Source organism: Saccostrea echinata, unplaced genomic scaffold (assembly GCF_033153115.1).
Source record: "Saccostrea echinata isolate AGI-Se365-2 ecotype Australia unplaced genomic scaffold, CSIRO_AGI_Sech_v1 ptg000052l, whole genome shotgun sequence".
NCBI lineage: Eukaryota > Metazoa > Mollusca > Bivalvia > Ostreida > Ostreidae > Saccostrea > Saccostrea echinata.
Genome location: NW_026889801.1, coordinates 14,374,681 through 14,446,769, shown reverse-complemented (window position 1 = coordinate 14,446,769; position 72,089 = coordinate 14,374,681). Strand labels below are relative to the sequence as shown.

At 33.4% G+C, this 72,089-nt stretch overlaps 2 protein-coding genes and 1 long non-coding RNA gene across 4 annotated transcripts; all 3 read right to left on the bottom strand.

Moving 5' to 3' along the window:
* Positions 1-15,263: 15,263 nt before the first annotated feature.
* Positions 15,264-28,637, bottom strand: LOC133203840 (uncharacterized). 2 transcript variants are annotated; one of them, XM_061339633.1, is made up of 4 exons: positions 28,538-28,637; positions 27,930-27,997; positions 16,509-16,649; positions 15,264-16,291 (listed from the first exon to the last, which is right to left on the bottom strand). In XM_061339633.1, the coding sequence occupies exons 1-4, from the start codon at positions 28,627-28,629 to the stop codon at positions 15,780-15,782; spliced, it is 813 nt and encodes a 270-aa protein (XP_061195617.1). In that variant the 5' UTR covers positions 28,630-28,637; the 3' UTR covers positions 15,264-15,779. The 2 variants fall into 2 exon arrangements, with proteins under 2 accessions (XP_061195617.1, XP_061195616.1); XM_061339632.1 differs by lacking the exons at positions 15,264-16,291; positions 16,509-16,649 and adding exons at positions 23,142-24,084; positions 24,306-24,446.
* A 16,126-nt stretch (positions 28,638-44,763) lies between these two features.
* Positions 44,764-49,395, bottom strand: LOC133203984 (uncharacterized). Its single transcript, XM_061339773.1, has 8 exons — positions 49,286-49,395; positions 48,664-48,778; positions 47,978-48,184; positions 46,817-47,003; positions 46,411-46,667; positions 45,960-46,131; positions 45,628-45,776; positions 44,764-45,459 (listed from the first exon to the last, which is right to left on the bottom strand). Exons 1-6 carry the CDS (start codon positions 49,393-49,395, stop codon positions 46,093-46,095), a joined length of 915 nt encoding a protein of 304 aa, XP_061195757.1. The 3' UTR covers positions 44,764-45,459; positions 45,628-45,776; positions 45,960-46,092.
* A 6-nt stretch (positions 49,396-49,401) lies between these two features.
* LOC133203859 (uncharacterized) lies at positions 49,402-60,697 on the bottom strand. The gene is made up of 6 exons (XR_009723485.1): positions 59,878-60,697; positions 59,611-59,688; positions 58,767-58,847; positions 58,497-58,571; positions 58,204-58,303; positions 49,402-49,476 (listed from the first exon to the last, which is right to left on the bottom strand). It is a non-coding gene; the product is annotated as an uncharacterized LOC133203859 (long non-coding RNA).
* Between the last annotated feature and the right edge of the window lie 11,392 nt (positions 60,698-72,089).

Here is a 72,089-nt window from a genome sequence, read left to right as displayed (position 1 = left end):
AGACAAATCTCAATTTTCACAGTATAAATGTTTTAGGTAAACTATTATAAGTAATTAATAAAAATATTGGCAATAGAAAATATAGTTGCAGATTTTTTTTTCCGGAGAGCTACAGTTCTGCAACTATAGAAAATAGAAATCATTATTGTACGATAAAACAACTTGTTCGAGCTATACAGTGAGTTTTGCTAATCTTTTTTACTGACAAACAATTCTATAAAAAATGTAGTGTGTAATGGCATGTCTTTATTGAGACCTACAGCTAATACGTAGAATTCACATTTGGCAGTACTAGCATTCAGGTACGGAGTGTCGTTTTGGAGGGGGTGGGGATGGGGGGAGCTGTCTCAAGTTAAAAAAGGAAAATGGTAAAATGTCAAAAAATATTATTATATATTATTTTATTTATCATTATAATTAGATGTAGTAATATCGTGTATGTATTGTGCCTTAAGCTTAACGTAGCCATTTGCACTAGTACCGCATGTAGCTGTGTCTAATCCTTTATAATCGTAGAAAGATCTAGCCCGTTCGCGAAGTAAATGTCTCAGTCGGTACTTAAATCGGATCAGTTCGTCCTTCTATCGTATTTTGTGGAACAGAATCGTAGTATCCTGCTCCAGCAAAAAATACCACACCCTATGGAAAAATCGTAAGACTGACCTGGCGAATAACGGCAATCATGGGTAATCGTATCATAAATCGTGACAATGTAACAGGGTCTAAAGAAAATAATAACTTTTGCGGAAATTTGTAGTCCGAACGACACTGCAAGACCCCACGATATAATGCAAGCTATATCGATGCATACTTATACTCAAGAACGTATCGTATAAGTAAATTTGGCGTGCGATCTGCAGGAATAATGCATTTTTTACAAATGCATTTTAGGTGTTTTTTTTAAGTAAAATGCAAACATATGACGTTTCAAAATCATGAAGAGATGACCCAGAGATAGCAAATTTTTAGAAAAACGTGTTTAAAAATGTAACTTTCTGTACCAAATGACTCATCTACCCAATTCAATATCCGGAAAATATTTCCCTTTCCTACTTGACAGGAACCCGATACATAAAAAATACTAAAATTTCACTTGACAAATCAATGAAATTTTCATTTTTTAAGTGCGCTTATATTCTTACCGAATGCCAAACGAAAGCGCCCTCGTTCTTTACTTCCAATATAACTCGGTCTGGCAAAATCAAAGGTATGGAACATTTGATTGAATAAATGATAAAAAAAAATTAAACTTGAAGCCTATGCCTATGGCAAGGACATTTAACAGTTTAAGTACCGTACAGTGCAGACCGTCTCTAGCTAGGTTTCTACTTTTTAGGAAAGGGAATGGTGGGAGGGGTCTTGACAGCTATCCCTTGAGCCAGGGAATTTTAAATAAATTGGTACAATTTTTATGGGTTCTTTAAGTTATCCTTTCCATTTAGAATCCATGATTAAAATCTAGAAGTGTTGATTTAAACAAATGAATAATCAATTTAATTTAGTTTGTGAATGTTATTTTCGAAAACTACATAGACAGACAAATAAATTACACAAGATGACCATTATAACTTACTAAATTGATGCAGTGTTTTCCTTAACATGGGGGAGGGTGTGCAGATCGGTAGCTGCATGTTAAATAACTACATAAGAGAAGAAACAAAATGGAAAGAAGAATAAAAAAAAAAAACAACAGATGTATACTTTTTCCTCCCCTATCGATTAAAACGAAGGCACTGTAGGTTTCATCCAAGTCTGTTCGTCTGTCTAGTCTGTCTAGCTGTCCCTTTGTCTGTCTGTTAGTCTGTCTCACTGAGTTTTCCGCACTGTTTCCTTACACGCTGGCAGATATTAAGGTGATTGTCTATTTTACGAAGTTACACGTACATGTAAGTTGAGGTTTAGATTTTTTCCACTTGGATGACTTTTGACGGGGTTATGACCTTGTTGAGTTCTAAGATTTTATGTTACATCTTCCGGTAGAGGACTAGTATTGCTCAAGGCAATTCTCAGAAGAATATTTGTTTTATTAGAACTAAATGCATCACTATCAATTTAAAGGGCCGTTTGAAATCACTAAAAATACAGTCAATCTTCGAAAGTAAAATAGAAGTGTGGTGTTTGTGTGTGAGAGATATGGAGTATTACTTCGTTGTGGCAAAGGGGCGGTGGGGAAGTGGGAGGGGGGGGGGGCAAGGTCCTTATTAAATAATGTTTTGCGATATGAGGATTTAGGAGCTGCATATCCCTCCTAGACCTCCCATCCCACTGTTGTTCCAACGTCAATGCATGTTCACAATGTTTTTGACGCATTTATTGGACAATCTGATATGATTTATTTATTTATTTATTTATTTTTTGAAATGGCAGGCTCATATTGGTTTAACATTTACATCAATAAATACCTAAGATCTGTATTCAGTACAATCAACATTAATTAAATATTGCATATTAGAATAAATCTATTCATTTAACTAAATAGCGAAACTTGGAGTAAATATCACATCAAGATAAGTCAAAATGCATGTTCTATACAGTGAAATTCAAATGTTAATTAACATATTTTATTTGTGAAGAAGTTTATAACTCGAAATTTTTCATCGATAGGAAAAAAATGTTTAATTACTAGTATCTGTACATGTACATGTATTACCTATAAAGTGTGATACAGAAATTGTGGTATAACATACGTGTACATGTACACGTATGTATCGAAAGTTAAAAATTTACGTATTAACTCGTTCAAAATTTTCAAACAAAAAACATTTTTTGTTACATTTTCACCACATTTCTGTGAGTTTTTTATGTACCCTAACAATTTAGAGCGAGGAGATTCAGGATTTAAGAAATATGTTGTTCACTATTGTTTAAAAGCGTAAAAAAGACCCACGAAGACTTTGAAAATAATTAAACAAGAAGGAAAAATATTACACGTTTCATCAGTAGCGCTTAAATTAATATCAGAGAGAGAGAGAGAGAGAGAGAGAGATTTCCTCTACTAATTGCTTGGATTCAGTTACGATGAAAGTACACTGTAACACTCACTCATTCGTGCGTGGGAGAAACTCCACGACGCTGGTGATCTAATCATACAATCTTACAATTTACACAAACTATCGGTCATGTATCGTCGTCTGTGCGCATTGGGTGGTCAGTGAATTCAAAGTGACCATAACCGCGCGGAATGTAGTAAAGTGGGTTTTTTTTTAACGAACTAGACCATGTTGAACAAATTTACTTTTCATTGACAAAACCGAAATTCTCTGTTTCACAAGTTACCGGAACGATGCAGATTGATGCACATTGACGTGCCACGCATTAAATACGTGCACTCTCTACCTTTAGCAAAAATGAAAACTTTACTGGGTCAAAATGTCAAGCTTCACTGGCTGCTTAAAAAGTCTGCCAATTTGAACCTGCATATCGACTAATTTATGTTTTGGATGCTGCTATTTGTCGTTTTTGCAATTTATTGTCATTGTCCTATAAACTCTTTTTCCGAATATACGACTTTTAATGCACTAGATCTTTTCAACATAAATAAGCTATAAAAGTCGAGGAAAGAAGTAAATTAAAAGGCATATTATATTGTATTTAATAATTTAATTCTTTGGAACATATCTTTGTAAGTTTTTTTTTTTTTTTTTTTTTTTTTTTTTTTTTTTTTTTTTTTTTTGGAATGTTTTGAAAAAGAGGAAACGAATTAAAAATCAATATCGAAATTATATATATTTAAGGAGTTACCCATTTTATATGGTACACCTATAAAGTGGTTTGGGGCAGTTTACGCTTTAAAAACCGCGAAGCGGTTCATAAAAAAAGCGTAAACTGTTCCAACCCAGTTTATACCGTATAAGTTGGGTACCTATTGAATTAATTCCTCATAATTTAATTTTCATTCATTTGGTGTAAGAAAAAAAGATGATTGTCCTTAAAAAATGACTTCAATTTGTACAAAATTTGAATGTAACGTCAGGAGGATCGATACGTTTTTGACGCGTCATTGTGACGTAGGCAACCCATTTTATACGATGAAATATATGGAGATAACGAACAGTATTCAAGCTAAAAAGTCCATAATACAATACAAAATAGGAGCAGAGCAAACACGGACCTCCAAACATCAGAGGTGGGATCAGGTGCCATGGAGGAGTGAGCATCCCCTGCCGACCGGTCACACCCGCCGTGTGCTCCTTGTCATGATCGGGAAATAACGGAAAGATCCGTCGACAATTCAGTGTGTAAATAATGGTCTAACAATTAGTATTAAAAACGTCAGTCAGCATTTGACTCAATGATAAATTGTATTTGCTGACAAGGTCATTGTATCGACCATAGAACTTACGAAATGATGACTTTAAACGCGACAGCTGATATTCTTGTTTCATCAACTTATTTGTCAATAATTTACCTCGTTTTAGAAATTGTACATACGTAGAGCATGCTCTTGCGTATCAAATCAACTGAGAGATATATACCCCGTATGCAGGTGATGAAGGTATATTGCTGCATAAGTAAGGGAAGTTGACGATTGAAAAGTTAAAGTCATCACGTTTATCATAAAGCTTGGTTGTTAGATTACCATTAACGTCTTCTTTAAGTAAAATATCCAAATATGAAACAGATGTGTCAGACTCTGTGGTATCTTTTATCTCAAGTACACCAGGATATATCGTATCGACATAAGAATGAAAATAGCCATTGTTAATTGACAATACGTCGTCGATATATCTAAATGTCAAGTTGAACGCCACAGCAAGTGTTTTCTTCTTTTCACGTACAAGATTTTGGACAAATTCTGCTTCATATGAATACAAAAAAGGGTCTGCTAATAACGGTGCGCAATTGGTACCCATAGAAATTCCAATAGATTGATATAAAGTAAATTTTTTATCCAATCAAATACAACGTTACAACGATTACAACCACAATATATATATATATATATATATATATATATATATATATATATATATATATATATATATATATATATATATATATATATATATATATATATATATATATATATATATATATATAAAGCACTAAAAACCAACAACACTGTATATCCTAAGTGTCGGATACAAGGTCACGGATGGAAATTTATATAAAGCACTAAAAATGACCAACGACACGAACAATAATAATTGTCAAATTTTCGGGACAACCTGTCCCTTCCTCAGGACAAAGAAAAAAGTTAAGAAGTGATAAAAACAAAGGAAATAGAGAAGCAAAAACAACTAGCACTATTACTAAACTATCAAACACTAAATATTTACAATGTTACATGTTTAATTTGGAGTTTATAAACAGTTGTGAACAAAGAAATCCGGAGCGCTATGAATTGCGTCCGATCTATCGGGTGTACTTTGGTGAAGTGTGATTTACATAATTGAACGAATTAATTATCGCTAATTAATTACGACCAACAGTAAATCGTACATTGTCTTATTCTCTCAAAATAGCGTAACTCTACATGATAAAAAGAAATTAAAGAAAGATAATATGGAAGGACAATTTTGAAATATGAATTTGGATATATTATAAATTAGGAAATCGGAGAAAGAAATAAACAAAAATGTAAGCCGTAAATATTTGGGTAGGTTGTTCCAGGATTGCTAATACGAATTAACGGTAAAGTTTACACTATATAGAGAGAATGAACTAGTTTGTTACAATCCGGGATTGGGTCTAGTTCACGTTCATCCTGGTGAAGTCATTAAGTTTGTTAATACCATTAGGGCGGAATGACTTCAGCCTGTGCATCCAGAACTTCTCCTTGCCTTTTCTCTGCGCGACTGTCCATCTTGGATTATGGTCAATAACCACTACTGTCATGTCCTCCCATTTGTGACCTTCAAGGTTGAAATGTTCCCCAACGGGTTCATTGAGTTTTTTGGTCCTAATGGTAGAACGGTGATTATTGACTCTCCTGCGGAGATCTCCTGTTTCACCAACATACTGTTTGGAGCAAACTTTGCAACTGATGAGATAAATGCAGTTGTCTGTTTGACAGGACAAATTCCCTAGTATTTTGTAGCTGCGGCCTGTAACGGGGCTGTTAAAACTGTCTGTGTCAGAGCTGTACTTAGAGAGAAGACATCTTCTGTCAGAGCAAGTTTTAAAGCCCCCGTTAGGTAATGGATTGTCCAATCTGGTTCTTACTACCATGTCCTTTAGGTTCCTCGGGCGTCTGTATGCAGCCAATGGGGGCTCCTTAAAGACCTCTGCCATTCGTTTATTTGAGTGGAGAATTGGCAGATTCTTTTGAAGGATATCACTGAGGTTCTTAAGGACGGGATGGTATGTGGTTACCAGAGGGACCCTGCCGCTATTGTCTTTTTCCTTGTAGCGTAATAGGTTTTGCCTGTCATGTCCCGCCATCTCATCAATAGCAGTTTGTACGGTGCGGGCATTGTAGCCTCTCTTGCATAAGTGGGACTTATATCAAGAACAAAGCGGTCTCCTTAACATGTAACATTGTAAATATTTAGTGTTTGGTAGTTTAGTAGTAGTGCTAGTTGTTTTTGCTTCTCTATTTCCTTTGTTTTCATGACTTCTTAACTTTTTTCTTTGTCCTGAGGAAGGGACAGGTTGTCCCGAAAATTTGACAATTATTATTGTTCGTGTCGTTGGTCATTTTTAGTGCTTTATATATATATATATATAATGATCTATTTTGATTTTTTCTGTTGAATGCAGTTTCACCTCAAGCTAGGGTAACGCTTGAAATTTTAAGAAAAAAAAATAAATATTTAAGATTCACAGTTTGTTTTTAAGTTTCTAGGAGGTGTAATTAAAGAAAAGCACAATAGTGAAAAATCTCATTTATAAACACACAAGTACATTACTTTTTTTAAAATGTTATGCTCCGTCTAAGCGAGGAATGTGTTGCGCCCATCGATTAATTAACAAACTGGTCATTTAGACGAAATTAACAGCTTGTATTATATAATTATATAGTCGGAGTGGAAATAAAATGAATGTGCAGACTTTTCCAGTGCTGACGCCAGCTTCAAGCTAGGAGCATTAAAACCACCTGTAAGAATTTCTGTGAGACCATATCCTATCGCTGTCATTAGGTCTTTTTCACCAACAGGAGAGTTCACTGGTTGCCGATGTGCGGACAAATTAGAACCAAATGCATGTTAACTAACTCAAAGAAATTTCTTTACACACTCCAAAGTATCTGTACATTATTGTGTATTCACTAATAATATATTTTTTGGAGTGTTTTATGTTATATTTTACTTTTTATAAAGTTATTATGTTACCTTTTAACCATTTAACCATTTAAAACCAATGAGAAACACAAAAACATGTATCCTTTTCGTCATCAAGATAAGTCGATCTTTGATGCATGTACTAAAGTTTGGCGGATTCTATTATTTTGCTTGATGAATGGAAATTTATCACAATAAGTGTGTTTTCTTTTGCTGTACGATTATAAAAACATATAGGTAGATCACCAATATGACAAATTAAATGATTTTTTGTACGTCATTCCAAAACATCCTAAATGTGATCATTATTAGCTCTTCAAATGCAAAGACTCAAGGAGTTAATGCAATGACCTGGCGTGCTTGCGTAAGCCCCCTGTTTTGTAATAATCATTATAAAGCTTATGTTAACAAATCCTGATCAATAAAACTACGGATTGTGTGTTTATGATATCATTAGACTTAGAATTGAATATCTCATTTAAAACCATTTAAGATGTGATTTAAAAGACATTAGAAATACATTTCATTCTTATTATTCTTACAGGCAGCCTAGCTTAATTAGCTATTTATCCAAGTCAACCCAGTTTACTCTACATTAATTAGCGAGAATAAGGAAATACAAGATCCACATCAGTTTATAGCAGTTCCAACTTCTTGCTCCTCGCAATACATATGACTATTTTTTGTGATAATGAATACTTGAAACTTACAAGTTCATTTACTACACTCAAACCAAAAATCAGTGGATGGAACATGAGGTATCGTATTCTAGAAAAGAAATGCTCATGATATTACCTCTTAAAATACTTTTAAATAAATTCTGATACATTATTTTTTATTGTTCAGAAAATAGACCGATTTTTTTTAGGGATCAGTTAATATAACGTTAGAGGTGTTGAAGCAGGGGATATCTTTTTGAATGCGAAAGCGTATTATATATTTTTGAAGATGGATTGGAAAAAAGTTAGAATTCAATATTCAAACACCACACTTAACGCAATGTATAATATAGTATAAGGTGGATAAGTTTTTTCCCCCTAAATCGGAGGGAGAGGGGGATCAAGAGGTCCTGAATTCAATGACTTCGTGGCGCAGTGATATGATTGCTGGATTGTAAAAATGGTGATTGCAAGTTCGAACCCCACATTTTTTTCTATTTATGTTTTTTTTTTCTTTGTGCATCTTTTCTATGCTTTTCTTTATTATGTTTTATAAATGATTACATACATGTATGTCTTGAATTGAAAAAAGTACATTTATCTATAAATAGAAACAGGTGATTTCCTTTTAAATGCTTGAGTCGGCCGTGTCGTCGGTAAGGCAGCTATGGCTCTTTTAGCTATTTTGTTCAAGTTTATTTGCTTCTACCCCCTCCCCTTGTGAGACGCAAAAAGGTTTTATCTAAGCAGAAAAAAAGGTTTTATCTAAGCAGTAAATCCGCCGAAACATGGCTGAAATATTGCCCACTCGGCGTTAAAAAATAAACAATCAATCTAAGCGGTAAATGTATAAACCGTCTTTATTGTTCAAAGAACTACGCACGGTAACTGCCGATTCCCGCCTACATTTTACAACCATTTAATTCAATATTGATGATAATTTGGCCATAAAATCTTTGTTTAATACAAAGAACAGTTCAATGGTAATTGATTAATTATTTTATTTCCAGTGCTAAATAGTAAAATATCCCTAATCCCAGCGTTTGAAATAAGGGGGGTAGACGATATTTTCCACTCAAATCGGGCTATAAAGCATCACCATATTTTGAAATAGTCTTGGATATGAATAAATGTTTCTTAAATCTTTTCTTATGTTTTATGCATATAAAATTAAGCATATATATTAGTAAAATATAATGTTTCAGTTGTAAAGCACTTGGAAATTGCTGTAAAAATAAGCATTTTTGTCGTTTTTTCTATATAAACATTTGTTCCGCCCCCGTGAAACACAAAAAGCTTGGGTATGAATTTGTGAAATGACAGCCCATATTACCCTTAAAAAGGAATTTTTGTTTCACGGGGGGGGGGGGGGGGAGATGTTTTAAAAAATATTTTCCGTTTTCCGTTGATTTCTATAGTGAAAAACACGAGTTTTACCAAAATTTTAGAGTTATCTCTCATTGATTTCCCAAAGAAGTAAGGTTTTATGAAAATCCATATAAATATCAATATAAATATTAAAAAGCATTCGAATATCTTAACTTTTGAAAATTGACTTGGAGGTAGGCGGGAGAACAATACTATCGTTCGCAGTTCTTTCTATAATAAGACCTCAAATATTGTGTTATGCGAAAAATGCACCGTGAAATAAACAAGACTCGCATCTAACTTTTAGCAACTTTGATCAAATCTGATTTCCTGTTTATATTATAAGAGTGGTATGAAAATGTCTTACAGCTGCTATGTCGCTTGTTTTCTTCATGTTTATCTTTCACACTAAGTTACTGTAACAGTTGACCGGAAAGTTTGTTGAAGATTTTTTTTCTCCCAAAGTTATCTTAAATATCCAATTAATAGATAAGTAAAAAGATATACTAATATTTTTCAAATAAAAAATATCATTTGTAACATTTTTTATTCTTACATACACACCTTATAGAACATAATATAAATGTACAAAAGTTATAGAAAAGGAAATTTTTTTGAGAGAGAGTGAGAATGAGAGAGATATTGAGTGATTGTAAGAGTTAAGTTATTTACATGTTTCAACAAAATTTTTTATACTGGAGAAAGGGGGATGAAACTAATAGCAATCTCTGTTGACCATCAGAGCCCGCACGTGTTACAACATCATAATTTGAATCGAATGAGAGTTGGAATTACGCATGTAACAGGAAGTAAGGTTGCGCATGGCATTGTTTATAGTAGACATGGAAGATAAAGTTTATATCTAAGCTTTTTGAATGGAATATACTAAAAACACTCAATGACAACTACCTGAATGATGGCAGAGTTACTGTATACATTGGATCATAATGCATGCAGATGAAAAGGACTCATTTAACATCTTTAAAAAGATGAAGGCATTTGGAAGAATCAAAGAAGAATTTGTTGGTGTTATAATTGTAAGTCGCATTTATTTGGAAAGTTAGAAACGTAATATGAAGAATGTGTTTCTATCTTGTTGGATATTTTGTGGATAAAGAAGTGAAGAACATTTTTAAAAATATCAAGATAAATAAATGGAACAAGTGAAATTTTTGTACGAAATGGGTTTATATTTGATGAAGGTCTACATGTACTTTCCTTTTTTTATTTGTGTGCTCCCTCTACTAGTGTTGGTACACACAATTGTCATGTTAGTACGACGTGCGTCCTTTACTTTGCTCATTTGATTTTTTAAAATTATATATTTGAATACTTTTGAATCATAACAACACATTCTATATAATTTTTTTGAATTAACGCATTGATACATGCGACAAAAACACTTATAAAATGATTAAAACAATCCTCATTTCCGATAAAAATGTCTGTATATTTTTATATTATTATTGTTATTTATTATTATCTTATATTTATTATTATATCAAGCACGAATATTTCCGAGTTCTAATGTGAGAAAAACGTTTTCAAAGATTAGCCCGCTCTTTTTAAGAACAACGCTTTTGAAATAGGATATACTAGTATTTATTTGTTTAACTGGGGCTATAGGGAATAAGAATGGCAACCTTTCAATTTCATGTATTGTGAAAAAACAAAGTACGATCACTTTAGATCATGAGTACTGAGAGTCAAAGTCTACTGTTGTTTAATCTGTAATTGCTAGAATTTAGGACAAAATTCTGGCAAGTGATTCTCATCAAATTATAAAATTTGGCTTCTATTCTATTGAAATAATTTTATTGTAATTCAATTTGTTCACAGGTCCTCAGGAGTGAAAATTAAATAACCCAAATTTTAGAACATTAAAATCCAGAACTCAGGTTTTTAGAATCTGAGAACAAACCTGTTGCAGACAGGCCTATAAGATTTTTTCTTAATGTTCTCATATTAAAAAGAAACAAAATAAATCAAATAACAATATTGTGAAAACTGTGTTGTCAAGCAGAGTCATTTTGTCAAGATAATTTTTTACCCCTCTCCCCTACAACAAACACACACATGTACGATTTGAATGCGTTAATTTATGTATATACGTACAGTATTTAGTTACAAAAATCTTCCGTCATCTTGAATTAAAAGCTATCGTATATTAGTATATTAATTATATAAGATTTAAAAATATAGGATACGCATTTAATACAATCAAAATCACGACACTTCATCATGGTAATATCAAATCATGACCCCTGCCGGTAATGTGGGGTCACAACAGTTGATCAAAGTTATGCAAAGGAATTTAAGGGATAAGTTTTAAAAAAAATCAAGAATAAGAAAGCCATAAAATTTATTGAGAAGCATCCTCAGGTGATGTAGATACAAATGTGTTCAATGCATCTGTTTTTTATTTAAACTCTTCAATAATTAACCGATTTAGCGATATGGCCAATCGGCCTCTATTTTAAATTCTGTTTAACAGAAAATAAGAGTCATTTAAATTTTGTGCACCATTCATAGACTCTGTACATGTACTTCTATCACAGGGCATAAGATGGAGGTAAACAACCCAGCAGGACCGTAACCACCAAGATGTCTGAGGAGTAAAAACAGAAGACACATAGATGTGTAAAGGATACGTTTATATAGAGACCACAGAAAAGTATTAAACAAGAAATCATCGGTTTAATATTCTGATAAATTGGATATATAAAGAATAGTGGTTCTTTTATTCAAGAAACATCAGGGAGAATTACTCAACAGTTCATAGTGGAAGGATTGCTAAAACGTGTAAGTGAAATTTCATATCAGATAAATGATACAGATCAAGGCCCAACCACTAGGATTTTACCACAATGTTACCCACGAGCTGGAACTAGGAAACCCACCTTACAAACAGAATTTGGAACAGTCAGTAATTTGGACCTTGACTCTCGCAAAGCATGTCAAAGTTGTGAAAAGGGATACAAATATATTTCCATCAATCTTAGGAGTAAAAAATGCATAATATCAACTCTTGCATATTGTGATTGTGGTAGACTTGCATGTATCATTTTAATTCTATTTGGAATTCTACATAATTTATAGAAGACTAATACATGATCTATTTTTTTTTTTATTCTTAAAGTGTGTGCTGTGTTCATTATTTAAATGGTGATGATCCTCTCAGCTCATTGTTCCCTTTTACATATGCAGTATGAATTCCTAATGTTTTCTATATCTGTATATGAGAATACTAAGTTAATGTATTTTGATTGCTTCACCCAAAGATTTCATCAGGGGAGTGTATGAATTGAAATGTTTAGCTCAAGATGATTTTTGGGGCTCCTATGTCAAAGTATTAGAGCGTTTGCTCGAGAGTCACGCAGTTAAGTGTTATTCCTTACGTCGTGGTTTCCCACCCACTGCAGGACATGCAGACTAGGTGCAGGCAAGGAAAAATTCTCCGATTACAAAGGGACGTTAAAGAAACAAAGAAAAAATTTTTTTCGTTTGAAAAAATGAGTTAAAAGAAGTGTTTCATTCAGCTGTGTTTTGGGGTGCAGATAAAACAGTACATGGAGGGTTATTTTTATATATTGTTTATATACTACTGTGCCTTATTGGAGGAAGCACATTTGTTTTTGAAATTGTATACACGTTTTTGACATTGTATTTCATATTTATTTTGATCACATGTTGATAGTACCAATTATTGTTGAACCTATCAACATAAAGAGGGGGTAAGATGGAAATTTTCGACTTTTCTGGTGAATCCACCAGCTTTCTGTCCTTGTGTATGGAAACGAACTTAGTCATTGTAAAGGAAAACTACGAATGCTTTTTGATTTTAATGCTTTTGGTGGATCCACCAAACTCTCCACTTTTAATAAATACACAGGCAATGTTGACAATATATCATTTAAGTATTCTTGAGTATTCCTATTTGCATTTTGGTGGATCCACCAAGTATTTGTAAATGAAATCGAGAATGCCTTGTTATTTGATTTTTTATACAGTTTGGTGAGTCCACCAAACTCCTCTCTGTATTTAAGGACAATTTAGTTGAACTTTGGGTTACATGTAGATTTTTGACTTTTCTGGTAGATCCACCAGCTTTTTGTCCTGTGTACATAAATGTATTAAGGAAGTGTCACTAGGTAATTGTAAAGGAAAATTATGAATGCCTTTTGATTTTTAGCTTTTGGTGGATCCACCGAACTGCCCACTATAGATAATTACACGGATAATGTTGACAGTATATCATTCAAGTATTCTTGTGTATTCCTGTTTGTATTTTTGGTGGACCCACCAAGTATTTGTGAGTAAAATTGAGAATGTCTTGTTAGTTGATTTTTTGCATTTTGGTGAGTCCACCGACTCTGTATTAGGGACAATTTTAGTTATACTTTCTTTTTTAGTTTTTGGTGGTTCCTCCACTCAGTTTCTCTCAATGGGTTGTTTCAGTGTCTTAACACTGGTGGATTCACCAACGTCGTTTTTAAAGTATCGTCATTATCAAAAGTAATTGAGAATTTCACCAGATTGCTTTTATAAATTTGAGCTGAATTGTCTATTTGTATTTTTGGTAGAATCACCAAGTTTTCTTGAAGATATTTCAGTTGTTTTGTTGGTAAGTTCACCAATTCTTTTAATGAATTGTAGAATTATGTATGGTCAAATTCACTCTTGTTTTCTTGGTGGAACCACCAAGATCAATCTTTATTTGAAGATATTTGATAATTCAAATTGGTGGATTCACCAATCCTTTGACTGTGAATATGGAATACCGATACATTATTGATCTGTTTTAACATAAATATTGGTGACCACACCAATTCTTGACTTATTCAATAACGAAAATGAATAAAAAAAATTGTCGATTTCTGAAATTGCATTGTCTTCATTTTTCATTTTGAATTAAAAAAAGAGGACATGAATAGAAAATCCTCTTTCTTAATGGAAACAGTTGTTAATAAAATTTATAATGTTGATTGATGACAGTATTGTGCATTTGTTCAAAATGCTATAGGAAAACATCATAATTATTTGAATTCTCAGCAAAGACAAGTTTATACTATGTATTTTACCAATATGACAAGAATTATCAATTCATACACGTATAATATACTTGGTTTTGTATTTAGATAAATAATACAAATAATGTAGGATCGTGATATTTTTAAACCGCCTTAAAATCAAAACATAAATGTACTTTTGCGAATATAGTGCAAAAAATGTAGTTTTGATAAACATAAAAGTATTTCCCCGTTTTGAGGTCAATTCTGTAAAATAAGGACCCAAGAATTAGCCTGCAAGTTGACATTAATGTAATCTTCAAAAACATTAAACAAGCATATAATACATGTAAATATATACCGACATGAATATATGAAAACACAACAAATGGTAAAATATCAATCAGTTCTAAAGACAATGAATTCTTGTTGATGCTGAGTGACGACAAAACGTGAACCCTGATCAAACTTATATCGCAAAAATGACACACTTCTTGATGATTTGTCATGAGTTCATTTTATGAAAAACAAAAATAATAATTTCATTACCTATTGCTAAATATTTGTTCCTCAAATACCGTTATAGGTATGCCTCGTTTTCTTTTAAAACACATCATAGTCGACCGCGTGGCACAGACGTTACCCTGTCTGCTCCTGACTTGCAGATTAAGGCGTTGATCCTTACGCCGCGGGTTCGAATCCACTGCGGGACATGGAGACTGGTTCTTCGGATGAGACCGTATAAACCGAGGTCTCGTGTCGCAGTACAGTAGATGTTGGCACGAGAAACTTCCCTCATCGCTCAATGGTCCTGAGTTCCAAGTATAGGTCAAAATTTGCAGCCTTCTAAAGGCAAGTGGTGGCGTCTCCATATGAGAGAAAAATTCTCGAGAGGGACGTTAAACAACAAACAAGCAAACAATAAAACACATCATAACTCTTTTGAAAAGTAATATATAAAAATGGGTATGGAAATGCACACATGTAACTTCTGTAACTACATGTATATGATAAATGTTCAAGGATATTTTTTAAAAAAAGAACACAAAACAACACAATATGTACATGACATGGGGAACATCAAATCAATAAAAATGAATAGCTTGAAAAAAAAATCACTGACTCCCAGAAAGATATCTGCAACACACACTAACAAAGTCATTAAATAATTCTTGAAAAATCCCCAACAACAGAAAAAAAATTGGGAATAAAATTATCGTCTTCCACTAGGAAGATTATCAGGATGCTTGCTTCTAGTTTTCAATTTTTTAGTGTAATTTGATGTATATAATTCTTATTTGTTGGGGAATCTTTTCATAATTTATTCATGTACCCCTTAGATATTCACTTGATAACACATATTATATCCGGGTCAGTCTAAAATAGGCCACTAGCTGCAATAAGCTAGAATTTGAGCCGAAACTTTTATAATTTTAATTTTGTTTTCATTTTCCAACTCTGTATATAGCAGATGATAAGAGAAGCCAATTTTTCTGAAGTTTCGTGCTAAAAAAAAATTATTAAATTTCTCTGTTAATGTACGATTCATAGATTTTTCCATTTTCATTTATGGAATTCCCCATGTTCCTTTTCGGCTCTGTTGTATGGTGTCTAGTCAACCTTCCATCATTTTGGTCAGTTTTCAAAATAACTGTAAAGTTCTCCTCCTCAGTGTCCATGTTGATGGTAACATTGGCCGTTCCATTGAACACAGATTCATTATGCAAAGGTTGGTAGTTTTGGTACCCAAGTTTTGATCCGTCCACAATGTTGCTCGGCCATGTAACCTTGGAGTTTTCTTTTGATGCCATTACAACTTTTGGTTTTTCGCAGCCTCTTTTGGCAATGTACAGCAATACTACGGCAAATGTTGCAATTGAGAACGCCACAGACAACATTTGCCATGGGATACCTTGTGCCTTTTCTCTTGAAATTTTGGAATTTGATTTTGGAAGCGATTCCATTGATACATTCTCACTTCTCTGATTCAATTCTTGCATCTCTGGTACCCGTATTTTCGGCGTAGGAATTTCTACATAAATTTTATCATTTGTACATATTAGATAATCATAAGATGCATGATAAGTTCTTTTACTTAGAATAAACAAAAGTTAATTATTTAAAATTAATGTTAATTATGAGATACCGTTATTAAAAAAGAAATTTTGGAAGATATATGAATTATGTCACCAAGTGAAGTGTTTTATCATAGTATATATGCAGATTATATAAATATACTGTACATGTACCTGTAGTAGATACAGGGCAACCAAAGGATACATTGCATTGAGACACATCACATTCTGTACACAGGTTAGAACATCCCTCTCCATAACGACCAGGACTACAATGTCTGGTACAGTTATTACCGAAGTATCTAGGGAGGCACCCTGAAATATTTGTTTTATTTTATAAATAACATTAGAATTACTTTAAGAAATTCTTACGTTTTACTTAAGATTTACTTGGGAGTTAAGTTTCACTGATATAAAGGTAATTCGCCATTCAACATTTTTTTCTTCGATTTTGTAGTACGCATGAGGCATAAACTACTGTATAGGGGATTAATTTCACGGGTTGTAATTTTCACGTTTTTCTCTCCTCTGACACGATCGCGGTTTGTTGAATTCGCGGAATCGATACATGTATATAATAAAGTTACCTCCCTTGTCTATATCCGTTTAATCCATAGCATAGCTAGAACTGTTATGTATTCACTTCACAGGGTATGTTTCTATAAAATAGTTAGATTTAATAATTAATTAGTTATTAAAAGTCCTTGACTATAAACGTCGAGTCACTTTCCTATATGTTATTACGACACCGCAAGATCTTCTTTCTGAAGGGATAATACATCAAGGCAAAAAACCACTGGACAGCTGCTGGACGGTAAGAAATGTGTTAATGTAGGTCGACGAAATAATATCCTTCCATATCTTCAGCAAGTTTGATATTATTTGAATGATTTTGTAAAACTAAAATGTCCATAAAAACTAATACGTATGATAGTGCAGGTAACAAATACACGTGGTAACATAGTTATGCATGGGTAATCAAAACCCATGACCCACGTGTTTTGATTGATAAAACATGTAGCGTTAGATATTAAAACAGCTTTTTAACAAATACAGGTTATTATCTGTTGATCTAAATTAAAGTAAAGCTTGATAATTAAAATAATTGAATGACAAGTGCGACTCGTAAGTACTTAAATGACCATGTACTACACGTAAATATACCTATCGTAGTCAATTCTCAAGTTTCCAAATATAACATGGAGGTTATTGAAAACTTATTCACTGTTTCTTGAATTCACGGATTTATTAACACCGTGAATATAGCGAATATTAACACCGCGAGTTATTTTCCCCCTATACAGTATTCTTTCTGAAAAGAGGAATAATTTCAAGCAGCAAAGGAATTTATTCTTTGATACATATAAGCATAGTCCTGTTAACAATAAAATCTAAATACAAGTTTTCATAGTTAGAAGATAAATGTAATTCTACTTTCATTTCAGACTTTCAGCTCGGGATCTTATAGGTCAAGTCATTTGAGCGTTTTAATGTAAAAGGTTATTGTCACATGCATGTATAAATTTACATAATTATCCAAAAGTTTGTATTGAAAATTTTAAAAATGAACACTGGAATCATTCCAAGGAAGCCGACATTGCTTAAATAAGATTGAGAACATGTTAGAAACGTACCAAACTCGTGTGAGGTCCTGAGAGTCAACTTCAACAGCAATAAAAGTTTTACTGTATTTTTTCGTGCATAACTTCGTGGGTCACTCATAAAGTTACTTTCATTCAGATGTCGACTGGATATATCCCAGTGAACTCGAAATAATAGACATTAATAGAATCTGCCACATCTGTTTCATATTTTGGAGTTTTAATGACTATAGATGATAATTATCAACTATATAATAACGAAATTGTATGACAAACGGGATGACTTCAGTTTATAGACATTCCTTTTTCTATTTAAAATCAATCTATGTAATATCATTTGGGAAGTGTTACATTTTCATAGGTGCTACTATGTCATATAATGTTCATTACTCAGTCTAGAGAAAAACCGCTTAGAAAAAAAGTAAAAATATAAGTACCTATGAATTTGCTGAATTCAATGAAATCATTTAGAACTGTCTTTTCCCAAGATATTTTTAAGTGTAACCGGTATATAAGAACTTCCTGAAATTTTGTTTAATTTAAAGCCCGAGATAATAAGCACCGACCTCAGATTTACTTGGTCTGTATACCCCGTCAATCAAGTGAATTAAGGTCCATCATCGGGTACCTGAAATGGATTGACATTTTTCTGCTAGTCCCTGTGTATAACTTGTAGACCTTGTTTGGCTCTCGTAGCGACCATCAAATCATATTTTGGTCTTTTGATGTTTACCGCATATATACCAGTGCGATAAAGAAGTTATATCAATTTTTAGCTTGATTATAATTATCTGTACTACACACACAGCAAAAATAATGTTTTACGCAATTCTGTAACAATTCCTAATTTGGATATCGTTTTTGCGCCATTTTACAGAGGATATGCCTTTATACATTATTTAGTGTAAATTTCTAAATTTTGACCTAGTCTGCGATCCGATTTTCGCAGTTTTAAAATTTGACTATGTCTAAAATGAATTAGATATTCTTTTAGAAATTTTAAAACAAATCATTGGAATTTATTGTTAATACATTTCTACAAAGTTTGGATATAATTTGACGTTAAGTTAAAAAGTTATAACAGAAGTCCGCGAACTTTCCGAACAACCCTCGTGCAATAATAATAAAAGCTGGATACTTATTGCCTAGGCAATAACAGGTCTTCCGTTTCCCTGATTCTTTGAAAAAACCACAAAAATCTTGTCAATAAGATTTCTCTAAATGATTAACAAAAGTTATTTCAAGGCTTCCCCAGATATATAATTTAAATACAGATAAAAACTAGTAAACAAATTGTGCCGTGAACAATTAGAGGCTTTTCCACCTTTTTAAGTGTTTCCGTGTCAAACGGATTGAAAAAAAGAAGAAAAATGAAGAAAAATGCTCCTACAGCAGGGATCGAACTCGCAACCTTTGGATCAGAAGACAGGCGCTTTACCAATAGACCACGTATTCCGATGAAGATGTAGGTAGAAAATTAATTGTTTAGGAATAAATAGGAACAAAAACACGTGTCCTTTTGGTTTATAATATAAATTCAGATTTTCGGTTTAAAAAATTATTTGAGTCTGTCTATATTTTGAATGCATTGAGTTAATCATTTAGAGCCTATGAAGCATTAGAACTGCAGTGTCGAGATTTCGTTTACAAATATATGAAAATGTCGGTTCAGATGTGACTGAATATCCTGAAATAATAGGTTTGTTTGTTTGTATGTTGTTTAACGTCCCTCTCGAGAATTTTTCACTCATATTAAGACGCCACCACTTGCCGGTGGAGAGCTGCAAATTTTGTCCTATACTCGGCACTTACGGCCATTGAGCAGTGAGGGATCTTTTTCGTGCCAGCACCTACTGCGACACGGGCCCTCGGTTTATACGATCTCATCCGAAGGACCGGTCTCCACGTCCCACAGTGGGATTCGAACCCACAACGTAAGGATCGACTCCTTTCTTCGCGACTCTAGAGCGAACGCTCTACTCACTGCGCCACGCGGGCGACTGAAATAATAGGTAAGATTAAAATAAGCATCTCTGTGTGGATTGAATGAAGTAGTATAAATTAAAATTTCAGATATACATTTTAGGAACAAAAAGGTGTCATTGAGAACGTGATAATTTATTTTGCTAGGAAAAATCGCTGTTTTTCGACATTTATTCAATTTATATTAATTCTAAATAAAATTGAAATAAATTCCACATACTAGAGAAAGCAAGAATGCTTGGTATTAAAATATCATATCATATCAAGAGAATCGACTGCTATTCATAACAACTGAAGAAATAACAGAGAAAAGCTTTAATTCATTTTTATGTTCATCGGCACCTAAATTTCAGATACGAAAAAAAAAAATGTAGTGTTTGTCTTAAACATTCATAATTTCTATATACTTTAGAGATTCACCGTCAAACTTTCAGGAAACTTTTTTTCAGGTGTCTTCTGCAGAACCCCGAAATTTTATGTCGATCGAATATTCTAGGTTGATATTGGTTTGATTTTTTTTTTTTTTTTTTTTTTTTTTTTTTTGAAAAGAGGAGTAAATTAATTATTGATTCTGATATTTTGGTCAAAGGTCAAGGTCATTGTGAAAATCCCGGAAATAACTCTTTACTTTCTATGGTTTTTTTTTTTACTTCATCATGACCGAAATTACTCCAAACAAATAAAATATTCATTCTACACTTAAATTATTCACAACTGATCATCCCTAAAAGTTTCCATGAAAAACTACTCATGCTTGAGACAACTTCCGGTTTCGGTCAGCACTTCCAGTGAAAATAATTTGCATGGTTATAGTCTATCTAACATCTGCATTAGCTATACATTTCTGTAAAAAGAAAAAAAAAACTTGGAAAATTCACTTTTTTGCATCGCTTCCTGTCACGACCGAAAGAGACGGCAACGTACGATTTTCACATGATGTAGAAAACTGGTGACTGACTATTTTGCGGACATTTAAACGCGCGGCCGGAAGTGAATTTTACAAAGACATTTGACGTTACTCTAGACATTTTAAATCTTTATTACATATTCTTAAATCAGTTCAAATACGTTATCTATAACAAATAATTATGGGAAAGTAAAGTACTCAAATTATGCAGTTTTTGTTTCCGGTGGGACCAACATATTTCGAAACAATAAATAAGTTGCAATTATGTGATGCAAAAAAAGATTCAAAAAAGAAAAGTTAAAAATTTCGATTTCTTTGATCACTTATTGTGACGACTGGAAGTGACGGTTGACGCTCTTAAACCAAATGAATTTGCCTACTCCTCAAGATCTATTACTCATATAAGTTTGGTGTCTTAATCTCTTTCCGTTTCTGAGATATGACTCGGACAAAATATTTTTGAAAAAAATGGAAATCGGACATATCTGACGATCGGAAATGAATTTTGAAAATATGAAAAAAAACATTTGGGGGTATTTTTATTCTCTATCATCCCTGAAAATTTCAAGAAAATCCACCGAGCCATCTCTGAGAAATCGAGGGGGACAAGAAAAGGGGGGAATAATAATTAACAGTACAATCACTATAAAGTCTTCCGTTTGAAACGAAAGACCTTAAAAATAAAAGGAACAGGCGAGGATGAATATCTTACTTTAAAAAAATTACATAATTAATTAATTTTAACCATGAACTCAACTCATTGATACAATGGCATAAGGTACATAAAATTTTACCAATAATAAATGGGATTTCTGTTTATTCATTATTATTTGTTTATATGATATAATGGAATTTTACAAATATTAGTTATTACTAATGACATTTTCTATCGATGTTGAGATCTAATAATTTTATCTCCCGATGAAATGAAGGCCAAACAAGCTGTACAGGTAATACTCATTGATTTCCTTTGTATACTGTTTGTTTATAGAATAAGTGCTCTGCATTGTCTGCATGACTGTCTATGCATCGGGGTACCACGCATGTAAAATTAAGTCCCTCTCCTTACCTGAGAAACATCTGAGAAAAGGTTAAACATCTCGGCCTTTAAATAAAAATAAAGAAAATGTAGGAAAAATACACAGCGAAAAAAAAAATAAATATGCATAAAGAAAAATGACTTGAACTCGGAATCACCACATTTACATTCACATTCAAGCAATCATACCACTTTGCCACGAGATCATTGATTTTGATAGGATATATTGCTAAGTATCAAAATAATATAAGGAGGAAAATTAAACCCAAGGCATATTTGTTCTAAAGTAACAAATCGTATTGCTAGGTTAAAATAATCTTGGACCAAGCCCTGCCTTCGCATATGCGTTAAGAAATTTTTTAAAGGCCACATGCACCAGTCATATTGATTATAAATATATATAGCATCCTGTAGTGAATTAGTATTTGGCTCGAATACACTCATCAGATTAATTTTTGGATACATACGGAAATTTCCTATCAAAAATTATATATATCAAAGATAAGTGGAAAACATGGAAAATGTTCATTAATTTGAAAGAGATCTATTTTTAAAATGCATAATTATGCAGAAGTATTCAAATTCGTGATAAATTACGTGTCCTTAAATATTTTTATAAAACTTTTAATCATTTCACTTTCCCTGTATAACTTATTCAGTATTTACATTTATTTACATTTTCCTGTAGGCACCAGTTGTAGCTGTCTCCTTTACTTTAATCATAAACAAAATGTACTTTTTAAATTCGCTGATGAAAATTTAAAGTTATAGTGACTGATCAAACCACACACACACTCACACACACACACACACTATAAAAAGCAATTACACAAAATTCATGAGATCTGTATACGTAATAGTTAAAATTTTCAATTCAAAATCAAAACAAAGTGAATCTAAAAAAAAATAATAAATCATGATTGTTGGGCACTTAAAAATACATTTAAATAATCATACTTCATACAACAATTTCAAATTGGAATTGCTTATTGAATACTTGTATGTTTTCCGGATGAGAATTAAGTAACTGATTATAATTTTTGTCACTTTTGTTTTAAACTCACGTGTTCTTGAAAATTTAAATTTAGATACATGAAATTAAATCTGACCTAGCAATTTAGAATATATATAAATTTATTTTTTTTTAAGACGAGTGCGCTTCAATTTTTGTACACAGGGGCTACGCCCATTTTGACATCAAGAAATTAAATATACAAAATATATAAAAAAAAAAAAAAAGAACACAAAACAACACAATATGTACATGACATGGGGAACATCAAATCAATAAAAATGAACAGCTTGAAAAAAAAAAATCACTGACTCCCAGAAAGATATCTGCAACACACACTAACAAAGTCATTAAATAATTCTTGAAAAATCCCCAACAACAGAAAAAAATTGGGAATAAAATTATCGTCTTCCACCAGAGAGATTATCATGATGCTTGTTTCTAGTTTTCTATTTTTAGTGTAATTTGATGTATATGAATCTAATTTGTTGGGGAATCTTTTCATAATTTATTCATACGCCCCTTACATATTCACTTGATAACACATTATATCCGAGTCAGTCTAAAATAGGCCACTAGCTGCAATAAGCTTGAATTTGAGGCGAAACTTTTATAATTGTTTTCATTTTCCAACTCTGTATATAGCAGATGATAAGAGAAGCCAATTTTTCTGACGTTTGGCGCTCCAAAAAATTATTAAATTTCTCTGTTAATGTACGATTCATAGATTTTTCCATTTTCATTTATGGAATTCCCCATGTTCCTTTTCGGTTCTGTTGTATGGTGTCTATTCAACCTTCCATCATTTTGGTCAGTTTTCAAAATAACTGTAAAGTTCTTCTCCTCAGTGTCCATGTTGATGGTAACATTGGCCGTTCCATTGAACACAGATTCATTATGCAAAGGTTGGTAGTTTTGGTACCCAAGTTTAGATCCGTCCACAATGTTGCTCGGCCATGTAACCTTGGAGTTTTCTTTTGGTGCCATTACAATGTTTGGTTTTTTGCAGCTTCTTTTGGCAATGTACAGCAATACTACGGCAAATGTTGCAATGGAAAACGCTACAGACAGTATTTTCCATGGGATGTCTTGTGCGTTTTCTCTTGGAATTTTGGAATTTGATTTTGGAAGTGATTCCATTGATACATTCTCACTTCTCTTATTCAATTCTTGCATCTCTGGTACCCGTATTTTCGGCGTAGGAATTTCTAAGTAAATTTTATTATTTTTAAATATTACATAATCATAAGGTGCATGATAAGTTCTAGTTTACTTAAAATGAAAAAAAAAAATGTTAATTTTTTTTAATTTTAATTATGAGATACCGTTATTAAAAAGAAATTTTGGAAGATTTATGAATTATGTCACCAAGTGAAAAGTGTTTTATCATAGTATATATGCAGATTATATAAATATACTGTACATGTACCTGTAGTGGATACAGGGCAACCAAAGGATACATTGCATTGAGACACATCACATTCTGTACACAGATTGGAGCATCCCTCCCCATATCGACCAGGGCTACAATGTCTGGTACAGTTATTACCGAAGTACCCAGGGAGGCATCCTGAAATATTTGTAAAAGTACCTTAAAAATTATGTAAGAATTATTAAATAATAGTTAAGATTCACAGTCAAAAATAATCTGATTCGATTTGTATTTTCTTTTCAGGAACTCGGTAAGGGATATGCCATATATTTTACAGCGTGTGAATGTATCATTGTCCCAGGTATGTATTATATGTATTTACACCACTATATATTCAAAAACTTGTATTTGAAAATATCAGAATACATCGGAATAATTGTTTTTTCAGATGGCCAATAATCATTGCAATCAAAATCGTACTGGATTGTGGATTGGTAATTTCTTTGGTCTTTTGTTTCGTAGTACATGTACATGACCAATACTTTGACAAAGTCATTGACGTGGAAAAGTGCGGCCAACGAAATCAAAGAACTTAACTACGAATATAATGATAATTCCACATATACACCATATGTCTTTCCTAGTCTTTCTTTCGTTTGATATTTACTACTGAAATTTTTTTTAGGGTAAAATCATTTTAATCAAATTAATTAGTATTTGGACTGTAAACATACATGTAATTTATATATATATATATATATATATATATATATATATATATATATATATAGAGAGAGAGAGAGAGAGAGAGAGAGAGAGAGAGAGAGAGAGAGAGAGGACTCTAAAGTCCGATGGTGACGCCAAAGTCCGATGGTCTCGCCAAAGTCCGATGGTCTGCGCCAAACCCCGATGGGTTGACGTCTGTACGGACGCCAAAGTCCGATGGCTCGTTTCCTATGATACACGTACGCTAAAGTGCGATGGTGTGACACGCCAAAGTCCGATGGTGCGGAGAAATAATTAACGTTTATGACTTCACAATATTCCGGCATCAGTCCTCGACGCCATAATCCGTAATTCAAAACCAATAATTTAGGATGAGTCATCGAATACAATTTGACTGATTTTACTTAATGTTTGCACTCACCTGAGTTATTAGGATTAGTCCTTGCACACCACTTGGCTGATAAGGGTTAGTTCTTGTGCACAATTACACTGATTATAGGATGGGTTGCACCCACCCACGACATTAAGGGTTAATCCTTGTACACTATTCTATTGAATAGTTTTAGTCTCCTACCCCAAAAGAGGTTTGACTGATTAGGGTTAGTTTCTCTCCCATCCAGGATTTTAGACTTTTGACCGATTAGGGTTAGCCTCGCACCCATCAGAGAGATTAGGGTTAGCCTCGCACCCATCCGAAAGGTAAGGGTTAGCCTCGCAACCACTTCAGAAATTATAGCTAGTGGTACAATATATTTTTGTGTTTTTAGTGAACCATATTACATTTGTACTTTGGTGTTTAAATACTTAAAATTCATTTAATTTATTTCAAACCGTTTTATCTTGGCGTGGCGCAGCATCGCAATTTGGAGCAGAAACAATAGTTTTTTTTTTTTTTTTTTTTTTTTTTTTTTTTTTTTTTTTTTTTTTTTGCGCCATCGGACTTTTGCGTGTGAACCATCGGGGTTTGGTGCAGACCATCGGACTTTGGCGTGACCATCGGGCGTTGGAGTCCCATCGCACTTTGGAGTCATTATATATATATATATATATATATATATATATATATATATATATATATATATATATATATATATATATATATATATATATATATATACTTTTTCAAGAGTAAAAAATAAAAATGCTGTGCAAAGGATAAGTGGAAACAGGAAAATGCAATTTAATACGGAAATTAATCTATAATTTAGAAATATAACAAATATATACAAATATTAAATTATTTGTAATTATACTTCTCATTATTTCAGTTTTCCGATATGAAAATATTAAGTTAAGCTGCATTTTCATGTGCGCACTAATTTTAGCAATATATATATTTTCCTTTTATTACGTACAAAATATTCAGACATACTATGCAAGTCGAAGAAAGAAATTTATGTTATTGTGCCGACTGGTCAGAATATGAATTAAAAACTATTAAAATGGAAAAGAAGTAAAATTACATTTGCTTAATCTCAAAACTATTTGCAGTTTGGAGAAATGCAAACTAACAAAAGTATTATTAATTCCTCATGACTCATGTAAGCCAAAAAAAAAAAAAAAAAACAACAACAAACAAACAAACAAACAAACAAACAAACAAACAAACAAACAACACAAAAAAGAACAAAACAAAAAAGAACAAAAAAAGCAAATAAAATAAAATAATAATAATAAAAAATAAGCCATACAATTTGAATCGCCTATTGGGGATGGGTTTTTTTAGTTTCAATACGGACTAAGGGGATAATAAAAGCTGTTGTCACAGATTTTAAACTTGCATGTTCTTGAAAATCTAACTTAAGATATATGGATTTCCTTGATGCAGAAATGCTCACAAACAATCAAAAATGGAGAGGAGACCAGTGGGCTACAGTTTTGAAGCTAGAATTACCCAATTGTATACATTCAGTACATGTATATGAATGTATATGAATAAGTAAAATTTAAAACATTTTAGAGTTTGATGCAATTAAGTACAAAAATTTATAGTCTATATAGTGTTATATAAATTCTGATTAATGTCTCGACTTTCAATCACAAAGTGCGGCGCTTTATTTGTAGTACCTTTACTTTACATAAAATTGGTGCCAATAAGAAAATAGTTACTTATGATATATTTTACAGCTTAATATTTCAACTGAATATATATTATTACGGTCAAATGATTCTTTATTCTAAATCACAGATTTCCAAACCCACATAAGATTTCTCTCTGCTCTTTCTTCTCTTCTGATGGAGACTTAATAGTATAATTTCATAGATACTTATTTAATAAGTTACACAATTTGTCTGTTTGCATAAAAATGAATGTCCCTTTGCAGTTTTACGTAGAAGTACTTTTTATCATTATTATATTGGATCTTCTCAAAAAGAAGTGTGTTCGGGCCGCAAATATTTATTTTTTTAATATTGGCCTGTGATATTTTTCAGTTGTGCTCAGTTGATGTGTTCGGGCCATACATTTTTTTTTTGAATATTGACCTGTAATATTTGTCAGCTGTGTTCATAATCAAAAGAGGACGTGTCATCATGACCCCAGAGAGAAATCGACATTTGACCTTATAATAAATATACCAATATCTTTTTTTACTTTAAAAAGTAAATATATATTATATATTGCATTTCTTTAAATATCCCTAAATAAAGACTAGTGATGTTTGCAATGGCGCTTTCGTGTATCGTCCTATGACGATGTGTCTTGTGTTGTCATGAGTTAGACCTTTGATTTCATATCATTTGTGGCGAGAAATTTAACTAGATTTGGCTTTTATCTGTTTACATAACTATGATCTTGGAATGTTATCATTTTGGAAAATGCCACCAATGTTTCTATATGTAGCTAAACGTTTGAGGTAACCGAAAGGGAAATCTAACTTACATTGCGTTCTAATTTTTGTATCTTTATTTGTTGCATGTTTTCTCTTAATTGATGCATCTACTTAAAAAAATTACTTGTGTCACAGTTCTGCAATGTTTCGTTCCACATATACCCGTTACAACACTCGTACTTCCCATTCCTCCTGTACAACAGAGATCAATGCATATAAAATGTACCGTGTATGTCTGAATACCTGAAATACAATGCTGTAAATCTGTTTAAAAATTGTACAATATAATTTACTATTGCCCATAAGTAAACATAAAATACACCAACGCATGCAGAAATTCAAATATTATAGGCCTATGCGACTTGTAGAGTCAATGGACAGGGTTAATTTTTACACACATATTGTACCTTAAATGTCATGCATACAAAATGTCACTACAACACACAAATATTTATTTGTTACTTACTAACACTGTGTACATTTAAATATTGAAAATATCTGAAATCCCCGAATTGAAATGTTACTTTAATTACATGTCATATTCAATACTGATTAAGGTAACGTTATATTTGGTAATCAAGCACTGAATATATAGGTTAAGGAAAAAATATTCTAAGGATAGGTTAATACTATAAGTTTTAAAAGGTTTGAAATAAGTACAATACTTACAAGCAACAAGAGAAGCCAACCCGTTTTCTGATACTTAGTATTAAACTTATTACCTGTACTTACCCTAAACATTGAAGTGAGTGTGTCCCTGCTACAATCGAGAAACAGATTATGACACAAATCCTTAAGTGTCGATTGCTTCCAAAGACACCCATCACTAATATCTTTTTATGAAAGATATATAGTGATAAAAGCATATACACATGTATAATTGCTTGATAATTTTCAATGAATTGACTATTTTAAAAATTCATATAAAAATTTCCTTGTTATGGGTAAATGACTTATTTCCCATTTTGTTTAAACCCAGGCCTGGAGTATAAAAGGAAATGGGAGGAGCTTAAATTTGAAAATCACATATTATCCTACATGTTTAGCTGAGCAGAGATGTTTTGAAAAGTAATCACATCTTAATATGTTGTACTGGCTCAAAAATTGGCACAGTAGTACATTTACTTTTCAGTTATTCCAGTATGTAAAAATATTCATTGATTGATTATTTTATATGCCAAAATATACATCAAAACATCTGAAGTGAACAGATTTCAAATTTACCTCTGCTCTATATATGGCAAGTTGACCCCTGGTCATATTGAATTGTAATGAACAAAGCAGAGATGTAAATAAACAGAGCCATGTGGATTCATAAACAAGTTTATTAGCCACTTACTGCATTGAAATTCCTTGCTAAATTGAATAAATCCATATACACAATCAATATTCAAAACAAAAATATTATATTTGTCATACTTATTATTGAAAATAAAGGTTTTAATGCACGTTAGTTGCATAATATTTAGAGTATTATAACAAATTGTGTCCCATGTATGGCCTTCCTAAAGGATTAGGATATAAATCCCTAACTAAAGATAATACACATTCAGGCATTATTTCTCTGAGTGTCCACACTTTATTCTCACAGTCACCTTGATTAAGTTTTTCAGCCTTCTTAGCAATGTATCGCGGATGATTCCACGCATATCTTCTTGACATCATTGTCCAGAATTTCTTGTTTTTGGTTTTCCTGATTGCAGAGTTCCTAACATGAGGTGGTGAACCGTTTCCAAGCCAACTCTGTCTGTTTGTAGTTACACATGGATGACAAAAACAATACATGCATTCCTGGTCATTTACCTGTGGTGTTTCATCATCATCTCCATGTCCAGGATTACCACCCGCTGGTTGCTGCTCCTCATTCTGGCCAGGATTTTCACTTGTGTTGCAGACTATTATCTCCTGGTTTACAGCAGGTCTTATCTCTTCATCGGTATTTCCCTCTGACCAGTTATTAAAAACAACACAAGAATCAAAATCCCATTCACTGTGTGAAAACAAAGCTTGGACAGAATTGAGTTCAATTTCTGTAAGATTCAAACACACTTGTCTCCTTGTTTCAGACATAACAAAAAAAATAGCAAAAACACGATAACTCCTTCACTGATATGGCTTCAGACATAACAAAAAAATAGCAAAAACACGATAACTCCTTCACTGATATGGCTTCCAATGGAATGGTCAAGACAAAGAAAACTGATTGACCACTGAAAAATCTTCCCGCCAAACTTCACAGCATGTACTGTGGAAGAGTTGACTAAGTCAAGGGTATGATAGCATCAAAATGTAGTGCATAATGCTGTCCATAAAGTTTTTTTGAAAATGATTTTAAATATTTTAATTTTTTTTGTACTGCTGTTCGATTTTTATTAAAATGTAATGTTCAAATTGTTAATAACATTGTCTAAATCATGTAATGTACCCCCTTACATTACCCTCTATCTAATGAAGTAAACATGTCTATGGTCAGAGATGCAGATTAATATAAAGGAGGCCACAATTTTGTTTTACCAAGTTGCACATTCTCATAGTTATATAATTAGTAAGTTATAAAAATAAAAGGGCACAAGGCAAAATTAAAGAAAACATTATAAGAAAATTAAATAAGAAACAAATATGATAGTATATGATAATGAGTTCTTAATACAGAAATCATTCTGACTACCCTATGGCACCCCCACTGACCATAGTTGGGCTGGAACCACCTGCTGACTTGACAGACAATTTACTTACATATTCACAAAGTCTGTTATTACATGATAAAGAGGTAAGTAAAGATGGATGAACAAGTACGAAAGAGAATACGAGATGAGAATAGAGAACAACAAGGGAGAAAGAAACGAAGATCTGACGCTGGATAAGAAATGAAAGTTCGGAATGAAAGGCGCAAAGTACAAGAAAAACCACTTGTTACTGGATGTATTAGATTTTATGTTAAATCTGAAGAAGAAAAGGTTATTGTTTACAACAAAATGGACAAAATCAAACAAAAGTGTCATCTGTAACAAATGAGCAGTTACTGAACAGTGTGTTTGACTTTTTCATCCAAATGCATGGATTAACAGATAATACACCTCAAGAGGAAAAACTGAACTTTCAGCCTTATTTACCATGTGACCAAAAAACAACAGATGAGGATATGTTTTTAACATCTAATTCAGCAATGAGAACCATTTGCTCTGGAATTCAACATCATGGCCAAACTTGTCAGGAGTTTTTGGATATAAAGAAATTGCAAAGGTTTGGTCATACTGCTAAGGTGACATCTGCCTGCAAGGAAAACCACTTGATTTCGGCAGATTCATCACAACATTTGCCAGGTGGAATGTTTCTCGTAAATTTGAGAATGGTGCATTCTGTCTATGCAACAGGATTACGCTACAGTCAATACAAGAGACTGTGTGATGCTGGAAATATAGGGGTTATACCAGAGAGTGCATTTGAAAGCCAACATGATCTATACTGTTCTGTTACTAGAGATATGGCTGAGGAATCAGTAACTGAGGCAATCAATGAAGAAGTAGCAACAGAAATCCTAAAATAAGAAGAAAATGGAACCCAGTATAATGGAATAAATATCATGACAGATGCCCGCCATGGTTGGAGAAGAAATGCAGCCCAATCAGATGTTGTTGCATTAGGCCAAACACACCATCGAGTTGTTGGATTGGAGGTTGTAACAAGACAAGACGATCCTGTAAGTCAGAGACATGAAATGAAAGGAGTTGAACTTCTTTACAACCATTTTGATGAGAAGGATGTTTCTGTCAACCTTCATGGTCATAACAGAAATGCAAGTGTTAACAAATATTTGTCCGAGAATAAGCCTTCTCTAGCAAATGATACATGGCACGCAAGCAAGAATGTCAGCAAGGAAATGAAGAAAATTGCAAATGGTCCACTGAAATACAGAGGCATCACTTGGCATCCGGATCTTTCAGATAATGTTGCATCTATTAAAACACATACTTATTATGCCATGAAAAACTGCCAAGGATCATCAAAGAAACTCCGAGAATTTCTGGACAACATAGTTGAACATTATAAAAATAATCATGAAAATTGTTCCACAGAGTCAAGATGTAAATGTGATCCCAACTATGAACCATCCAAACACGTTCTTAATGATTCAGATGCAGAGAGAATTTTGAAAAATGAAATAAGAAAACTTCAAATTTACAAAACACCAGATGATTATGTCAACTGTATTGACACTCATTATGTTGAATCCTTTAATAACGCTCTTCTTATTTATCACGATAAACGGATTAAATTTGGTGATGAGGAATACAAACGCAGATCTCATATAGCTGTTCTAGACTGGAATGAGAATGTTGATCGCGAGTATACTTCAATAAGTAATTATGAGGATGCTAGACGACCAAGAGCAAGATCTGGACATAAAAACCTTGTGCCTAAAACAAATAAATTTACACTTATCTTGTGGGATAAAATTATTAGTGCATTCTACAGAAAGTGACATTCTGTTTGTGTTGTAACAGTGAAAACGTATTCAAAAAGGTATAATTAATTGTTACAAATACTAGTAATTTTGTTGACATCATATTAAAAATATACTTTATTAGATGGTAGCTTTTTTAAATTTGTATTTTGTATGAGTAATTTATCAGAAAATCTTTTCACTACTATATTTAATTATTTGAAAGCTATTAAATAAAACATATGTTAACCTTCACACATTCTTAAACTGGTAAATTGTAGAAAGCAATAGTCAACAGATTATAAGGTTAGCCATGTGCTTATCAGCTGATAAGGGAAAGTGATGCTAAATATAACCAGCTGCTCTGTGTTATCTTGATAAGCTCCTCCTATAGAAAATGCGGTAGTGACTACCGCTGCCTGGGTTTTTTAAGTGACCAATGATGAATTATTAGCTAAATCTGAACATTTTACGACCGTGTTTACTTTTAAAAGAGTGAGATGAGCGAATGGATTTAATTTTTACTCGATGAAACAATGCACATATTCTATGTTAATTTATAAATGAAATGTTAATAGCCATTCTCTGTAAGCATTTAAACTCTTATATAGGGAGTGTGGCACGCTAGGTCTTGGATTTTTATGAAACTTGGCACACATTGCTATATTGATGTATGAAACTGAAATTCATAATAAAATGGTTGCTATGATCAATGGTTGCCATAGCAACCAACATACATTTTTCATGGCCTAAAAAATGCTAAATTTTGATGAAAAATGATCTTTTTTGACTAATTAAAAGTCTTTAATAGAACAAGATATTTACATGACTTCATCTTTTTGCCAAAATACATCATTTTTATAGTTCTTTAGATTATTTCTAGTATTTGAGTAACTTTACCTCATAGAAAAAATATCCCCCGTTTTTAGGTAGGATTTTTCTGGGGGAAAATTGTAGATTTTAGGCTCTTTTGAAAAGCCTGGTATAAAATTTTGCGGACATTTGGGAAAAAATAAATACATTGGTTTGAAAGTCCATATATAGGTCTAATAGAAACTGCAAAGACACACTTGGTATTCATATTTTGTTTTCATGTTACCATGGCTACAAACTTATGCTTTTTTTAAAGAATTCCAGACAAGGGCAATGGGTATCTACAATCAGTTTCCATATAAATACCTGAATATTTTATAATGGATTAAAACTAAATTTAGATATGTGGTACACAGTAGCACAAACAGAAAAATCAATTTTCATGACAAAAGATCAAGGTCAAAATGGCTCAATGTAGATGGAAATTTAAACTTAGCACATTTTTTTCTGTGTCATAACTAATACTTGTGTTTTAAACAACATAATTATGAAGAAACAAATTACAATTCTGGTGGACAATAATAAGCATCACATGAATTGGTGAATACAGACAGAAGGTCAAAGTTCAAGGTCACAAAGGTATATAAAATTTGTCTTTTTGTCCCCTACTTTCACTGAAAGTGGGGATATTAATTTGTGTCTGTCTGTCGATCCATCTGTCCTTCCGTCAGTCTGTCTTTCTATAACACTTTCGTTTCGGCGCTATGTCTCAAGAAGCCTTTAAGCCTTTGCGATGAAATATTACATAACAACTCCCTGTGGCCTAAGAAAGACCTTCATTGATTTTAAGGCCAAAGGTCAACGAAATGAATTCATAAATTCTGTCTATTTTAACACTTTATTTCTGCGCGATTTCTCAAGAAACCTTCAAGCTTTTACAATGAAATTTTATACCACAACTCCGTATGGCCTAATACAGACCTCTATTGATTTCGAGATCAAAAGGTCAAAGGTCAAGGTCAAAAATTTAGTTTGTGTGTAAAACATTCATTTCCGAGCGATATCTCAAGAGGTTTTTAAGCTTTTGCAATGAAATTTTATATCATAACTCTCTGTGGACCCGCCCGCCCCTCTTAAAGTGTCCCGTCCCCCCACTTCCACCACCCTCTGACCCCCATCCCTCTAGATCGGTACATGCTCTTCTTTTTTTCTTAAGCAGGGGACAAAGATTCTTTGAATTAGCTTGTTAATATAGCATTTATACTCGGATATTGTGAATGTCGTATCCTGTTTTATATACAATGTATTTTACTGAAACTGGTATTACATTCTCATCTTTAGCTTGATACATGATGTGAAAATGCTATAAGAATGTTTTTTAAGGTCATTTATTGATAAAAAAAAAAAGTAGCCAAGTCAAAATATTGAAAGCTTATACACTTACCATATTGAGTGACTTGTGCTACATGCATGTGTTGTTTTTGTAGACTAAGTCCTTGTTCTAACATTTTTTTTACCCTATTCAACACTCTGCACTTTTCCAGTGGCAGTCAAAATGTGTTTTCCTGTGACTTTTTACAGAGACGTTGACAGAAAAAGCCTTAATCCATTTAACTTTGCAATACATGTATTATTCTTACAAACTTGAAAATTTAGAGACATTGATGATAATTCAACCCAAATATGCCTGGATTTTATAGATCTCCTGTTTCCAAAATTTAATCAATAATAATCTGTTGTAAAAATCTGCTGAATCTGTTCGGATAATCTGTTTTTGTGCTTTCTTGAATTTGTGTTGGTTGCTAAGTTTGAGTTGATTGGTAGGCTTAATGGAATCGTACACCCATAATGGTGTCTAATGTAAACATAATTTCGTAACTTATTCCTTGAAAATGTTGAAAATAAATAATCTGTCCCTGCTTTTTCCTATGGTTTTCATTTTTTAAAATGAATATGAGAAAGTAACCAATGACCAGGACTTACTCCACCCCTTCCAGAAACCATGTAAAAGCACCTGCAAACACCTCCCCTCCCCCCCCCCCCCCCCCGAATTGAAAGTATAATTTTGACTGGTTGACAGAAAACAAATAAAATATTTTTATTATTGGCCTAAACAAATTTTTTATTCTTTTTTTTTAATTGGATAAAGACCTTTCCCTTAAAGAAAATTCCTGGATCAGTAACATTATCAATTTCTTCGTAAATGTTTTCCAAATCATTAAATAAAAAGTTCAAATCTGAAACATACACACATAACTTTTCTTTCTTTTTTGTGATAAAGATCAAGGCAAACAAATATGGTCCCGTTTGCATTTATTATCTGGCTTTTAGCCTGTTTCCTGAGTAAGAATACTCTTGAGAGTACAGAATCCTCTTAATACAGAATACTCTTATGAAAACAGCTTGAGGTTAGAGAAATACAAGGTCAAGGTCGTCATGAAATTTCGTTTCAACCCATTCTAAATTCCAGAAATGTTCTTAATGTTTCTATTATCAAAGCTTCATCAAACCTGACAGGGAGTACCTATCAGTATCCTACTAAGGCCAACAGAGCTAAGTATAATACTAATTACTTGAGTTTTATGCTCATTGTTTTAGCATGTGATGTTGAACTGAACCCTGGTCCAGAATATCCATGTGGCACGTGTAATCGAGAGGTATGTTGGAGCCACCAAGGGGTCTGCTGTGACTCTTGTGATGCATGGTTTCATGTTTCCTGTCAGAATATTAACTCAAAGGTTTGTGAAGCCCTTGACAATACAAATTGTTCATGGGTATGTTTTCAGTGTGGTATGCCAAACTTCAGCAGTGGCCTATTCTCCTTTAGTTATCTAGAGTCAAAAAACATATGTCACTCTTAATCAAGAAAACTTAGAACCTAGTATGGACCTATCATCTAGTCTACCGCGAATTACATCAATTCCAAAAATGGGCAGTCGAAAATAAAGTACCAGTAGTAAGGATAATGTTAGTAGAGGGCTAAAGACCTTAAATATCAACTGTAGGTGTATTTGTGATAAAAAAGGTGAGTTCCAAAATCTTATAGATACTGTTTCCCCTGATATTGTAGTAGGAACTGAATCATGGTTGAAAACCGATAGAGCTGACAGTGAGGTATTTCCAGTAGACATGGGTTAAATTGTATTTCGTAGGGACAGAGTTACAACCGTAGGGGGAGGTGTATTTATACTTGTTCGTAAACAGTTTACAGCCTCAAGAGCCTTTGAACTCGAAAATGACTGTGAGTTATTATGGGTCAAGTTGTATTGCATGGTAGCAAATCATTATATGTAGGTGCTTATTACAAACCAGAGGAAGCAGATGATCAGAGATTAGTCGAGCTGAACATCTCGCTATCCAAGTTTGCTCATAAAGGTGGCACCATCTGGCTAAAAGGCGACTTTAATATGCTCCAAACAAACCTATGCCCCCAAAAAACTATTCACCTTTCTTAAGCATGCAAAGAGGGACTCGTATGGTGTATCACCACTTCAGGAGGGCGGTACCCTCAAATCAGCACCAATAGAGAAAGCTGACATTATATTGTAAACCGGCAGTTTTAGTCGGTTTTTAGCCCCAAATCTCTTTCCCTCTCCCAGCTATGTAACATGAAGTTGAGTGACCAACATAACAGTATCCCACACTCAGCTGAGTATACCTCCATTACTGATGAATCCTCCCCAGCAACAAGCCAAATGCCTGAAGTTCAGGTAAGCACAGAGGGTATAGAGAAATTGTTGAAAAACCTGAAGTCAGACAAAGCAACTGGCCCTGATCAGATCCCTCCCATCTTATTAAAGGAACCGCACCATGAGGTAAGTCACATAATTCAAATCCTCTTTCAGCTCTCATATGATACAGGTACATTACCTAGAGAGTGGTGCACAGCAAATGTAAGTCCATTACTTAAGAAGTGGGACAGATCAAAACCGTCAAAATATCCCTTACCTGTATACTGTGTAAAACTATGGAGCACATTATCGCATCCAACTTGCTAAGGCATTTTACTCAGAACTACATCTTGTACGATCTCCAACACGGATTCAGGGAGCTACGCTGTTGTGAAACCCAGCTGGTGATGTTAGTGGATGAGCTTGCCCGGAACATCCAGCACGGTAAGCAAACCGATTTGATCCTGCTAGATTTCAGCAAAGCTTTTGACAAGGTCTCACACAACAAATTACTTTTCAGATTACATCGGTTTCGTGTTCGAGGCCGAAACCTAGCATGGATCAAGCGGTTCCTCAGTAACCGTTCCCCGAGGGTAGTGGTATACTGCGAGCTTTCTGCATCCATCCCCGTTACATCTGGGGTCCCTCAGGGCTCAATCCTCCGTTCCATCCTTTTCTCGCCTATATTATTTGCTGGAGCATGTGAAGTCGCAGGCCAGACTCTTTGCAGATGACACTGTCATCTATATCACTATGGACGGACAGGGTTGTCAGTCAATACTCCAAGAGGAACTTAAGCAACTAGAGCACTGGGAGACCTTAAGGGATATGGAATTCAATCCAAGTAAGTGTCAGGTTATCCATGCAACGACATCCGGATACCCCATTCGTACCAACTACATACTTCATGGTCAGGTATTAGAGAGTACCTTATCAGCTCGGTATCTTGCTGTCGATATATTGGATGACCTGAATTGTAGTAAGCACATCAGCCGGGTTACAACAGCTCCCTTGGCTTTCTACATAGAAATATTCCAACCAGGAACCAGCAGCTCCGGTCAGCGGCATACAAGGCCGTAGTACGTCCACAGCTTGAGTATGCTGCCAGCGTTTGGGACCCTCATTTGGTTTCACATATTAAAGAGCGGGTCCTGGCACTTTTTTACTACATTGACACTTCATTGGTGTATATCTTGATATGTTCTCATAATTAAAGATACATCTTATAAAGAGCTAAAATAAAATATGTTAATCTGTTGAATACGCGCTAATTTTCATAAACTATAAATTTCTGAACGATAAAAACACATTTATTCTTGCCAAACGTACCTTACAACTCTCCTTTCTACGGAGATTGCCGAACGAACGCGAGATTTTATGAGATTATACGAGACTTGAACAGTGTGACGTCACATCAAGAAAAACAACGTCTGCGGACGATTCCTTTAATAGTGATAACTCTCTACCTGAACCTATAAACGAAATAGAAAGCGGGGAGGAGAATAGTCATGAAGATCATATGGGAGTCGGACCATATCGCTTTGAGCCTCGGAGGGCTGAAGGAGTTGCGAGTGTCGGGGACAACGCGGCTCAGGACACACAGAATTCTGTCCAAGTCAGAGAGGAGGGTGATCTCTCGTGGTTTGTGTTTATAATGACTAAGCGCTTGTCCAAATAATGTCTTATTTATTGCATATAAATTAACAATACCATAAACTTGATGTTATTGTTCATTTTAAAACGGAGCATTAACATCTTTGCTCTTTTTCGTCCGAGATTCCTCAGATCTGGTTAAACTACCCCAGGCCACGCCCCCTTTCGTTTGCACGTCCTTTACTTTGGTATTTGGGGGTAGCTTCAGAGAAATTTCAGATTAGACGCTTTAGGTTTTCCCTGTTTAGCGTCAAATTCATACTTAAGAATTTACCTACGACCTACCTATACATATAAGAACCATAGGCGCTTGGTTTCAGGAGAGTGTATTTAGCGTTTTTTTTCGGTGTGTCCGATTACTTCTTAAACAAGAGGCCCAAGGGCCTTAATGGTCACCTGAGTATGATACAACAATTTCAAGGATGCATAGAGTATAAAATGAACTGAAAGGTGAAGCTTTGTTGCCCAAAAGCAAGAAAAATAGGGTGATCATGATCAACAAAATAATTGGTCTTAATATTCATTAACAGTTCATAAATTAGGTTCTAATCTGTTCCCCATTTATCACTATCACTATACAGTATATTAACAAATTATCAATGCTTCTGTACTATTTTAATACTTTGTTGAAATCTCTTACATTGGCATCTCTTGGTCTTTGATGAATATTTAATAAGACAAGTTATTTTTGTCTCATTTTTATTTATCTACTACTTACAAGTCTATCTGATCATTAAAACTATGAAAGTACTTTTTGTATTATACAATAAAAGTTTTTGCATAATTCTCTTGTTCTATTTACCTTTCAAGTACATTATTTACAGTGATAAATTATCAAAAGTAAATGGCAAAGGGGAATAACTCCTCTCAGTAGAATACAAACTAATAGAGCCCTGGCAAGGACCAGAACACTTGACCAAATGGTCCAGATGTTTAAAAATCTGGTAAAAATTCCCTTCCTTATAAAAACTTTTACTCTGTTTGCCTCAGATATGCCCAGGTGCGGAGAAGATTTTTAAATAAATAATGCATTTTTACTACAGATTCACTATATTATCAATAGAGCCCCCCCCCCCAAAAAAAAAAAAAAAAAAACACCAGAGCTTCTGACCCTGGGACCATATGTTTGCTCATCATCACTTTGTTTATCTGCTTAACACTAAGGAGCAAACAGGATTATTTAATAGAATTAATGCATTTTCACTAAATTATTAAGAGCCCCACCCTCACACCAGCACATCTGGCCCAGGGGTCATGAAATTCACCACTCTGGAAGAAGCACACTTGCTCATCATAACTATACACTTAGCTTCTTTGCTTTTTTAACCAGAAGAAGAAAAGAATATTTTCAAAGAAATTTTGCTTTTTCACTTTATAATCAATAGAAGCCCCCCCCCCCCCCCCTCTCACAAGAACCCTTAAACCTGGGGTCATAAAATTCACAATTTTGGAAGAGGCATCCTTGTGTATCATAACAATGTACTTTAGTCTGTTTAAGCAATACCCAGGGGCAGAGAAGAAGATTTTCAAAGAAATAATTCACCTTCACTATAGGATCTATATACAGTCCCTGAAACGTTCTACTTTCCCACTTGAACGGTGAGCGAACGCTGAACGAACGGTGAACGAACGCTGAACGAACGCAGAGCGAACGGTGAGTGAACGATGTGTGAACGCTGAACGCAACTTGGTGAACGATGTGTGAACGCTGAACGGTGAGCGAACGCAGAACGCGAACAGAGCGCAAACGCGAGCGCAAAGTGAACGGTGAACGAACGGTGAACGCAAGATGAACGATTTATTCGGAATGCCTCTGATCTTTTCCTTGCATTGAAACTATTCTATTGTATTCTAATGCCTGGTGAAAAAAAAAAAAAATAAATAAATAAATAATAAATAAACAAATCAGTGAGAATTGTCCTAAGAAAGACGATACATGCACATTAAGCAAAATTATTAATTTAAGTTTCTTACAATATTTTCTGCACAAATGTACGATGTTTAAATTCAACTTTTTGATAATACGATTTTTATCGCTGTAAAACATTGTAATTGTTACCGAACTCTGTGTTATAACAGATGAAATTAATCTAGTTGTAAAATAAATATGTTTATTCTTATTTTATATATAAAACCATTACAAATAATGTGGATTTTAGAAGAGAAAACTACGGACTTATAGAATGAATTACAATGGTTGTAACAACCATATGCATACAAGGCGATTCCGTGTAAAATAATAAGAAAAAAATTTTTTACAAAGGTATGTGGACGTATTGCATAAATACACTCGTATTTTAAAATTTTATTGCAATAATATATTTATGTGTCAGTTTTATTTTTTATGATGATTTATTAAGCAGACTTCTACATGTATCTGTAGACATTTCCCGGTCGTGATTATACTCGGACAAGATGATACAAAGAGGCAATCATATTATTTGATATATATTAAATTTTCACAACTTGATATTTAAGTAATATGCTGTCATAGTTTTTATTAAACAGACAAATGAGAGAGAGAGATTCGGTTTTAGCCCCCCCCCCCCCCCGCCCTTTCCTCAAATGTTTGTACCTATACCAAACAAAAATTCTAAATTTTTTCTAAATATATCAGGCAGTGAAAGTAACCATTTTTTAAATCAACAAGTCCATTTGTTTTACAGTCATAATCGGTTTTTATTTTCCTGCTTCAAGTTCACATGAAGTCCACGTGCATGACCTGTCAATCAAAATCATTCGACACTGTGCAGGTGTGAAAGTCTCGTCACACCGAAGGCAAAGTGTTAGTATTTCCAAGAAGTTTTAACATTTTTTCTTATCATTTTTAGATCTGATTCCAACATTTCTAAAAATAAATAAATAAATGAATAAAATACATTGGGAATAAATACTTGGAATAATTAAGCCACTTGAATTTGAAACATACTCCCTGCCAATTTGAAATATCACCGCCGGCACATGTATATTTTGAACTACTATTGTTTAATGACTTTGTTTAGATGCATATTTGTTTGCTACAAAACACTAACTTCTTTTTAAATGTTAATTAAAATGTACTGGTAACACTAACTAAGTAACCGATTTAGGGGAAAGGGGGGGGGGGCTCTTAATAATATCGAATGACAAACATTTAAAGTTACGATGAAAAATATCATAACTGGAGAATCACTTGGTTATATAAATGATAATCATGTTATAAACACATTTCTCTCTCTCTAATTAAAGACTTTATATATGTAAAGATAAAAAAAAACTCTTTAATGTATTGCATTTTAAACAAATATTTCTTTAAACCACACTATCAATTTAATTCGCTCTAAAGATATTTAATTAACTGGATATCCGCAGCACTGTTTATCATTCTCAGAAAAAGTTCTAAAATGTATTTCTGTATTATTTAAAAAAAAATGTGATAGAAATAAATATTTTCGTATTTTTGCTGCAGTTGGTAAAATAATTTAACTTCGAATATTATCTATCTATTAACGATTTGTCGTCCTTAACATAACAACAAAATGTTGCAGTGCTTGAAGTATCAGTATTTTGCCCGTATTTAAATTTAATTTTTCAGCATCGTTCTACTTAGGTACATACATGTACTTATAACAACATTTATTTTCCAGATAAATTTTATAAATAACCCAACAGCTAAGTTAGAATAATAAAAATTAATTTTGTAGATAATTTTTTTTTCCTATGAAATAATGATTCTTTAAACACGGTATGTTATTTATTAAATTCAAAACCTGTAAATCCTTACTTAAAAAAAGATAAGTCCTTTCACTTCGGAGTTCCGAATGACACTGAAGACTGAACGATAAGTGAACGCTGAACGCAAGGTGAACGCAAAGTGAACGAACGAAGAGCGAACGGTGAACGCTTTGTGAACGGTGAACGCGAGCGCACGGTGAACGCTGAACGCAAAACTGTGAACGGAGAGCGAACGGTGAACGCACGCTGAATGAACGGTGAACGCACGCTGAACGAACGGTGAACGAACGGAAAAATGGGAAAGTAGAACGTTTCAGGGACTGTAGCCCCGCCCTAGCACCAAAACTCCTGTCCCCGGGGCCATGAATTTCACAATTTTGGAAGAGGCATTCTTGCTTATCATAACAACGTACTTTGTTTGTTTAAATAATACCCAGGTGCAGAGAAAAAGATTTTTAAAGAATTAAAACATTTTCACTTTATAATCAATAGAGCCCCGCCCTAACACCAGAACCCCTGATCCAGGGGCCACGAATTTCACAATTTTGAAAGAGGCATCCTTGATTATCATAACTAAGTATTTAATGTGTTTCAATAACACCCAGGAGTAGAGAAGAAGATTTTCAAAGAATTAATGCATTTTCACTATATAATCAATAGAGCCCCACCCTAACACCAGAACCCCTGACCCAGGGGCCATGAAATTCACAATTTTGAAAGAGGCACTCTTGCTCATCGTAACTATGTACTTAGTTACTGAATTTAATACCCAGGAGCAGAGAAGAAGATTTTCAAAGGATTAATGCATTTTCAATATATAATCAATAGAGCCCCGCCCTAACACCAGAACCCCTGCACCTGGGGCCATGAATTTCACAATTTTGGAAGAGGCACTCTTACTCATTATAACTATATACTTAGTTAGTTTATTTAATACCCAGGAGCAGGGAAGAAGATTTTCAATGAATTAATGAATTTTCACTATATAATCAATAGAGCCCCACCCTAACACCAGAACCCCTGCCCCTGGGGCCATGAATTTCACAATTTTGGAAGAAGTACTCTTACTCATCATTACTATATACTTAGTTAGTTTATTTAATACCCAGGAGCACAGAAGAAGATTTCCAAAGAACTAATGCATTTTCACTATATAATCAATAGAGCCCCGCCCTAACACCAGAACCCCTGACCCTGGGGCCATGAATTTCACAATTTTGGAAGAGTCACTCTTACTCATCATAACTATATACTAAGTTAGTTTATTTAATACCCAGGAGCAGAGAAGAAGATTTTCAAAGAAATAATGCACTTTCACTATGTGATCTATATAGCCCCGCCCTAGCACCAGAACCCCTGACCCTGGGGCCATGAATTTCACAATTTTGGTAGAGGACTCAATGCTTATTACAATCATGCCAACAGTTTGACTGCTTGATGTCCAGGAGTAAAGAAGAAGATTTTTAAAGATTGCATTTATTTTGGTGGTTTTAGCCCCACCCCTCAGGCCCCAGGGGGGCAGGGACCATGAAATTCACAATTTTTGTTCCCCTTCACCGATAGATGCTATATGCCAAATTTAGTTGAAATTGGTTGAGCGGTTTCAGAGAAGAAGCTAAAAATGTTCAAATGTTAACGCACATCCCACGACGCACGCCGACGGACAAAAACGGATAGCAATAGGTCACCTGAGTGACTCAGGTGACCTAATAAAAAACAAAAATCGCTGTAATTAGCACTTTTTAAAAAATATCATAATACTAATACATTTTTAAAATTTAAAGTGCTAATTTCAGTATTTAGAAAAAAAAATAATGAGAGTATTCAGACACACCTACAAAAACACTATACACTCATCCTGAAACCAAGCACCTACGGTAAGAACCACATGGCATCAATAGACGAATTGATTTCGTAATATCATTAGCATAGAAAGATGCAAATCAAGGTACTTATACCTATTGACTGAAAAAATGATACGTTTGAACAAGTTTACAGAATTCCAGTCTTGACTAAACGCAGATGCTCAAAAAAAAAAGGGGGGGGGGGCTTGGAATGGTATATACAACATGTAGTTAGATATCAAGTGTGTTATGGCATGGTGACTTCACAGGACAATCACTGTCAGTCAGCAATAACAATTGAGTATCAATGTTTTAATAGATCAAAATGAACCATTATCACCATCTGCTCAAGTTTTCAGACTTTCCTGTCTGTTACATGTAGTAATGGATAAACAGTCAATATTTCTTGCAATTCCAAGCATACAATTTTTTTTTTTTAAACTGTATTTCATCCCTCAAACAAAACAGCAAATACCCCTCTCCCAATATGCCAATGAATAACCAATACACATGCATTTTAGGTGTACATGTGGTACATGTCAACCTATTGAATGTCCAGACAAAAGGTTTTGCTGTCAAGAATGTGACAAAACAAAAGCTAAAATTAATGAGGGAAGCAAACAGACCAATCAGGATTTTATTTGTATAACATCCCATCTTGGATTTCAAAGTGTTTGTTTGGATCCATGGGTTCTAGAAACAGCCTATTATGCTTACCGACAAGAATGGGGAAGAATACAGAAACCCCAGCATCAGTGAGTGTCGTCTTAAAAAATAAAACCATACCATGAAATACATATTATAAAAGAAACATTCAACCATGGTTAAATATCAAACACATTTTATATATTAAAGCACAATCTTTACAAAAAAATGTGTAACATTTTAGGAAGTTTCGATATGTGGCTTATCGTCAATTAGTAAGATGGTGTTGGGGTTTCCTGGGAAAGAACAACCATACTCCTTTACCAGCCTCTGTAATGTCACGCATTAGAAATGCATTTCCTGCAAATGATGGACAATACAAAAACTTTGAGTGGCCAAATAAATAGAAACCTCGGTAAGGTCATTCTAACAATTAAGCGTTCAAACCCCCAAAAAACTGTCTAATGCAGCATTTCTCAACAAGTTCTTACAACTTGTCAGACCTTAAAGGCAATAAAATACATGTACATACTGGTTTTGGTACTCAACAACAAGATGTTTCTTCATGCCTTGTGCACAAAGTTTCTACGGAATTCTCATTAGGTGAAAATATAAGTTTACAATTTTATGTGGCTGTAACAATAAAGTATAACAATAAAGCATAATTAATAGACACAAATAAATGTTTCAAGTGTCATCTGTTATATCTGGACACAAACATCTCCACTGCTTCTGCCTTGTCCGGTTGATCTGCATTTGTGGATAGACAGTTGGGTACCCTAGCACGTAGCTTATTGATGGAATCTCGTAGTTGGCTTGGCCCTTGTATATATCGATCTACCAATTCTTGTTGGAGATGCATGGCATAATCTGAAATACAGAGTTTTTCAGCTAACTGTTTCTTTCAACAACGATTCTTTTGAAAATATCAGGTGATATAGTAGCTGAACACAACAATGAGGACTCTTTTATCATTATATGAAAATAACATTTGAATATTTAAGATCAACTGAAAGTTTCAATAATATGATCCCATACCATAAGTAGGCTTAGTTTTGTCAGGACGTACAACAGCTTGTCCTTTCCTTCCTTTCGGGTATCTGATTGTGAAGCAAGCTTCACCTTGTCTGTTGAACATTTGGTCATGATCAGAGTTCTCATTATAATGGAGTCCAGCCAAGAAGAGTCTGGTTATTTTTAAAAAGAAAAAAAAATCACAAATTAATTAAAGCACATAGTGTCTGTTTTGGTTTGTGCGGGCCAATGATCAGCAATTCAAAATATTAGAAAGTGCCAGTTGGCTTTAAAACAGTAATGTTCATCATATGGCTACTTAGATGTTAGAATGTGCTAGAGTTATTTTTACTCACCAACATAACATTCCAAGATAAGAAAAGGCTGTATTCTTGGGAGCAAAATGGAGTATCAAGCTATGAAAAGCCTCCAAGGAAGATGTCTGCTCCTGACTGGAAAGTCTTGAAATGTCTTTTAAGAGGGTCTTGTTTAAAAGAATCTTTTCCAATTGTTCAAAGGCTTTGCTTGCTAAAAATTAATATATATATATATATATATATATATATATATATATATATATATATATATATATATATATATATATATATATATATATATCTATATATATATATATATCTATATATATATCTATATATATCTTACATTTGCATTTGTGATTTATATATATATATATATTTCTTAAATTTGCATTTGTGATTTATTTTGGATGACTGACTCAAATTTCTACAGAATGATTAAAATACGTTAAAAAAGATGTTAAATTTGAATAGGCATAATAAATAATACTTGGATTAAGCCACTCAATCTCCCGCTCATCATCTTCTTCCAGGGGATCATGAAAACAACTTTGGAAAAGAGCATTCGGGTGGTTGGTGTGGATGTTTTGCACATAACCGACTCCCACTTGGCAACAATCAAATCCCCATTGTTATCTGGTGTAGAACCTACGGACCAATACATATGATTGGTGATGGACTGCTTCCATTTACCAACAATATCACAATCCTTGACCTTTGCTAAAGCTTCCAGTTTTTTCCCTGTGCCTATACAAATTTAATTCATATGTTGAACTCGCAGGATATAATTTCAAATATATACCTGAATGTAAATTTTTCCACTTGAATGTTTAATATTTAAATATATCCATACTGTTCGCTTTAATTTTTCTTCATTTATAAGTACAGGTACTTACCCTTGGCAACATGCCAGATGTCATAGAAGTGGTTTGTTCCATCAAGGTTTTCCTTTATCCACTTGTTATTCTGTCTGTGTCTGTCTGTAATAAGGGTGTCTAACTGCAACCCCTCATCCTTCAAAAATCTAATGCTTCTTTTTAACCCTTCATGCTCACACCATGAACTATTTGGAACTTCATTGCTCTGTGGAAAAAATAGAACAAATATGAGACATGTATTCTAATACACCCTTCAATAATTTTTTCCTTCTATATGTATCATGAATAATGGAGGAAACATGATTTTTTTGTTCTTACTTGTAAAAAAATAAACATTATCCAAAAAAAATAGCAATAACTATTCTCTAGTCCTTCCAAAACACTTAACAGGAAAATCATGCATAACTTAGATAAACATACCTGATTAAGATATACATGTGATAAACATACCTGATTGAGATATACATGTAGCTGTTCCAGAAAATAAAAGTGAACAAAAACAAGTCTAAAAAAAAAAACAAACAGAGGTTTTAGTATCATGCCAAAACCTCTTCAACACAAACAGTATGCACCAAAAACTTTCAGCACAAGCCCATTCAGGCTAGTGATGGCAAAACTTTACTAGCCAGAACAAATAACTTTTTACATCCCCCCTCCCCCCCCCCCCAAAAAAAAAAAAAAAAAAAAATTAGGATAAGTTTTAATTCATTCAGTTTAATCAATGATGCTCAATAGTATATTCAATTTCAACAATTCTTTGATTTTTTTCATATTTAACAACTGAATCTATGCTGAAGCTATTTTAGCACATACATTTTATTTGAAAGTGAGATATGGCCATCAAGTTTTCAATTTGATATGAGCCTTCTGTACATATTACTAATTATGGACATTCTAATTCTGTCTTTCACCGATAGAAAATTTTAGAAACCCTTCCTAGAATTAAATAAACAATTTATTCAATGCATATGCATTGTTTTCAATAGAAATAAAAATTTATCTGGAAAGATTTAAGCATTGGATTGACATGTCAAGTTTGTGCCACCAAAAAATTTTAAAGCAACAGCTCAAATTATAAATAAGAAATTAAACAAAATAAATTCAAAATATCAAAATTTTATCTTCTAAACTAAAACAAAGGATAAATAAAGAATAAATCAACATAACATATAAAAGTACCTGCACTTGTTGAATGTCTAGAACTTTGTTGATCTTGGTTTCAATGAAAGTGAATGCACCATATTTAGCACAAAGACCAGGGCTGTCCGAGCGTCCATCACCAGCAAGCACCAACCCTCTGTTCTGTGATTCAAGTCGGCAATGATAGAAATTTGTGCCTGCCTCCAATGAAGCACAACTGTTGGTAGAACATACTGTTGTTGATGCCTAAAAATAAAGTTCGTATTAAAATACTGTAAAAGGTACCAACATGCACAATTGAAATTCTATGTATTTCTAAATTTTGAACTTCCAGGATATGCCTAACAACTTAGAACTGGACTGATTGTGAAATGCTATACCCCCCCCCCTCCACATTTAATTGATAAATCAATAATCACCTTGGTGAATGACCCAGATTAGACATTGACTATAAACCAATCAAGTTTCTAATATATTGAAAAAATAATACTTACCTAAAAAATGTAACTGCGTCCAAAACAAGCCATATTCAACAACTTGAACATTAGCAGGCACTTGCTACTAAGACTACCAGAATATAACATGGAACCCAAAAGAAGAAGATTTCCAGCTGGCATTTTTCTAATATAAGGTTGACTGGCCCAATTATTGACAAATTTACACGCAGAGCACTTCTGCACTATATGAATGCAAGTTCCAACTCTCTTATCAACAACACCACAAACTGGAAAATGACATCTTGGGCAAAACTGAAAGAGCTGTAGAAGTTGCCACTTGAATACTAAAAACTTTTCCTCTAGATGACAAGCTTCCGGCTCCTCCACTGGCATTTCTTCAGTACTACAAAATTTAAAACATACCATTGGACTTATCTGATGTTGCATCAAGCAGCTCTAGCAAGATTTGAAACCAGTAATCACAGAATTTTTTTGAAATCATAAAAATGCCAAACACATCACTTGGTATTTACACGATATTCTAAAAATTCCCAAAATTAAAATTAAAACAAAAGTGTTTGTAAAACACCTTGTCCCCAGTGATAAAAAGGTTCCATGGAAGCAAATATGACATTTGATTACCATCAATGACATTGTCTCTTTACTGACAATGACCTCTGACCTTTCTCATGATCAAATATGATGTCTCTGTCTTGTATAGCTTAAAAGAAATATACAAAGTTGCAAACAGAAAGACAGAGACAGACCTTCAAATCTAGCAACCTAAAAATAAATAACTACAAAAGCTGTTTAAAGGCTAGTAGCAAAAATTCTTGTTATTTTGTGAAGCAGTGGGCATTGTAGTTGAAGTTTTAAAATCAGCTTTACATACAGGTGTATGGATACTTACTTTACATCATTTTGTGTAATGTCAAGAGTGGAGCTGTCAGGAGTGAAACAACTTTCCTTTTCAGTGTTGGAATTTTGGTTTGTGGTCTTCTCAAAGATACCATTTTCCATAAAATCCTCCATTTCAGTATGTTCCGTCTCCCCACACTGAATGCCAACATCACAAGTTTCACACTTCTCAAACATGTCTACCTGAATACCTTAAAAGGAATGTAATGCTTTATATTTCCAATAATATCAAAAACTGGATCCAATCAACTCTTAAATATGAGAATATAAAAAAGTCTTTTACTACTATACAAATGTGCAGGCCATTACTACTACAGTGCGGACTCGTTATTACGGTGACGGTTTTATAAGATAGAACACTTATTACGTTGTAAATTCAAAGCACAAAACCATTTCTTAACAAATCTATACAAAATAGAACTGTTTATTACGATGTCCTAAAATGCCGGGACTCGGTATTACGATGTAAAAATTCTGTCCAAATTTTTTTTTCACCCCGTGTTTATTCAGTGTTGATCGACTGTAGGCACTTAAGAAGACGCTAAATAAACATTGAAACACCTGTGCTCTGACAGAGTGTTAACTTGCAGGGCCGTTAGGTGATTAGTGACGCTTGACTGCACACACCTTGACTGTTCTAGCGAGGTCAGCAGAATTGGAGATGTGTCAAAGCCATCGTTAAACAATTAAACTGTTTATTTATAAATGTAGTCTCTAGTTTATCTATCTCTATAAAGTTTATTTTATTTTTTTTTTACTGTGAATAATAAGTAAAATTTATTTATGAAATAAAGGATTACATTTCATCGTATGCATGTATGTTAAATACGTAATGTGTAATTTCGTTTGCAGTTAAACAGCAAAATTGACAGCTTGGGTATCAAACATAATTTTGGCAAAATTTGAACTCCACTAACGTTTTAACAGCTTGGATAGTGGCTTGGACTACCTCACAGGTGTCAGCAGAAATACAAATCGATAATTGCTGAACTGCTAATTGAACTCTGTTCAGTAATTTAAAAATTCAAATTTATTTTGACATTTAGCTTGTGTGTTCTCAAATCCTGTCCAGGAATATGCCTATCACACTGCCCACTTTCATCAGTTGTTCACTGCAGCTGTAAGCTCATTGAACACCCAAAACCGCCCAGTTTGGATTAATTGTTATTTACGTAGTAACGATTCGAAGACATTGAAAATTTTACGAACACGTTATCTAGACCAAAACGAAAGTAAAAGTAAAAGGAAATGGCGACAGATAAATGAAGATTGCCGAAGTTTTTATAAAAAATGTGCACATTTCTTTTAAAATGAAGGAAATAGAAGAAATAGCATCATGAAGATATCTATTCAAGATAAGTTATTAATAAATTATATGTATATAGCGTTTTAATGAAGAATTTGAACAGAAGAAGGAAACAAAAGGAGAAAAATACACCTCCTTATACAACAACAAGGTTTCAAAACGATGTTTTACTGGATTTTATTGGGAACTTTTATCACATTGCCCTCGGTATTACGATATTTTACCGTGACAAAATGAACATCGTAATAACGAGTCCGCACTGTACATATGTGCAGGCATTTTCCTACTCTTTCAAAGTAACAAGAGACCTATGGACCATGCCACCAGGGATTTTTTTACCCTTTGAATCCAGGGGCCGGGGCCGTCAAAATTGGGAAAAATAGCGATATTTTGGTTGAAATTGGGGAAAATATCTTCATACAAATAAATAGGAAAAAAGAAGCAAAAGTCAAATATTTAATCATTCTTCTTATTTTTTATAGTATGAAGCTGGCTTAAACCAGCTTTAGTGATATGAAATAATACTAGGCGCTGCTGAAGTTCAGAAGCTTAAAAATGGCAAAGCCGCAGCGTATGATAACATTGTAAACTAGAGCGAGCTCGTTGCAAAGCAACGAATAGGTCTTCCGTTGGAGCTGCGGAAGGAAGAAGTGACCTTGAGTCAAGGTCATGCCACATTCTAAAGTTATACATGTAAGCAATCTTGTAAGGGGAAGCAACTTACAATATTTCGCTAGGAAAAACTGTAAAGGAATGTACGTGACCTTGAACATTCCAAATGCCTTGCGTCAAACCATGACACACTCTCGTCATAAAACCCAATCTGTGTGTTACCGACTTGAAAAGTTCACAGTGACACGTCATGTTCTTTTAGTCCATACATACAGTCAAAACATCTTATCCTTAGTGACCTTGAACTTGAGTCAAGGCCATGTCACACTCTGCATGATACCAGCAATGTTTCACTAGTACAAATACGGTAGCGAAATTACAGTTTCTCTGTCAGTGACCTTGACTCGACCAAATGACCTTGCATCAAGGCCATAACACACACTGGTTAAAAGGAATCCCAGTCTGTGAGTTTCTGAATGGATAAGTTCAGCCATGTTTTTTCAGATCATACAGCGAGTCGGAACAATTTGTTAAGTTCAACATAATGATTAAAAAATTCATTGAGAATGTTTTATGCCCAGTTTGGATAAGTAGTAAAACGTGGAGATCGGTCCTTTGGATGAGACCGTTTAAGGTCTCGTGTCGGGGTAAGTGCTAGCATGAAAAGGATCTCTCATGCTATAAATTTTGAATTTACCGGGTGGCAGTAAATACTGACAACCGGTAAGTTCAAAATCTACAACATGACAGATCCATGGCCCTTGATTCTACCTCTGATTTCAAAAGATTTGCACTGTTCATGATTTGTATTGTTTGAATGGTCTTTTAAGCTTGAATGCTGCACAGGTGCTTGTGGACAGGACCCCCCCCCTCCCCAATATACACCCCGGGGTCCAAGAATATTTTTATTCGTCTTTTTCCATAAATTAATCTTCTAGTACACATTTACAATGTATTCCATATGAAAAATCCATAAAAATAACGTAGAATTAACGTTTTATTAAAAAATCATACCCGCGGTATTATGATATAGAGAAGGTAAGTCACTTCCATTTGTTAACACTGGACCCCTCTTGGATATCGGGCCTAAAATATCATATACATGTACCTACCACATGTCACCAAAATATGTTATTATATCTTGTTTCGGTAGATATTTTTGTCTTTAATCGTGCTATTTAAACGGAAGACCTTAAATAGTGTCTGTGGCTGTCACTATTTCGGTGTTTTTCAGAAACTTGATCGTAGAATTAGTCAAAGTCCACAACTGGACAATAAACTGATAAATCGGCTACAGTATATTATCTGTTCACAGAAACGACATATTGAAACTGGAAAAAAAAATAATCCAGAAGCAATTCATTTCATTGAAATTCTATCATGAATATTTTGTTTTAATCGATGGACCCGATAAATCAATAAACAAACCGAAGGAAAAACGTTGCACGTGCCGTAACATTCTGTACGTTTTTTTTTAATTTTACATTCTACTTATGTACATATATATTAAACAGAAACATAAATACCAAGCCAGTCGGCATTTAAAAAAAAGTAATAAAACATAATTTGATTTGATCTATTTTATTTCATTTAAACTCTATTAATTTGTTTTAAAAGTATGATTGATCTTTTTCCTTTTAATATACACTCAGGGTAAAAAAAAAAGTATATATTGACTCGCGTAACTTTCATGGTTGTAGTTACATTTGAAAATGAAAATAATGAAATAATGAAATGTTGAAGGGACTGGTGTGTTGTATGGCTAGACAACGCCTTGCACATGCAGAGAAATTTACCACAGGTACTCTAGGACAGGTGTGAAACCCCTAGGGCATGCCGTTTCCTGCTCTTGCTCTGCTAATCCCTATACACAGGAAATGATCGCGACTAATACTTAATACACATAGAAACAGAATATATTCATGAAAACTTGGCATTGATTTTTTTTTTTTTGAGTATTATTGAGAATAATAAGTTTTAGTGATATACCCCCCCCCCCCCCCCTGCTTTAATTGTTTTGTGAAGTTCATCACCATGCACATTCCATCTTCTGTAATTGGAGAAATGTTTAAATTAAAAACAAACCACTGTTTACAAAAGAAGTAAATATCAAGGGGAAAAAAATTGTTATATTTTATTGATATCTTTTATAACGTTCACGCGCCCACTCACTGCAAAACGGTCACCATCGAATATTACAGCTTTCCGGTCATTCGACAATTTCAGGGAAATGCTTGCACATTAATACAGTAAAGTGAAATTATTTAAATGAATTATATTGTTCTAAATTTGGTAAAAAAAAAAAAAAAAAAAAAAAAAAAAAAAAAAAAAACATGAACAGTATATAGATATATTTTTTTCCTCATAGGAATGCTGAAAACTGTTAATCGGAACTCGCACTGACTATTGTTTAGCACGTGTATGTAACATTGCAGTTCGCATATAATTTGAAAAGAGAAGTTATTAGAACTTATATTTCCGACATTTAAATTTGTCACGTTAAACTCTCAAATGACTCAGCTTATAAATAGTTTTCTTGATACTATTTAAAAAAAGATGTCGCTTTAGTATTGATATATAACTTATCAAAATTAATAAATAATAAATAAAATTTAAAAAAAAACGATTAAATATATTCTGCTTTACAATTTTTTTTTGTTCATTCATTATTTTCACCTTTTGCGAAATAAAAGAAAATACTTTCATAAATATATATACACTGTGGGATCTTAATTTGTTTTTTTTTTAAAGAGGGAATTTCGCAAAATTCCTGTTCGGGGAGATAACTCCCGTTTGTTTACGATACTAGTTGATCGATGATTTAACCGCAGCGGGGACAGGTAGGTGATGAATTTCCCGCGGAGGGAACGCGGTTTACCTGTCTCACCTGGCCAAATCCCGCGTTGTGTTTATACCGCGACGGGGCGCGGGAAATACGGGATCCGCGTTGCCTGTACTGTACATGTATAGTCAATCAGATTAGAAATACAGCGACTATCAGAATTTCGGGCCGTAAAAAAGATCTGATTTTGATTAGATTTCAGGTGTAGGCGAATGTGTGTATACTGAGGGGTTAGTTAATTCATTCAAGATTTATTATATTGTTCGTTTGGACGAAGGCTTCATAAAAAATATACACACTGCTTGTACAGGTACACATCAATGAATGTTCAGATTAATTCAAAAATCGGCGGACATTAATTTATTTTAGTTATCTAAATGCAATGTTATTTCCAGAGACATTTATATTTTCTGTTTTTGTCTCGGATTTTTCTTTTCTGTGATTTACCGGTTTACAAAGGCCTGTGTTTTAACAGCTGTTCATAAACGCTGTCAATTAATATATGATCAGAGAAAACGAGACATCTCCCGGTAATTCATTTCTTATGGAAAATATATGGATTGACATCTTAGTATTTACCTGTGTAATTACGATGTTACAAACCGTGACGATGACTGGCCAGGAGGACTACCCGTTATGAAAACAACTCATGATCAACTCAGCGGACCTATAATTGACTTTAATATATGCTGTAAATCAATAAAATCATTTCAGTTTAACCGATATTTTATTGCAAAGATAATGGGAAAAAAAAGACTTGGGATTTAGAATTTTTCTGAATTTCAAACGCTCGATATGCATATATTTGGGGCGCTCTTGCATATTCACTTATAAAACGTGCATGTTCTGTACTTGCATGCGTGTACATTGTATGTATCCGTAAAACCTTAAGAGAGCTGATAAATGTGTTCTGATTTTCAGAAAAAATAATGGGAACCTATAAATAATTACATGTTTATCATTTTATTCGCATACAATAACAAGTTTAGTAGAAAAAAATAATTTGTTCAAGGTTAGGTGTCTAATAAATTTGTAATATTCAAATACAGTTACGCATGTATGTCTCATTCTACATATTTTGGAGGCGCGTGTGAATTTGGGATTTTGTATTTCCATACGCTCGATATGCATATATTTGGGGCGCTCTGTATATATACAGTTGTACATTTTAAGGGCGTCGACAAAAGAACGTATATTAGATTACATACATGTACATTTAAGTTTCAAAAGTTCCATTACTAGTAGGAATTAATTAAGGTTACATATTTTGAATTTTATTACGAATAAAACAGACAATTAACTCGATATCGAGAAATAAATTGTTTATAAAAATAACTATGCAACTTTCCTGTAATTCAGCGAATAAAATATTAAATAAAATGCACTAGCGATTTAATCAAAGATATTATGAAATAATCTGAAAGATTCAACACATTTATCCACTCATGACTTAGTTTACAAAATGAATTTGGAATGGCCATTCTCTGATTTGTTTTGTGTATGACTAGGTCGCTGGATCACACACGCCGATTGATCCCCGGTGACCTCCTTTGCCACGCGGTATCGAGGGAGATGTTACATAATTGTAAACACACAAGGTGAATGTAAAAGGCGCACACTTAATGCCTGTAAATAGTCTATGCTTCAAAGTTATGTTTTATTTTCTCAGTATATTGTTTGTTTTTATATGATAAGAAGAAAAGGTTATCTTTTCCCCCCTTTTTTTAGTAGACTGGTTTATTCGACTTTGAATAAAATGAAATAAAACGAAAAGTTGTCAAAAAATAACTTGGAAATAAAGCACAAAACACTTCAAGAACCTTATTCTAAAGAATATTAGCATCTAATGTAGCCAGATTTATTATTTATAGTAAGTTTATTTTAGTTACACGCATGAAGAGCTCTCGTTTACTTGCTTAATGAAAACAGTTACCTGTATATGGGTCAAGCTTCTGGCGCATTTAAAACACAAGACTCGAACAAAATAACATTTTCATGAAATCAATAAGATGTTAAAGAACAACTTATTTAACGACAGTTATTTCGAAATATTTACCGTTTTTGAGTTATAAAGCAAAAACTTTAAAGGGCTCCAGATCCCTAATTTGAGGGGCCAGCCCCTTTTTAGTGGTGTCAAATGAAAGGCCTTGAAATTGTGCACAACTTTTATTCTACATGTCTTATCAAAATATTTTTAATTTTAAAGATACAAAGGAAAATATGTCTAAATTTTCGCTCTTTTAGGCGTTCTAAATTTTGACCCCTAATTAACGCCATTTTGAATACAGAAATCGAAAAACAAAAACCGATGTGCACAACTTCAATCCTTCTATTATCTAAATTCGGTAGAATTTCTGCTCCAGCTTTTGTAGTCTCGGAGCCTTTGTCTGGAAATGAAGCCTAATAAATTTTCATTTAAAGGGCAATAACTCAAAAGCGGAAGTGACTTTTTGAACTCTTTGACAGCATTCTGATAGAGTTTTGTAACGTCTATAAACTTTGCAAATTTGAGCAAAATCCGTTGAGAAATGAGCGAGATATGAGGTCTCAAAGTTGGCGTCTAGGAAAAAGAAGAAAAAAAAAAGAATAATAATCTTAACCATCAGAATCAGTAGAAGGTCTTCCGTTGGAACGGAAGACCTTAATGAACATATTTATACGTTGTCATCTTTTTTACCTTTCTGTAAGAAGTTCTTTAAGATAAAATTTGAGAGTGGGTTTGTTCCAGATGATGGGTTAATCTGTATTATTTGACAAATTTATAAGAATAAGAGTGATTCAACCCAGCCTGCCTGAAAATTACCGTCCTAGGCAAACTGGAGAGACTGACATGATGCACGATTATTTATTAAAGAGGCTGGGGGGTTATGGCCATTTTTAGACTATATTGATCTCCTTTAGAAGAAGAGTTCCATATGAAGATATAGAAAATGATCAAGTTTTAAAACTAAAATTTTTGAAATTTTTCTTTGCCAAATGATAATTGACAGCTTAAGATATCATATCCAAAAAATTAAGTTAAATCTGGTGGTTAATTTGTGGTTAATTTGTTGACCCCCCAGCCTCCTTAAATAACGATCCCGACTTTAATTTTTAAACATCGATCCCGCTTTAAAAAGTATGCATACAAACATCCGTAGTATTCCGAATAACTTCTCAGAACTCCTCGGATGGATCGTACATCGCACATGGAGAACATAAACACTTTTTTGTCATTATTTTATTTTAATAATTTACAACTTAATACTTTTTTTCATATTGGGAATTTTTAGGTATAATTTTGGGAAAAACATACACTTTTCGGCATTGGGAATGGGCCCGAATTTCGGCCCCGGAGAGACCCTAAAAAAATCCCTGGCCACTTACCTTTGTCATCATGACCCTGTCATTTTGATTTTCAAAAGAATTCTTTCCCAACTCCACTTTATAAAATTTTGATCTCATGATATGGGACTCTTCCATTTAATCCCCCCCCCCCCCCCAATTAAGACAGACAATAGACCAACACCCTTGGCTCTGTGATCTAATAAAAATTGTTTCAATATTTGATATCGTGATTACTTAACTTAATGGAACTCTTTCGCGGTGGAGGTAGGAAACGTCTATTACCTGGGGGCAATGTGCTATTGCATACAATGCAAGATCTAGCATTGTGGATTTTTAAAGGGTAGATATGAAACAAGTCCTGGTGAAATATTTTGTGGAACATTTGCTGAACCACGCTAATAATTTCATGAGAACCTAGTCCAAATGTTTTACATTTTTATTGATACTTTTTCACTAAGCCGACTCATCTAATTAAATTCAACTATTTCTTTCTGATAATAGTTACTTTTGGAAGCTGATAAAATAAAACTCTAAACATTCCAATTCGACAACCTACTATTTGAAGTTCAACCCTTTGCAATACATTGTACTTTCGGCATACTAATTATTTGAACCATTCGATTGTCACTAGCGTAAGTACTTCATGCCCCGAAAATCTCGTGAGATTTAGAGTTTCTCAACTTCGCCGCAGAAGAGTGGCATTACGATAGGTAACTGGGAGGTAATCACGAAATTAAGTATTAAACATCCAGAACAACTTGACTGACTGAAAACTATAAAAAAATATTTTCAAAAATCTTCCAAAGACAACACACTACAATACCTATACTTCTGTAGCTCTCTCTTTTTAATCCCAACTGTGTTCCCCTTGACTGTTTCTTGGGTGGGTCACTATCAGGAAGGATTTCATCTGTACAAGTAGCCTATAAAGTTTTGTTTAAAGTCAATTAAAATAAATTCAAAAATTGCAGCATGAAACCAGCAAAAATGGTTTGAAGAAATGAAGCTGATTATTATATTCTGTCAATACTTTAAAGTTAATTCTACAAAAGAAAAACTTTATTAAGAAAGTTGTTTTTGCATTTTTTCTATTTAATATATATATCAAGAACTCACTGTATCCTGTGCTTTATCTGACTCAAGTGAACACATAACTTGATGTGGTATGTTATTCAGAACCTGTAAATGAGCCTGTAAATGGTGCAATTCTTTAGTAACAGAATAAGGTTAGAGCTCGTAAAAAGGTATACACCATGATATGAATATGGCAGACAAATTTCCTTGAAGAATCGTGTTCAGCTTTAGGTTTCAAAATGTCCAAATGTGATAAAGTTTCTCAATTACATTTGGTATATGATTTACCTGCAGACATGAAAACATACTTACTATGTCACCTGTAACAGTTGCCTCAGCATTCAATAAATCATCTTCTCTGACTTCATCTTTTTCTGATGAGCTTAAGGAAATCTAAAATGAACAATCAAAAACACTAAACATATACTTCTATTGTTTCATGTTAGTTCTCATGAATGCAGTAAACCAGTATATTACTGCATCAGCATTCAAAATTTGTCATTTTGGCTATGATGCACTCCAATATTAAAACTTTACCAACATCAAACAGCATATTAAAACAAGAAGTCTGTGAGCAAATGCTCACTAGATATACCCCCGCTCTGATGTTAGTATATCCTCTTATGTTGACATAGAATTCGTACAAAAATGAATCCCACCATATAACATGCCTAAACAGAGTATGCTAAAATTTCAAGCATCTGTGATGAGCAATTGCTGAGAAAACTGCGAAGAAAATTTGGTACAGACACACAGACAGACAGACAGAAACACAAGGGTGAAACAGTATACACCCCTCTCCTTCGGAGCGGGGTATAATAATCTTTCATTACCAACGGCATGACAATATCTACTCATGACTGTCCAATAATAATATTGAATGTATGTCTTTCTTCCCTTTCTCTTTTAAAACTAATAAAAACACAACATATCACCCATCCACCCCGTATAAAGTATCAAGGTATATACATATAAATTCTTTTTACTAGATCTATAGTTAGAATAACCTGTGTCCATGGACAGGCTTTACCGATTATTGATAAAGCGGATCCATGCGAGAAGATCATTTCCAATTTCAAAACTCCATCTATTTTACATGTATCTTTCACTTTATCTATTTTTTCTATTGCATATACAATCAATCAAGTGCACTTACTGCGGAAGCACCTGCTTGTGACAACCTTTCAACCACAGTTTCAGCATGTTCAGTATGTCCAGTAGTGCCATCAAACAACTGTTTAAAAAAATCAGTCATTACTAAACTTCAAGTTTTCTAACTAAAATATATGAACCCCCATTATGTTTTTATATGCCTATGTATTTTCCATTCATTGCAGTGGATATGATCTTAATTAGGGTCCCAGTGACAAGAATATTAAACCGTGTGAACATTTATCTGTTTAACCAACATTTTAAAACTTACCCTATATATTTTGAGGTTTTGTATAGCACGTCAGCGGTGTTCAGGCTTTGACAATGAGGGGGAATGGATGGTTGGCACAGCCCCGGGCCTGAGTGTTAACTTTTTCTTGAAACCACTCCGCCACTGTTGGTATCCCTCAAAATCTGATGGGGCTATACAATCTCTCACCAGAGGGCGTATTACGCTCCGTGTAAGCGGAGCGCGCCCTCTGGTGAGAGATTGGGGGCTATAAAGGATTTACAGTCAACTCGTACCCAAACCGACTCGTACCCAAACCGAGTCGTACCCAAGGAGTCAACTCGTACCCAAAACTGTTACTTACATATACAGTGTATATTATATACAAAGACATGTACTATAGATTATTTAATAGTATACACATAATTCGTCTGTGCTGATGGTAATTGCATAAATCATGCTTGATCTACATACATGTATATATCTATATATGCCAAGTTGAATTTTTCAAACAAATTTAATTTAATGGACCGTTTCACAGTAACTGCAGTACTGCTCTTTTGCAGGGCAAAATGATAAATTTTGGTGAAATATGACGTAAAAGTAATTGTGAAATATACGTCATTTAATTATCTCTCAACAAAAACTTCGCCAAACGTTATTATTTTGCCCTGCAAAAGAGTAGTACTGCAGTTACTGTGAAAGGGCTAATTGTCATTATTTTATAAAATATAAGTAGTGTAACTAAATTGGAATAATAAATCAGATATCTTTATGAAAATATCTCAAAAAGTGAAATATTTTCATTATTAATTTTATTTTATGACTTCAATTTTGGGTACGAGTTGACTCTTTGGGTACGACTCCGTTTGCGTACGAGTCGGAATGAGTATGAGTTGACTGGATACCCTATAGAAGGTATCACACCGGTAATTGACCAATCAAAATGAACTTAGTCAATTGTAGTTCCATACATAATAAAGAAATATTTTTTTTATTGTGAGAAATTTTGTATTTTCCCTTATTCTATTTTTACATTTTTGGTATCTGTGCTTAGGATATTTTATGTACTTTGTAAAATATTAAAGGTTTTTGACAGGAACTATTTCTTTCGGGGCATAGGAGGCCACTTCCTGGGGTGCACACAGGATGTTTATAAACACATTGAATACACGTGGTTTTGAGGGTATTCCTGTTTGCGGATGGAAAAAATCAGAAAATGCCGTGTAGGTACCCTATTTTTTGGTGTCAGCTGATGTGACTGGTAACGTTTAACACTTCCTGCTAAATATTTTTTCATGAATTCGAATACCTGATTTTTAATGATTTTTTATTCTATATAGAATTACATAGTGAAAACAATTACCGGTGTGATACCTTGAAGGTGATCGTGTAAAATCATCTACCCCCATATTAAAGGCAGTTTTAATTTTATGAAGGCATATTTCAACAAAATATGTCATTTTATGAACTTTCTGTGTGAAAGCACACATTTTTAAATTTAGAAGCAGGGTTGACATTAATTTATACAGATTTCTATGTAAAATACTAATAATATGTTATGTTTCACCCTCAAAACTCCAAATTATGACTTTCAAAGTAAGATTATGCATCTGACATGTAGAAAGAAGTTAGAAAATGTTGGTTTTTTATTTTAGATGACTTTAAACTCTGTGCACCACCTGACCGCAGTCAATTATAGTGTATTCAGACTTTGCCGTGAAAGCACTTTAGGCTGATCTTTTCAAGAAAAGACTAATTCTGGGTTTGCGAATGAGTTTTCAACAAAAGCGACAACTGCGATAAAATGTGAAGAAGTAAAACATGTTTTTAAAAAGTGTTAAATTTTACAGAGACTGGGTTTACTTTCATTTTATTCACCTTAAGTGATTCATTTATTACTGGAGTGGAGGAATAGAAATAATGAAATGAGTTAAATTTGTCTAATAAAAGTAATGTACAAACAAAATTTATGAAGAATTTGTCAAAAATAAGAAGCTTATGACCAAAAATGCATAAATACTGTCAGGGCATGAGAGTGAATACTTATTCTGAGTCCCAACCATGCATCACACATATAGTACAGAATGTCACTTAGCACCATGGTATGCCTGTTATGGTTCTCTAGACTTTTTCCATGCTTTCGCAGCTGACATTCAAGATTTTTCCGTTTGCCGGAGAATGTTTTTTGTCATTTTACCACTTTTATGTAGGTGTTGACCCTCTCTTTTAAATTAAGTCTCAGTCAGGATGTTTATTTTAGCATGATTTGTTAAGCACAATAATGTACTGAAATATTAATAAATTACAAATTAAAGTGATGAAGAAATTTGACATATTTACACAATCAAAATATCAGAATAACCATAATTCAGCTAATAATGTGCCCTGTTCTTCTTTTGTCACTTCCTATATATTTTTTCAGCAGTTTTTGTACACCCACCCACCTCCAAGAATCATGGAGGATGGCCTGATATTAGTTTCTTTGTTGCATTTATTCACATTTAAAAGTGTTAAGACCCATAAAAATGTTTAAGATTTATATTTTTAAATTTAAATGTTGAATTTTTATGTAAATTTGGTGAAACAAAAAGCTGTAATCTTGAATTAATCATGCAAATTCATCAAACACCTTTGAAATTCCTGAGTAATTCAATGAAAAGAGGATAATTATGTATGTTCAATTGGAATTTCATGGCTAATTTGTGTCTGCAGAGAAAGCCAGTTACATAAATCACAACAATAAATTACATCTGAATTGTTTTCTCCATTTTCTTATCATCAAAGCAAGTTTAATGGAGTGTCAGAGCTGTCCAGAACCTCCCCAGATGCTGATATCATTTGGACTGCCCTGTGTTACAACACAGCTTTTAGATAAACTTCTGCATAGCAGGTTGTAGACAAGTACCTAGGCTTTATTTGGAACATAAATTGACCAGATGCAGATTTTATTATCAGCCTAATATTTAACAATTTCTGTAAATTCTGTCATTCTTAGGAGGGTAAAATGCAATTTTGTTATGTAATAATTGCATAATGGTCTCAGACTTGTGAATTATTTTTTGTTTGTTGTGAAGAACAGTGCATATACTCTCCACGGATACAAAATTGGTTGCCAGGCTTAGTCTATTAAGGATGAAATTCTGCTTCAAAATATGCACAAAAATCTTCTGTCAGAGTGCTCAGTGTGTATTCTTGACTGCTGTGGAGTAAGGGAGATAAATGCATCATATCTCCAGCAATAATGGGAATTAGATCCCCAGACTTCAGGATGTTAGTGACAGTTATTTAAGAAATCTCAGGTGCAAAAATGAAAAAAATCTGACAACTTCATAGGTCCTTCAAGGTATCACACCGGTAATTGACCAATCAAAATGAACTTAGTCAATTGTAGTTCCATACATAATAAAGAAATATTTTTTTTATTGTGAGAAATTTTGTATTTTCCCTTATTCTATTTTTACATTTTTGGTATCTGTGCTTAGGATATTTTATGTACTTTGTAAAATATTAAAGGTTTTTGACAGGAACTATTTCTTTCGGGGCATAGGAGGCCACTTCCTGGGGTGCACACAGGATGTTTATAAACACATTGAATACACGTGGTTTTGAGGGTATTCCTGTTTGCGGATGGAAAAAATCAGAAAATGCCGTGTAGGTACCCTATTTTTTGGTGTCAGCTGATGTGACTGGTAACGTTTAACACTTCCTGCTAAATATTTTTTCATGAATTCGAATACCTGATTTTTAATGATTTTTTATTCTATATAGAATTACATAGTGAAAACAATTACCGGTGTGATACCTTGAAGGTGATCGTGTAAAATCATCTACCCCCATATTAAAGGCAGTTTTAATTTTATGAAGGCATATTTCAACAAAATATGTCATTTTATGAACTTTCTGTGTGAAAGCACACATTTTTAAATTTAGAAGCAGGGTTGACATTAATTTATACAGATTTCTATGTAAAATACTAATAATATGTTATGTTTCACCCTCAAAACTCCAAATTATGACTTTCAAAGTAAGATTATGCATCTGACATGTAGAAAGAAGTTAGAAAATGTTGGTTTTTTATTTTAGATGACTTTAAACTCTGTGCACCACCTGACCGCAGTCAATTATAGTGTATTCAGACTTTGCCGTGAAAGCACTTTAGGCTGATCTTTTCAAGAAAAGACTAATTCTGGGTTTGCGAATGAGTTTTCAACAAAAGCGACAACTGCGATAAAATGTGAAGAAGTAAAACATGTTTTTAAAAAGTGTTAAATTTTACAGAGACTGGGTTTACTTTCATTTTATTCACCTTAAGTGATTCATTTATTACTGGAGTGGAGGAATAGAAATAATGAAATGAGTTAAATTTGTCTAATAAAAGTAATGTACAAACAAAATTTATGAAGAATTTGTCAAAAATAAGAAGCTTATGACCAAAAATGCATAAATACTGTCAGGGCATGAGAGTGAATACTTATTCTGAGTCCCAACCATGCATCACACATATAGTACAGAATGTCACTTAGCACCATGGTATGCCTGTTATGGTTCTCTAGACTTTTTCCATGCTTTCGCAGCTGACATTCAAGATTTTTCCGTTTGCCGGAGAATGTTTTTTGTCATTTTACCACTTTTATGTAGGTGTTGACCCTCTCTTTTAAATTAAGTCTCAGTCAGGATGTTTATTTTAGCATGATTTGTTAAGCACAATAATGTACTGAAATATTAATAAATTACAAATTAAAGTGATGAAGAAATTTGACATATTTACACAATCAAAATATCAGAATAACCATAATTCAGCTAATAATGTGCCCTGTTCTTCTTTTGTCACTTCCTATATATTTTTTCAGCAGTTTTTGTACACCCACCCACCTCCAAGAATCATGGAGGATGGCCTGATATTAGTTTCTTTGTTGCATTTATTCACATTTAAAAGTGTTAAGACCCATAAAAATGTTTAAGATTTATATTTTTAAATTTAAATGTTGAATTTTTATGTAAATTTGGTGAAACAAAAAGCTGTAATCTTGAATTAATCATGCAAATTCATCAAACACCTTTGAAATTCCTGAGTAATTCAATGAAAAGAGGATAATTATGTATGTTCAATTGGAATTTCATGGCTAATTTGTGTCTGCAGAGAAAGCCAGTTACATAAATCACAACAATAAATTACATCTGAATTGTTTTCTCCATTTTCTTATCATCAAAGCAAGTTTAATGGAGTGTCAGAGCTGTCCAGAACCTCCCCAGATGCTGATATCATTTGGACTGCCCTGTGTTACAACACAGCTTTTAGATAAACTTCTGCATAGCAGGTTGTAGACAAGTACCTAGGCTTTATTTGGAACATAAATTGACCAGATGCAGATTTTATTATCAGCCTAATATTTAACAATTTCTGTAAATTCTGTCATTCTTAGGAGGGTAAAATGCAATTTTGTTATGTAATAATTGCATAATGGTCTCAGACTTGTGAATTATTTTTTGTTTGTTGTGAAGAACAGTGCATATACTCTCCACGGATACAAAATTGGTTGCCAGGCTTAGTCTATTAAGGATGAAATTCTGCTTCAAAATATGCACAAAAATCTTCTGTCAGAGTGCTCAGTGTGTATTCTTGACTGCTGTGGAGTAAGGGAGATAAATGCATCATATCTCCAGCAATAATGGGAATTAGATCCCCAGACTTCAGGATGTTAGTGACAGTTATTTAAGAAATCTCAGGTGCAAAAATGAAAAAAATCTGACAACTTCATAGGTCCTTCAAGGTATCACACCGGTAATTGACCAATCAAAATGAACTTAGTCAATTGTAGTTCCATACATAATAAAGAAATATTTTTTTTATTGTGAGAAATTTTGTATTTTCCCTTATTCTATTTTTACATTTTTGGTATCTGTGCTTAGGATATTTTATGTACTTTGTAAAATATTAAAGGTTTTTGACAGGAACTATTTCTTTCGGGGCATAGGAGGCCACTTCCTGGGGTGCACACAGGATGTTTATAAACACATTGAATACACGTGGTTTTGAGGGTATTCCTGTTTGCGGATGGAAAAAATCAGAAAATGCCGTGTAGGTACCCTATTTTTTGGTGTCAGCTGATGTGACTGGTAACGTTTAACACTTCCTGCTAAATATTTTTTCATGAATTCGAATACCTGATTTTTAATGATTTTTTATTCTATATAGAATTACATAGTGAAAACAATTACCGGTGTGATACCTTGAAGGTGATCGTGTAAAATCATCTACCCCCATATTAAAGGCAGTTTTAATTTTATGAAGGCATATTTCAACAAAATATGTCATTTTATGAACTTTCTGTGTGAAAGCACACATTTTTAAATTTAGAAGCAGGGTTGACATTAATTTATACAGATTTCTATGTAAAATACTAATAATATGTTATGTTTCACCCTCAAAACTCCAAATTATGACTTTCAAAGTAAGATTATGCATCTGACATGTAGAAAGAAGTTAGAAAATGTTGGTTTTTTATTTTAGATGACTTTAAACTCTGTGCACCACCTGACCGCAGTCAATTATAGTGTATTCAGACTTTGCCGTGAAAGCACTTTAGGCTGATCTTTTCAAGAAAAGACTAATTCTGGGTTTGCGAATGAGTTTTCAACAAAAGCGACAACTGCGATAAAATGTGAAGAAGTAAAACATGTTTTTAAAAAGTGTTAAATTTTACAGAGACTGGGTTTACTTTCATTTTATTCACCTTAAGTGATTCATTTATTACTGGAGTGGAGGAATAGAAATAATGAAATGAGTTAAATTTGTCTAATAAAAGTAATGTACAAACAAAATTTATGAAGAATTTGTCAAAAATAAGAAGCTTATGACCAAAAATGCATAAATACTGTCAGGGCATGAGAGTGAATACTTATTCTGAGTCCCAACCATGCATCACACATATAGTACAGAATGTCACTTAGCACCATGGTATGCCTGTTATGGTTCTCTAGACTTTTTCCATGCTTTCGCAGCTGACATTCAAGATTTTTCCGTTTGCCGGAGAATGTTTTTTGTCATTTTACCACTTTTATGTAGGTGTTGACCCTCTCTTTTAAATTAAGTCTCAGTCAGGATGTTTATTTTAGCATGATTTGTTAAGCACAATAATGTACTGAAATATTAATAAATTACAAATTAAAGTGATGAAGAAATTTGACATATTTACACAATCAAAATATCAGAATAACCATAATTCAGCTAATAATGTGCCCTGTTCTTCTTTTGTCACTTCCTATATATTTTTTCAGCAGTTTTTGTACACCCACCCACCTCCAAGAATCATGGAGGATGGCCTGATATTAGTTTCTTTGTTGCATTTATTCACATTTAAAAGTGTTAAGACCCATAAAAATGTTTAAGATTTATATTTTTAAATTTAAATGTTGAATTTTTATGTAAATTTGGTGAAACAAAAAGCTGTAATCTTGAATTAATCATGCAAATTCATCAAACACCTTTGAAATTCCTGAGTAATTCAATGAAAAGAGGATAATTATGTATGTTCAATTGGAATTTCATGGCTAATTTGTGTCTGCAGAGAAAGCCAGTTACATAAATCACAACAATAAATTACATCTGAATTGTTTTCTCCATTTTCTTATCATCAAAGCAAGTTTAATGGAGTGTCAGAGCTGTCCAGAACCTCCCCAGATGCTGATATCATTTGGACTGCCCTGTGTTACAACACAGCTTTTAGATAAACTTCTGCATAGCAGGTTGTAGACAAGTACCTAGGCTTTATTTGGAACATAAATTGACCAGATGCAGATTTTATTATCAGCCTAATATTTAACAATTTCTGTAAATTCTGTCATTCTTAGGAGGGTAAAATGCAATTTTGTTATGTAATAATTGCATAATGGTCTCAGACTTGTGAATTATTTTTTGTTTGTTGTGAAGAACAGTGCATATACTCTCCACGGATACAAAATTGGTTGCCAGGCTTAGTCTATTAAGGATGAAATTCTGCTTCAAAATATGCACAAAAATCTTCTGTCAGAGTGCTCATTGTGTATTCTTGACTGCTGTGGAGTAAGGGAGATAAATGCATCATATCTCCAGCAATAATGGGAATTAGATCCCCAGACTTCAGGATGTTAGTGACAGTTATTTAAGAAATCTCAGGTGCAAAAATGAAAAAAATCTGACAACTTCATAGGTCCTTCAAGGTATCACACCGGTAATTGACCAATCAAAATGAACTTAGTCAATTGTAGTTCCATACATAATAAAGAAATATTTTTTTTATTGTGAGAAATTTTGTATTTTCCCTTATTCTATTTTTACATTTTTGGTATCTGTGCTTAGGATATTTTATGTACTTTGTAAAATATTAAAGGTTTTTGACAGGAACTATTTCTTTCGGGGCATAGGAGGCCACTTCCTGGGGTGCACACAGGATGTTTATAAACACATTGAATACACGTGGTTTTGAGGGTATTCCTGTTTGCGGATGGAAAAAATCAGAAAATGCCGTGTAGGTACCCTATTTTTTGGTGTCAGCTGATGTGACTGGTAACGTTTAACACTTCCTGCTAAATATTTTTTCATGAATTCGAATACCTGATTTTTAATGATTTTTTATTCTATATAGAATTACATAGTGAAAACAATTACCGGTGTGATACCTTGAAGGTGATCGTGTAAAATCATCTACCCCCATATTAAAGGCAGTTTTAATTTTATGAAGGCATATTTCAACAAAATATGTCATTTTATGAACTTTCTGTGTGAAAGCACACATTTTTAAATTTAGAAGCAGGGTTGACATTAATTTATACAGATTTCTATGTAAAATACTAATAATATGTTATGTTTCACCCTCAAAACTCCAAATTATGACTTTCAAAGTAAGATTATGCATCTGACATGTAGAAAGAAGTTAGAAAATGTTGGTTTTTTATTTTAGATGACTTTAAACTCTGTGCACCACCTGACCGCAGTCAATTATAGTGTATTCAGACTTTGCCGTGAAAGCACTTTAGGCTGATCTTTTCAAGAAAAGACTAATTCTGGGTTTGCGAATGAGTTTTCAACAAAAGCGACAACTGCGATAAAATGTGAAGAAGTAAAACATGTTTTTAAAAAGTGTTAAATTTTACAGAGACTGGGTTTACTTTCATTTTATTCACCTTAAGTGATTCATTTATTACTGGAGTGGAGGAATAGAAATAATGAAATGAGTTAAATTTGTCTAATAAAAGTAATGTACAAACAAAATTTATGAAGAATTTGTCAAAAATAAGAAGCTTATGACCAAAAATGCATAAATACTGTCAGGGCATGAGAGTGAATACTTATTCTGAGTCCCAACCATGCATCACACATATAGTACAGAATGTCACTTAGCACCATGGTATGCCTGTTATGGTTCTCTAGACTTTTTCCATGCTTTCGCAGCTGACATTCAAGATTTTTCCGTTTGCCGGAGAATGTTTTTTGTCATTTTACCACTTTTATGTAGGTGTTGACCCTCTCTTTTAAATTAAGTCTCAGTCAGGATGTTTATTTTAGCATGATTTGTTAAGCACAATAATGTACTGAAATATTAATAAATTACAAATTAAAGTGATGAAGAAATTTGACATATTTACACAATCAAAATATCAGAATAACCATAATTCAGCTAATAATGTGCCCTGTTCTTCTTTTGTCACTTCCTATATATTTTTTCAGCAGTTTTTGTACACCCACCCACCTCCAAGAATCATGGAGGATGGCCTGATATTAGTTTCTTTGTTGCATTTATTCACATTTAAAAGTGTTAAGACCCATAAAAATGTTTAAGATTTATATTTTTAAATTTAAATGTTGAATTTTTATGTAAATTTGGTGAAACAAAAAGCTGTAATCTTGAATTAATCATGCAAATTCATCAAACACCTTTGAAATTCCTGAGTAATTCAATGAAAAGAGGATAATTATGTATGTTCAATTGGAATTTCATGGCTAATTTGTGTCTGCAGAGAAAGCCAGTTACATAAATCACAACAATAAATTACATCTGAATTGTTTTCTCCATTTTCTTATCATCAAAGCAAGTTTAATGGAGTGTCAGAGCTGTCCAGAACCTCCCCAGATGCTGATATCATTTGGACTGCCCTGTGTTACAACACAGCTTTTCGATAAACTTCTGCATAGCAGGTTGTAGACAAGTACCTAGGCTTTATTTGGAACATAAATTGACCAGATGCAGATTTTATTATCAGCCTAATATTTAACAATTTCTGTAAATTCTGTCATTCTTAGGAGGGTAAAATGCAATTTTGTTATGTAATAATTGCATAATGGTCTCAGACTTGTGAATTATTTTTTGTTTGTTGTGAAGAACAGTGCATATACTCTCCACGGATACAAAATTGGTTGCCAGGCTTAGTCTATTAAGGATGAAATTCTGCTTCAAAATATGCACAAAAATCTTCTGTCAGAGTGCTCAGTGTGTATTCTTGACTGCTGTGGAGTAAGGGAGATAAATGCATCATATCTCCAGCAATAATGGGAATTAGATCCCCAGACTTCAGGATGTTAGTGACAGTTATTTAAGAAATCTCAGGTGCAAAAATGAAAAAAATCTGACAACTTCATAGGTCCTTCAAGGTATCACACCGGTAATTGACCAATCAAAATGAACTTAGTCAATTGTAGTTCCATACATAATAAAGAAATATTTTTTTTATTGTGAGAAATTTTGTATTTTCCCTTATTCTATTTTTACATTTTTGGTATCTGTGCTTAGGATATTTTATGTACTTTGTAAAATATTAAAGGTTTTTGACAGGAACTATTTCTTTCGGGGCATAGGAGGCCACTTCCTGGGGTGCACACAGGATGTTTATAAACACATTGAATACACGTGGTTTTGAGGGTATTCCTGTTTGCGGATGGAAAAAATCAGAAAATGCCGTGTAGGTACCCTATTTTTTGGTGTCAGCTGATGTGACTGGTAACGTTTAACACTTCCTGCTAAATATTTTTTCATGAATTCGAATACCTGATTTTTAATGATTTTTTATTCTATATAGAATTACATAGTGAAAACAATTACCGGTGTGATACCTTGAAGGTGATCGTGTAAAATCATCTACCCCCATATTAAAGGCAGTTTTAATTTTATGAAGGCATATTTCAACAAAATATGTCATTTTATGAACTTTCTGTGTGAAAGCACACATTTTTAAATTTAGAAGCAGGGTTGACATTAATTTATACAGATTTCTATGTAAAATACTAATAATATGTTATGTTTCACCCTCAAAACTCCAAATTATGACTTTCAAAGTAAGATTATGCATCTGACATGTAGAAAGAAGTTAGAAAATGTTGGTTTTTTATTTTAGATGACTTTAAACTCTGTGCACCACCTGACCGCAGTCAATTATAGTGTATTCAGACTTTGCCGTGAAAGCACTTTAGGCTGATCTTTTCAAGAAAAGACTAATTCTGGGTTTGCGAATGAGTTTTCAACAAAAGCGACAACTGCGATAAAATGTGAAGAAGTAAAACATGTTTTTAAAAAGTGTTAAATTTTACAGAGACTGGGTTTACTTTCATTTTATTCACCTTAAGTGATTCATTTATTACTGGAGTGGAGGAATAGAAATAATGAAATGAGTTAAATTTGTCTAATAAAAGTAATGTACAAACAAAATTTATGAAGAATTTGTCAAAAATAAGAAGCTTATGACCAAAAATGCATAAATACTGTCAGGGCATGAGAGTGAATACTTATTCTGAGTCCCAACCATGCATCACACATATAGTACAGAATGTCACTTAGCACCATGGTATGCCTGTTATGGTTCTCTAGACTTTTTCCATGCTTTCGCAGCTGACATTCAAGATTTTTCCGTTTGCCGGAGAATGTTTTTTGTCATTTTACCACTTTTATGTAGGTGTTGACCCTCTCTTTTAAATTAAGTCTCAGTCAGGATGTTTATTTTAGCATGATTTGTTAAGCACAATAATGTACTGAAATATTAATAAATTACAAATTAAAGTGATGAAGAAATTTGACATATTTACACAATCAAAATATCAGAATAACCATAATTCAGCTAATAATGTGCCCTGTTCTTCTTTTGTCACTTCCTATATATTTTTTCAGCAGTTTTTGTACACCCACCCACCTCCAAGAATCATGGAGGATGGCCTGATATTAGTTTCTTTGTTGCATTTATTCACATTTAAAAGTGTTAAGACCCATAAAAATGTTTAAGATTTA

Coding starts and splice junctions, on each gene's coding strand:
- LOC133203840 (XM_061339633.1), bottom strand. CDS start 28,629: ATGGGTGTCTTTGGAAGCAATCGACACTTAAGGATTTGTGTCATAATC. Junction 16,650..27,929: donor ATTGCAGAACTGTGACACAA/GTAATTTTTTTA, acceptor CAAATATTTCAG/GGTGCCTCCCTAGATACTTC. Junction 16,292..16,508: donor TTGCCCTGTATCTACTACAG/GTACATGTACAG, acceptor AAATTTATGTAG/AAATTCCTACGCCGAAAATA.
- LOC133203984 (XM_061339773.1), bottom strand. CDS start 49,395: ATGGAAAATGGTATCTTTGAGAAGACCACAAACCAAAATTCCAACACT. Junction 48,779..49,285: donor ATTACACAAAATGATGTAAA/GTAAGTATCCAT, acceptor TAAATTTTGTAG/TACTGAAGAAATGCCAGTGG. Junction 46,132..46,410: donor GATTGAGTGGCTTAATCCAA/GTATTATTTATT, acceptor ATTAATTTTTAG/CAAGCAAAGCCTTTGAACAA.